General features: G+C 38.7%; 6 protein-coding genes across 8 annotated transcripts; 4 read left to right on the top strand and 2 right to left on the bottom strand.

Annotated features, from left to right (window-relative positions):
• Nucleotides 1–1,063: 1,063 nt before the first annotated feature.
• Nucleotides 1,064–19,738, bottom strand: LOC116174065 (fatty acid synthase-like). 2 transcript variants are annotated; one of them, XM_031491844.1, is made up of 9 exons: nt 19,591–19,738; nt 9,075–10,883; nt 8,373–9,021; nt 8,059–8,317; nt 6,942–7,488; nt 5,799–6,891; nt 5,457–5,751; nt 2,896–5,295; nt 1,064–1,581 (listed from the first exon to the last, which is right to left on the bottom strand). In XM_031491844.1, exons 2-9 carry the CDS (start codon nt 10,870–10,872, stop codon nt 1,465–1,467), a joined length of 7,158 nt encoding a protein of 2,385 aa, XP_031347704.1. In that variant the 5' UTR covers nt 10,873–10,883; nt 19,591–19,738; the 3' UTR covers nt 1,064–1,464. The 2 variants fall into 2 exon arrangements, with proteins under 2 accessions (XP_031347704.1, XP_031347705.1); XM_031491845.1 differs by lacking the exon at nt 19,591–19,738 and adding an exon at nt 11,015–11,161.
• Nucleotides 19,739–25,632: 5,894 nt separating this feature from the next.
• Nucleotides 25,633–28,445, top strand: LOC116173950 (equilibrative nucleoside transporter 4). The gene is made up of 8 exons (XM_031491690.1): nt 25,633–25,942; nt 25,988–26,142; nt 26,190–26,318; nt 26,367–26,441; nt 26,491–26,717; nt 27,410–27,599; nt 27,644–28,072; nt 28,119–28,445. The coding sequence occupies exons 1-8, from the start codon at nt 25,761–25,763 to the stop codon at nt 28,370–28,372; spliced, it is 1,641 nt and encodes a 546-aa protein (XP_031347550.1). The 5' UTR covers nt 25,633–25,760; the 3' UTR covers nt 28,373–28,445.
• Nucleotides 28,446–28,505: 60 nt separating this feature from the next.
• LOC116173622 (dynein regulatory complex protein 11) lies at nt 28,506–31,108 on the top strand. Its single transcript, XM_031491242.1, has 5 exons — nt 28,506–29,490; nt 29,533–30,019; nt 30,065–30,534; nt 30,579–30,803; nt 30,852–31,108. The coding sequence occupies exons 1-5, from the start codon at nt 28,506–28,508 to the stop codon at nt 31,106–31,108; spliced, it is 2,424 nt and encodes an 807-aa protein (XP_031347102.1).
• A 2,246-nt stretch (nt 31,109–33,354) lies between these two features.
• Nucleotides 33,355–42,606, top strand: LOC116173280 (E3 ubiquitin-protein ligase ZNRF1). Of its 2 annotated transcripts, XM_031490647.1 has the most exons (5): nt 33,355–33,625; nt 33,679–34,067; nt 40,149–40,244; nt 40,294–40,399; nt 40,445–42,606. In XM_031490647.1, exons 2-5 carry the CDS (start codon nt 33,701–33,703, stop codon nt 40,497–40,499), a joined length of 624 nt encoding a protein of 207 aa, XP_031346507.1. In that variant the 5' UTR covers nt 33,355–33,625; nt 33,679–33,700; the 3' UTR covers nt 40,500–42,606. The 2 variants fall into 2 exon arrangements, with proteins under 2 accessions (XP_031346507.1, XP_031346506.1); XM_031490646.1 differs by having other exon boundaries at nt 33,356–34,067.
• A 3,159-nt stretch (nt 42,607–45,765) lies between these two features.
• Nucleotides 45,766–47,789, bottom strand: LOC116173279 (N-alpha-acetyltransferase 60). The gene is made up of 5 exons (XM_031490644.1): nt 47,502–47,789; nt 47,267–47,452; nt 46,913–47,221; nt 46,757–46,867; nt 45,766–46,135 (listed from the first exon to the last, which is right to left on the bottom strand). The coding sequence occupies exons 1-5, from the start codon at nt 47,516–47,518 to the stop codon at nt 46,003–46,005; spliced, it is 756 nt and encodes a 251-aa protein (XP_031346504.1). The 5' UTR covers nt 47,519–47,789; the 3' UTR covers nt 45,766–46,002.
• Nucleotides 47,790–50,091: 2,302 nt separating this feature from the next.
• LOC116174423 (UBA-like domain-containing protein 2-A) lies at nt 50,092–52,537 on the top strand. Its single transcript, XM_031492339.1, has 3 exons — nt 50,092–50,465; nt 50,926–51,000; nt 51,796–52,537. The coding sequence occupies exons 1-3, from the start codon at nt 50,355–50,357 to the stop codon at nt 51,958–51,960; spliced, it is 351 nt and encodes a 116-aa protein (XP_031348199.1). The 5' UTR covers nt 50,092–50,354; the 3' UTR covers nt 51,961–52,537.
• The last annotated feature ends 1,049 nt before the right edge of the window (nt 52,538–53,586 follow it).

Here is a 53,586-nt window from a genome sequence, read left to right as displayed (position 1 = left end):
CCTTTTTTACCAAAAATTGACTCCACCAAAATTTCTCGGGAAAACACTTTTTCTTATTAATTTTGGTGCGTAGAATCCAAAACAATTAGTACTTTTTCGATCAGACTTCTCAATCAAAAGTTATAGACTAGAAACCAATTTCGAAAGAAAATTCAAAGGGCTGTAACTTTTGAACTAGTAGCCCAATCTTGGAACTGTTTAAAATTATGGATTCTACAGGCCACATTCTATAAGAAAATTTTTTTCCGGGTCGATCTGAGACAATTTTTTTTTCGGGGCTCAAAAAAAGGCAGGTTATAACCTTCCTTTTTTACCAAAAATCGACTACACCAAAATTACTCGGGAAAACACTTTTTTCTTATTAATTTGGGTGCGTAGAATCCAAATCAATTCGTACTTTTTCGATCAGACTTCTCAATCAAAAGTTATAGACTAGAAAACAATTTCGAAAAAAAATTCAAAGGGCTGTAACTTTTGAACTAGTAGCCCAATCTTGGAACTGTTTGAAATTATGGATTATACAGGCCACATTCTATAAGAAAATTTTTTTCCGGGTCGATCTGAGACAATTTTTTTTGCGGGCCTCAAAAAAAGGCAGTCTTGTCTTTAAAAAAACCGCTCCATAACTCGAACTCGCTTAATAATCAAGATGAAAAAGATTCTCGGCAGCTGCTCGGACGGTAGAAACTTTTCACTTTCAGTAAGCAAACAACTGCTTTGTTGACTCCCACCCGTACTAACTTTTTCTAAATGTGGAAGAAATCAATTACAATTAGATTAGATAACGCCGCCTGCGTCCTCACTTACGCCGAAAGTAATGCGCACATCGATGACCACCTGCATCTCTTGTTATCAGCACTAGCACACGTGCGTTATCACTTTCTCAACAGGATGGTGCACCCGCGCACAACGCCCTAATCGTGCGAGAATACCTAGCGACAAATTTTTCCGTTTCCCAAGAAATTTGACTTTTTGTTACACACATGCGCAAATAAGAAGCAAATTCAGATCCACTTGAACTTCTTTGTAGGTTCCCTTCCTAATTTCGCAGAGTAAGGCATAATACAGTATAAAAAATTTATTCAACAATATATACAAAGTGTACATCGATGATGTATCTCAACAAAATGATATACTTTGTGATGTAACATAAAGATCTTTGGCATCACATTAGCTAACCTTAAGCCATAAATAAAATATCTACAGAGTGCGCGAAAATATCTAAGCCGCCGCTTCGTCTAGTCCGCTTTAGTTACGAAAATAACATTTCATAGCTATATAAAGTAATATACATTAAGGACTCCGATATTATTAGGCAACAGTGCATTTTGAAAATATTTTGTGCACTAATCACTTTAACAAGATTAATTACGTGGGTATCACACTTAAAACTATCAACTAAAATGTCATGGAACTGTAATGAACTGAAATGGAATGCATGATGTTTGAGTGCGACGTTCTGCTCTAAGCTTTACCCACGATGTTGTGTAAAATGTCTGCTATTTTCTGTACGGTTTTACCCTGTAGTATCGACCTGTGGTTACCTTCGAGCGGCTGCACCACCACCTTCTGCTTGCAAACCTGTAACAAATCAAGCGTCAAATTCAAAGTTCTCGAAGCGTCTTAGTTGATTGGTAAATCTTAGGGGTTAACTTCACGCATTTTTTACCTTTGGTAAAATGTACTAAAACTCCGAAGTGATTAAAAATAAATGACTGAATAAACAAGTTAAAAAGTAATCGTAAACAATTTACATAAAGCGCATTTCCCATTTGTAAGATGCAACTTCTGTTAAAATCGTAAAAATCCGACCACAAATATGAAAGATAGCGTTGCACATGGGCAATCCATTTTTGACGTGCTACTTCAATTTCAGTTTATAAGAAGAATTTCATTTCAATGCTTTTCTAAATAAGAAAATTGGAACTACGCATGCGCAAACCTAAATTTTGAAACTAATGTTAGATTTTCCTTTGTTCCAAGCGCCTAAGTATCAAATTTCACTTAAATGCTTCCATAAATAAAAAAGTTGGCACTGCGCATGCGCAAAACCAAATTTTGAAATTGGCGTTTGATTTTCCTTTATCCCAAGTGCCTATGTATCAAATTTCATTCAAATACGTTTATAAGTAAAAAAGTTTGCAATTCGGTTTATAAATGGTCGAGATGCGAAAAGGGCACTGTGAATTTTGAATCGATTTGATTCAACTTTTGGCATTGCGTATTATATGGCTAAAGCTATGCCCATATTGAATTTCATGCAATTCAGTTCATAACTAACGGAAATGTAAAAGCGATCGGACAGTTCTAAACAAAGTTATCTTTCACACGGACAGATAGAGGGACAGACAAACAAAGGAACAGACGGACAGACCAACAGGCAGACGACAGACAGCAATGCAAAATTATAAACGATCTCTAGGATCGTTAATAAACGGAAAAAGTGTAAAATTATGGAACATGTAAAAAACGGTTTTTTGTTTTTTTTACAATAACTTTTTTTGTAAGCGGTACAGAAAAAATTCCTTCTTTGGTACAAGACTCGACACCATAACGAACCAAATAGCGAAAAAAGTAGAACAATAGCTCTTAAGATAAAGAACTAGTAGCGTCGAAAACGAGCGGACGGACGGACGAAGTGGCCACAATAGCGCATTTTTTTTTTACTTTTGTGGAAATGCGCTAAAAAGATGAGAGAGCTCTGAATGAGATACTAAGGCAGCATGCGTGAAAGAAAAAGAAGGAAGTACTAATAGATGATGTTTGAAGGAAGGCGATTAAAGAAAACGTGAAGAGTATCTGAAGCAGATGATAGGAATGGGTCAAGAATCTGTAAGGGCAGCGTGAAGAAGGTAACGAAGAAAGAGGCTTAAAAAATGAGTAAGTAAAACTTACCGAACCAAGTCCATAATCCTCTCCAGCGGAAACGAAGTTATCGATCGCCTTGACTAACGTAATTTCACCTTTGAATGTGGCAGTCGGTTTGTACTTGTCGGCGGCGACGAGCTTGTAATAGAAACTGCCGGCGGCTGCTCTCACGTCCTTGTCCGTGTAAGGAGTGTGACCTGACAAAATTTCGGTTGCCCTGTTCAGCCTTTCCTCCCACGATTTCATGACCGCCAGCTCCATCATCACCTTGGCCTGATCGATTTCCTTGAATTGATTGATGAAAAAGACGAGCGCGCCGCTCTGTTCGACTGCGGTGTCGCCCTTCTTCTTGTTCTTTGTGTGAGTTGCGACGTACGAGTGCGAGCCGTCCAAGAGGAGTAGCTTGACGCGTTCGCCGAGAGTTTCGAGTTGTATTCCCATCTCGAAAGCGACGCAGGCTCCGAAGGAGTACCCGATGAGCGTGTACGGTCCTTTCTTTTGTACAGTCTTGATTTCGTTAACATAATACTTGGCGAGATCGTTAATGGAGTCCATGGGACACATAGTTGTGCATTGCAAACCATAGACAGGAACTTGAATTTTATCTGCTAAGCTTTGGAGGATGTGCACGCTGCCTTCAATGGGATGCACGACGAAGATTGGCGTCTTTTTGTTGTCAACTTCCTTAGACATGTTTAAGAGAACTTTGTGAGGCATGATGTCGACTGACAAATCGAATTGAACTTGTCCATCGTTACTTTCGTGTGATTTAGTTCCGTTGGTCACCACGGTTTCGGATGCGGTAACCGGAGCACCACCACTGGCCAATTCACCAAGACGTCCAAAGGTAAGTGCGCGAATTTCTTGGGCGCTCAAAGTCATGTCGTAGTTTCTCTCCAAAGTTTGTTTAATTTCCGATCCCATCAAAGAATCCATGCCCAAATCTCCCAACGAGGCGGTTGGCGATATGTTTTTAAGATCCTTAAGGCCTAAGATGTTTGCGACAGCATCCATGATACTAAGCTCGCTACCACTACCGGCACCCTTCTTCTTTTCGGCTAATACGACACTCGAAACTACAGCATGAGGTTGTTGCAAGAAAATATCCATGGTGTTCAGACACGAGGTAATGCGTTGTGGCAAAGTTCCACCGACTTCGGTTTCGTTTCCACCCATAGTCTCAATAATCAAACCCACGTCAGCGATGGCGCCCCATTGAATCGCCAGACCGGGAAGGCCGGCAGCTTGACGTGTCTCGCATATGCGCTCCATTGCTGAATTTGCCAGCCCGTAATTGGCTTGACCGGCATTACCCCGTCCGCAAGATACCGAAGAAAATACAACGAAATGGTCCAAATGAGGCGCTAATGCGCGTGAGGCTGCGTCCAAATGCTTAGTGCTGTCCACCTTTGGTACGGTGACAGTCTTAAAGTCGGCTTCGGATTGGTTCTCCATCATAGCATCTCGGAGAACAGCAGCAAGATTGAAAATACCACCAACCGGTCCCATTTCGCTAGCTTCTTTCAGTAGCTTGATCGCGCCCTTCTCCGTGGTGGCCTCGGTGGTGGAAACCTTAACGTTCACTCCCTTCGCGCGCCATCTACGAATGCACAGCGACTGATAGCCGGTCTTCACTCCACTACGCGAAGTGAGCATTATCTTCGTAGCCCCTCTAAATATTAACCAATGGGCGAGCTCGAGCCCAAAACCACCAAGTCCGCCGACCAGTACGTAGGTCTTATCTGGATCCATGTAAGTGCGAGCGATGGCGCTAACAGTTTTCATGGCCGGTACCAAATTCTTGCGAGTTTCTTCTTCGCGTATCTGCAACAATACTTTGCCAATGTGTTTTCCAGACGCCATATATCTAAAGGCCTGTTCCGTTTGGTTCTCATTGAACACTATGCGAGGAAGAGGTCTGACCGCTCCACTCTTAATGCCCTCGTTCATCAATTTGATTATTTCGGGTTTGTCACGGTTATCGGTACCCAGCAACGCATCCAGCAGGATTCCGTGGAAGGATGTGTTCTTCAAGAAGACGTTCATGCCCAAAGGAGAGTTGTTGGACAAGTCGACCTTTCCGATCTCGCAGAAGCGACCGCCCATCGCGAGACAGCGCACGGACGCCTGAAGTTGGTGGGCGGCGAGCGAATTCAAGATAACGTCCACACCACGTCCGCGCGTTTGCTTCATGATCAACTGCTCGAAGCTGGTGTCACGAGAGTTGCCAATGTTCTCGTCCTTCAATTGTGGGAAGGTCTTCTTTAGAAAATCACGTTTGGCTTGGCTACCGACGGTGGTGAATACGGTGCAGCCCATGTGAAGGGCGATGGCGATCGACGCTTGACCAACGCCACCGGCGCCTGCGTGGATTAAGACGGATTCTCCTGGTTGCAGTTGTCCTCGGACGATCAGGGCGTAGTAACTCTGTAAATTACAATCATTAGTTGCATTGGGGCATTTGAAGTGATTACAATCTGATTATTTTTAAGTCGTGGAAAAGCGTGTGTCTATTTCATCCTAAATTTTTATGCAAGGGACAAGAATTTTCCCTTGTGATTAACTCAATGAAAAATCAAAGAGCTTACCGTTCCATAAACCACAGGAATAGTAGCGGCTTCCTCCAGACTCCACTTCTCCGGAACTTCCCAGAGGAACTCTGGGTCGGCGATGCAAGTTGTGGCCAAACTGCGAGCGTCGACCATACCCATCACGCGTCGACCAAGATCGTCTCTTCCTGAAAACTCCAAGCCCATTATACACTCTTGCCCTGCCAAATCGCCAGGGAGCGCATCCGGAGGTAACTTTCCAGTCGCCAACATAATGTCACGGAAATTAAGTGGGGCGTAGTAGACGGTGCAGAGTGACGATTTACCATCGGGCCTAAAAGACGCACTAATGAAAATGGTGCGAGTGATTCGGACACTTACTTGTAATAAGTGAGCGGTCCTTCGATCCACTTCAAGCTGGCTAAATCACCACGGGTCAGTGTGTTAACGTAGGCGTGCTCCACGTGCAAAGTTGCGCTGTTGTTGTGCTGATCGAGCAACATATGGCGGTAGGAGCCCCAGGTTTTGTTTTTGAGCACATTGTGGATTAAATCCTTCTGTAATTGTTTCTTGTAGAAAGCGGAGGTTAACGAGAAAGTCTCAGCGTTCTTGTCTTGAATGAAACAGGCGCGAACGTGAGCGCCACCTGGTTCTTGCTTAAGGCAGTTCACCATTCCGACTAAACCGGTCAATTCTTCACCCTGGCACACCAGGTATATTTTCATGTTGTCGGTTTCGCTCTTCTTCATAGCGTCTTTGAGCGGCTCTACCCATGCAAAGTTAGTTTCCGTGATTGTCAACACGGATGCGTCGGCAGGTATTTCGGTGATCTTGCGCATCAAAACGTACGTTTTGGTTCCAGCAGTTTGGGTGGAGACTACATCCAAACCGAGCGAGGTGATGAGCTTGGTGTCGACTGCTTGTTTGGGTTCCTCAGTCAGAATGAAACCTCCAGCTTTCAGTGTGTTCATGGCGTTCATAATCAGTTCAGTCTTCTTGTGGAGCACTACGTCAGCGAGGACAATGAGGTGAACATTTTGATCAAAAGCTCCGGCCATTACATCTTTTTGGACGACTTTAATTTCGTTATTGTCAAATTCGGTGGTGTCAATGTGAGTTTGGGTGACGACAGTGTAGTCGACTGACAACATCGGTTCTGATTCGATTATATTTTTGACGTGTGTCGCCAGAATGTTTTCGACCGATCGATCTTGGGCGACTTCCATCACTTTAAGTTTGAGCGCGCCGCTGTTTTCCAATACTGTGTGAACCATGACGGAGAGGGCTTGATGTTGGCCCTTAGCGAAGTCTTCCATGGAGATGACGTTATCGTAAGGCGTAAACTCGTACTTCTCTAGTTTTGGGTACGCCTGCGATTGTTGACGTCTCGGCGCCAAGCTGGCCTTCATTCCGCGCAATTCGATTCCGCCGGACTTGATGATACCAATTTCACGGTGCATGTTTACGGTCATACCTGAAAGAACATCACAATTATGGCGTTTTTGTACGGTCAAATTCGCTTACAGTTATCGCCTTCGGCGTATTTCTCGAAAAGCTCCGCGTGCAGCTTGGGGTTGATAATGGCGCGTTGCAACCTCGTCGGAAGGTACAATTCGCGAGTGTTCTGTCCCAAAATTGAAAACTGTAGCATGGTATCGATGTAGCTGATCCAGTTCTTCTCCCACTTGAGTTTGCCGTTAATTCCGTAATTGTCGGAATTACTGATGCCCTTGAAGATGCCGTCGTAGTCGTAGCCGCGCAGTCTGAGCTCCTTGTAGATGTCACCGGTTGTAAGCGCGATGTGCTCCGGATTAGAATTGACGGAAGGTGGAGGAAGGTCGATGAATTCCCGCGTGACGTCTTCGGGGACGAATATTTTACCGGAAACGGTCACGGCTCCGCTTTCGCAGATTTCGAATTCGCCGGAACCTTCGAAGATGTTGATCAAGAATTTAACGGTGCCGTCTTTCGGCATGATTGTCGCGCGGTGGAATTGTACGTCCTCGATTACAACGGGCATTTGTTCGAAATCTTCGTTCCTCAACTTGGCCATCGTTTTCCAGACCAAAGTCTACAAAAATAAAAATGTCAAATTTTGAATTTTCAAGAACAAAATTTATTAATGAAGCAAACAGACCGAAATCCGAATCCGAACCGAAAATGGAACCGGATTCCATTTTTTTTATTGCATTTTTTTCTGTTTTGTTCTATTGTGATGATTACGTTCTCGTTATAAATCGAGCGAGGGGTGGCATTTTTTATTCCATTAGCCAGTGCTAAGATTCGAAACCGAACCAAAATCGCAATTGTTTTTACAACCGGAAATTGCCAAATTTTTCATTCTTCTTTAGCAAAATCAAGTTCCCACAACCAATTTTCAAAAAAATGGCGCGATTCGCCCCAAGCATTTTTGAAAATTCCCATTTTCTATGCGGGGAACACAAACATTGTATTATTATGAAGAAAGTTAAACAATTAGACCCAATTGGCTTCGCGCACTTTGTCAATTTTTTTGAAAACAAAAAACGCGAGCAGACGGTGCTACGGACATTTTCGTTTTGAAGCCGTTCAAGAAACAAAAAAGCGCGTCCGTCAGTATTGTCATGGCCCACTAATTTTTGTAAAGCTCATTCGCACTCACCAAATATCCAGTCGCAGGGAAAAGAACGCGACCGTCGATGGCGTGACCGGCCAAGTACGCGTCGGTGTCCTTGCTTAGGTCGATGTTAACTACGAGCTCGCCCGACCGCGAACCCTTGCCTGAGAAATCGGCGACGGACCATTCGGTCGAGTGGTCCCATTCGACCATCGAGTTGATCATCGGGGTGCCCCTGCCGACGGGGTACTGCACCGGGTGGTAGAGGTGCGCCAGTTGTGGCTGGGCGCCGGCGTTGTAGATTCTGAAATGGTTAGCTACTTAGAGAACGCTTTTGGTTGGGGGGTGTGGCGACTTACTTTCCGATCGCCGACAGTAGGAAGTCGATGTTGTCGGGGGCGTCGCGTTTGACAAGGCTGATGTTGGTTGTGTTGGGTCCCAGTGCGCGTTTGAGGATGGCCTGAAGAAGACCGTGGGGGGCGATTTCGATCGCGATCGCGTTCTCTGGGACGTGCTGAATGGCTTCGTGGAAGAGTACGGGCGAGAGTAGGTTGTTAACGTGGTAGGCCGCCGAACTGAGCTGGGCGATCGGGGTGTTCCATGCCGATTCTGGAATTGACGAGGAGATCCAACGCGATGTGCGCGGCTTGGGGTTGGGGATGATTTCGTCCAGGGCTTTGCGCAGTTTCGGGCCGGCTTCCGCGATGTACTTGCTGTGGAAAGCGTGTCCGGAGCTTTTGACGGCTTTGGCGAAGATCTCTTCGGATTTCAACTGGGCGACGAAATCCTCGATTGCTTTCGGTGGACCGGAGATGGTCACGCTGTCCTTGCTGTTGTGACACGCGGCTACGATTTCGGGTGGGCAACGTCGCTTGCACTCTTCCCACGATAATCCTACTGCGGCCATGGCGCCTAGGGGCAGTTTGGATTCGAGAATGGCGCGTCCTCGGGAGTACGCGGCCATGATCGACTGCTCAGCTGTAAGAGTACCATCGGCATACGCGCATCCTGCAAAACAACTTGTAAGATCAAATCCTCCCACGAAGACAAAACTAACTTACCAACTTCGCCAACGGAGTGACCTAGGATAACGTCAGGTTCAATGCCCAACTTACTCAAAACGTCAGTTAGCGCAATTTGTACAGCAGCAATAGAGACGAAGGAGTTCAGAACGTTTTCGAAAGTGGTTTCATTACCATTGATGATTATATCTTCCAAATTAACACCGTGTGGCTTTAGCGTTTCGGCGCTCTTCTTGATGGAGTTACGGAAAACTTCCAGTTGCATTAGCTGCTTCGCCATACCGGGCCATTGCGAGCCCATCCCTGAGAACACGAAGCACAGGGGGCGCTTGTCGAAGCCGACAGTGCCAATTTCACGAATTGGAGTGGGACCGGCAACTGTGTAACCCCGATAGGTGTGACCGACGATGTTCTGCGAGTGAATGTCGTTGAGGAGTGCCATGAATTCCTCGTCGGTTTTGTTCGCCTCGACACGGTCGAGGAGTTTCTCGACCGCTTCTTGGGTGCGACCGGAGACGACGGCCAAACGGGGAATCTCTTCGGATGGCCACGTGGTTTTCGGTTTGGGATTGGAGCGAAGCAGAACGTGGACGTTGGCGCCACCGAAACCGAAGGAGTTTACGCCGACAAGACCGCCGTTCCACGGCTCATTTTTCGCGACGACCTTAAAGCGCCCATCCAACAAGGCGGGGATTTCGGTGTTGGGCGATGTGAAGTGGAGGTTCTGGGGGATAATCCCGCTTTCCATTGCGATTACTAGTTTTGCCATGGAGCAAACTCCGGATGCTGGTTCGGAGTGGCCCATGTTGCTCTTGACGGAGCCGATGAGTAGGGGTTCTTTGCGATTTTCGCAGAACACATCGGCGATTGAGTTCAGTTCTTGGGGGTCGCCGACTTTGGTCCCGGTACCGTGGGCCTCCACATACGCGACTTCGGCCGGGTTAATCCCAACTTCGCTGTAGACTTCTCTGATTAATTTGTTTTGCATTGCTCCCGAAGGGAACGTGATTCCTTGTTGTTTGTGTCCGTCTGTGTTGCATTTGGCTCCTAAGACTGTTGCGTAAACCCTACGCGCGTTGCTTGCTTTTTGTAGGAACATAATTCCAACCGCTTCCGAGCGTACGTACCCATTCCCTGTGCAATCGAACGCTTTGCACATGCCTGCTTCGCTTAACATGCTCAGTCGATGAAACTGGAGGGAAGTCGTGGGCTGTATGCAGATGTTGCACCCGCCGATGATGGCGGCATCACATTCACCAGATTTGATTGCGGCGACACCTCTTTGCATCGCAACCAAACTGCTGGAACACGCTGTGTCAAGTGCGTAACTGGGTCCGGTAAAGTCGAAGGTGTACGACAGCCTATTTGCAAACATAGCTCTGCAGCTTCCCGTTAAGCCATACCCGTTGACTTTGTCTGGATCGTCTTTCCAATAAATGCCAGATTCACTTTCAGATACTCCGATGAAAACGCCCGTTCGCGACCCCCTGAGTTCGGCGGGGTTGAATCCGGCATCGACCAATGATTCATATGTTACCTCTAAAAGTATACGTAACTGCGGGTCCATGACGTGTGCCTGTTTCGCGTGCACGCCAAAAAATGTCGCGTCGAAATGGCCCAAATTTTTCAATTTCCCTGTTCGCGTGGGAAGTCCGTGAAGTTTTGACGGCCATCTTCTCTCGTCGTCTGTGACCAAATCGACTCCTTCGAAAAGCTTCTGTTTTAGTTCTTCGATGTTGTCACATTCGGGGAAACGTCCCGATATACCAGATATGACGACGTCGTCGACAACGGCGCTGGGCCCGTTCATGTGTGCGTCTGTTGCTCTTGCCGGCATTGTCACTTATACTAGAAAAAAAAATAAATTGAATTACTCGCCTGATAAGATACAATTGTTCCATTGTAATCCTCACAATCGCTCACAAAATGACCGGATACATTTAATTGTAACTGCGACATTTTTCGATGGAAAAACTTACTTATTGTCTTGACAGGAGCAGATCCAGACACTAACTGAATGTCAAGTGTTTCAGCATCGCCATAAGTATCGGGCGATAGTTTTTGATAACGATTCGTTGTTATCGTGACGATAAGATTGACATTGTGAAAACGTACAACGTAAAAGGTCATAAAGAGAGGTATAATTGGTGGTTTTTTGTCCTCTGAATAACACTTTTGCGTAAATAGATTATAAAATTATCTCAAAACCTGATTGTTAAGCTAATGAAGTTACGCCACTGGAGTATTTAATAAAATGCTCCTACGCCGTATCGATTGAAACGACGATACCAAACAAGCGCTCGGTTTTATTTACAAGGACAATCGATGATAATTATAGGGGCTGTTTTGTAAAATTTTAATTCGCCCCCGATCAGACCATCACAACGTTTCGAAAGATAAAATCAGATCACCTTTTTTGACCTTTCCCGATAACGATTGTTACGTCAAAACTGTTGCAAAAAAAACTGCGAATGCGCAATTTTCTCCAAAAACTGCCAATTTTGCATAATGTGACCAAAGGTCACGTTCTCACCATGTAACATGATGACGACGACGTCATGGTGATTTCAATTTTAAACTGGTTTCTATAAGTGGCATTACGACCGACGTTCAAATGAAGCCTCCATGGAACGAGAAAAAGGGTTTATCAAAAAATGGGTGCAGCGTGTATCTTGAACATTAATTCAGTAATTACGAGATTACTTGATAAGTAAGTGAGGCAAAACGATGTTGTGACCTACTGAAAGAAGAAGCTGTAATAGTATGTACTTACATAGAGGAATCTATGGTATCTCTACCTACTGAAAAGTCATAAGGACATTGCTTTAAGTAATTCCTCTTCCTTGTTACATCTAAAAACGCTTTTAAAAGAGTTATCACTGATCTGCTCTACGATCTCGAACCTTATTCCATGTCTGAGTATTTAAACATGTAATTCGGTACATTTGTGTGAAGTTTGTAGACGTTTACTGTTTTTGCAAAAAATCGTCCCATGTCTTTTTGGTTTTTGGAAACGCTAAACCGTGATCTCTAAATCCCTGTCTGCAGTGCAAGACATAACAAATACACCATTGGTTCATAACAGGTCCTAATGACCTTCACCAGTTTTTAATCTGTTATCGTTAATGACTAATGACCGATTTTACGTAAGACGGTTACAATGTAGGTTACGATCATAGCAAATACGCAAGCCAAGGTACTTGGTTTTCTTGGGGGGGCTGACAACTATTTATCTTTGCCTCCCAGTTTCCAATCGAGTTTCTAATCCACATGTTAATATCGTTACGAACTTGCTTTTCAACTGATAAGAACATGGATATTGCAAAAATTGAGTTTAAAAAAAAAATGGGATATTCGTCTTGGGTTTCAATTGAGGTTCAATTGTGACACCTCAAAAAATTGTTTTCTGCTGAACACAATTGTTCATTATCCCAAAAGACGTCGAGTCGTATACCGTGGTTGTAGTAACAACTGTGTAACTTATCTCGTTGCTTTTCGTGTTTTTTTTACACAATCCGTGATTAAATATACACATGAGATGTAAAACAATGAGCAAAATCACTATAATATAGTATGTATAGTACGTTGGTCTTGGTCTTATTACGTTATTCCATACGCTCTCCATGAATTAATTGCGCTATTGACGTCTGTTTTTTTACAAAGTACGTGGTAATTTGTTTTTTTAGTACTAATATTACCATAGAATCGTAAAATTCAGTTGGATAGTTTTTTGAATTCCAAAGGGGGACGACAATTCCATATTTAATTATGCAAAAACAGTACAAAAAATACCTTGAAATAAATTCGGTGTCTAATTATTAATACATCAGTTTCGAAAATCGGTCATTGTCGGGCTGTCGATCAATATTTGAACTACAACTCGAAAGGCAATTATTAAATTGATGAGGAGAGTTTTCAATTTCTTTGTAATAGCCGCACATCGCAAGTGAAACAGCTGATCCGAAAACAAGTTCCTAAAATGTTCCTTGGGAAAAGGACAAAAAATGGAAACGAAAATCAATTAAAATTTGGAAGTGGTGGTGAAGGCCTAAGTGCGGGTTGCCTACTCCTGCGAGAGCTGCTAAATGGCTACGTCATTTACGGTTTATATAATTGGACTGTCTAGCCCAAGGTCTAGCCACTCTGCCAATTAGGTATAAAATAGGGGGTGATAAACCCCGGAGTTATTAACCTCTGACTCCACTCCCACCAGACAAATTCCAGTTTCTGGTTTGTTGCAGATCTCTAGTCGTTTGATCTGATGCTAACTGTGCTATATCCGTGTTATATCTTTGTTGGGGGGGGGGGGGGGGGGCGGTCATCCTTTCCGATCTTTTACTAAGGTAGTCCCTTCTCTATTGCACATCGCGTCTCTGCCCCTCCGAGTCCACGTTTTGCAACACCGACAGCTAACGCCACCGACAATTTCGACGGCGCTTTCCTTCTTTACAATTTACAAGTATTCAGTATTTTCGCCCAGCCGCCCTCTCCAACGAAATCAGTCTTTAGCGTAACTCCAATTGCAACTATCGAAAACCGTTGTAACACACGTAAACAAAATGAGTCATTCTATTTTCATGCAATTGTATACCTGCAAAATATCAGTCCCTTATCATACTTATTGGATCAGATACCTAATTAAGAGCAGTTCTAAAAGCAGCAGATACGTAAGGACGAAATTCAAAAAAGTATACCTACCTAATCACAAAGAAAAGTATCTCATATCATTTATGTTTATGTATTTTGCGATTGTGCGTGTAAAGTAGGTAAACGCAACACTCATCCTACAATTTTAGCACACTACCGACTTATTTTAAACCGATAACGCTAGGTATAGGTACTCTCTCGCAATTAACGTGACAATTTGAAAAAAAGACGGTACCTACTGAATTTTATAATGATAGGTACCTGTGACTATGTATATATTATCATTTATTTTATGTGTTTCTCTTTATCATAACCGGGAAGGTCAAAGACAACTTGTTTAATTGGCGAATCTGCTGGTAACTTTATCTAGCTATTCTGCTATCATGATTAAAGGCTTGCTTTTGATTCGGCCGCTTGTTTTATATAGAATATACCTAGATATAAAATGTGCATTATAATACTTTTAAATAATATGTTTCGGTCACCGTAACCATACTGTTTCGATCATCGATCACAAATTAATTTTACAAGGGCCACATGCAGCCTCTGATACGGACCTACCGTAACCGTATATTTCGCCTGTTGCCCTCGCTTTGCTCAACGCCGCTGTGCGCAAATTTAATAAAGCGATAATGTAATTGTAAGGTTAATATTGTGGTAGCGAAAATATGAAAATAAAATAATGCAATCCGGATCTGGATCGCCGACTTGGTTGTTGCCGTCGGGATCTGAGATCACTCTTGGCCGCCTATATCTCAAACCCCACGTTCACTATGCTTTTAACATAAGCATTGCCTCTCTACCTAGATCCTTCACTCAACGGTAAAACTGTTCAATTTCCCTGTACCTGGTTCTGCTTCAAATCTTTCAAAGACTATGCAGAGCGCCTTCTCAGCTTTTTATTCCTAAAGAAAACAACACATTCGCGATAAACGAGGACAGGAGATTCGCCCAAAAGTTTCCCTTGATACGACTTCCTTTGAAGCTTGGAACCGGTGTCTCGAAGACGTACTTAAGGCATTTTCATCCCTTACTACTACAACTTTCGCAGACATTGAAAAATTCTGGGGTACCGCCTTAGACCATATAGTACATGGAGTGCTAATTGTAACTAAAAAATGGTCAAGGACATCGCCTGGGTGTGTGAGTTTCAGGGTAAACGAGTCAATGTGTCATATTTCCTTGTGGTTTTTTTTGCAACAATATAAGTGCTCTGAAGTAATAATAATAATAATAATAATAATAATTTTTATTTTTTTTATTTTTTTTTTATTTTTATTTTATTTATTTATTTATTTTATTTTTTAGGGCGCTACATAACTTCACCAGACACAGACACAGACACTAATCGTTACTTGATTTTAATCCGTGCGATTAGTTAACCAGGCTAGACCTGAGTTCTCACAAGATACACCTACCATAATAATAATAATAATTGATTTTATTCCCATACAAAATGATATACAGAGCATTCACTACATGAGAGTAAAACAAAAAAAAAATTCTTTTTAAGATATCTACAGGAAAAAACAAGAGGAGAAAAGAGAAGAAAGAAAGTGAATTTTTTAACATCAAAAAGAAATTTAATAGGGAAAGGGATTCTCTATGCACTAAGCATACAGCCCTGAGTTAAAGTGTAGCTTTAGTTTTTTTTTTTTCATCATTTTTGTTCTATTTTCAGCAAACGTGACTTAGTTATGCAAGAATAATTAATATACTGTCCAGAAGTGTCGTTTGAGTCATCATCCATTTTTGAATAGATTTTTTGTTAAGCTTACATTTTTAAAATTACTCGGTAAAACATTATATAAGTTCGAGCATCCCAGCGTCATAAAGTCTCTAACAAAAGAAGGCATCCCACAAAAACGATTCGTGGCAAAATGGCTGTCGTATAAATTGTGGGTCCGAACTTAGCATCATTCACGACCATTTGAACATGAGTAATGTGTCAGCGCGGTTGACGCCTGAAAAATATTTGTGCAGAATGCGAATTTCGCAATGCCATTTGGCAGTTTTGACACAAATAGTGACTAGGGATGAGAGTTGGGTGTACCAGTAGGACCCAGAAATTAACTTGGAATCCAGACAATAGATCCTACTCCAAAAAAAGGCTGATGACGACTTTTTTGCAGACAAGGAAGACATGTTTTTCCCAATTCCAAAACAATCGTGTTATTTCATGCTAAGGTAAATTTCTTTTCTAGTGTCCCTCGTATTATATGTTCAAAATCCCAGCTCTTTGGTCAGATAAAGACCATACCTGATCCATTAAAGTGGGGTTGGACACAACCGAAGCCAAATGAAAGGTATAGGAAGGTAGGTAGGAATTAGACACAGGGTAAAAACGAAAAATAGGTAATGACGTTTCACGCTCTATACTTTTAGATACATACTTATACAAGAAATGTCAAAATCAAATGTTTTACATTCATTTCTAAACAAAACATCCACGGGTAACTAGATCTTCCTGAATCAACATGGCTATGATGGCGATGCATTTAAATGTGAATTTCTTCTTTTGCCCTGTGTCAAATTCCGCAGATCATCATCATGCAGACAATGCTTTTATTCTGGTCGAAATTTAAATGCCGATTAGAATTTTTATCGGTATTAAACTTAAAACGTGTACATACAGGATTTCTAAGTATATTTTGGCCTCCACTTATTTTCAGTAATTTTAGGAACAGAAAAAAAATTTGTAACTGATTGAATTGAAATACAGGAATCCCCAACAAAATACATTTTCAATATCTTTAATGGGACACTTTGTATATCTTGATTACAAATATATAACATTGTATAACATTAGGTTCATTCTTTAATGACTTTTTGCGACTAGTATTTTAAATTGCTGTAATACATAATTGCGAAATTTTTAGCTAGCTTGAGCTATTGCGATCGCCGTTTTTTGGACAAGTCAAAATTTCATCAAATTCTTTTTGGATAAAAATTTTGGAGCGCCGCAACAGCACAAACTTTTTTCCAAATTTTTATTTAATACCTATTCTAAAGACCTTATTTTTCTGCGTTCAACCTACAAAAATTGCGCCACGATTAATTACAAAAAAGCTGAGAAAAAAGTCAAGGTTAAAAAACTAAAATACTTTTTGTCGGAAAAGCGATTCCTTTGATTTTTTTGACAAGTGAAAATTTCAGCAAATTTTAACGGCTCGACGGATTTTGTTAAAATTTTGAATATGTATGTATATTACCATCACGCATACAGAAACAAAAAATAACGGTCCGAATTTTTCTAAAAAAATTTTGGAGCGCCGCAACATCATCGAACTTTTTTCTTTCCAATTTTTATTAAATTATTCTAAAGGCCTTATTTTCAACCTACCAAAAATTTATTACAAAAAAGCTGAGAAAAAATTCAAGGTTAAAAACCTAAAATATTTTTTGTCGGCAAAGCGGTTCCTTTGATTTTTTGGACAAGTCAAAATTTCATCAAATTTAACTTTAATGGCTTGACGGATTTTGTTTAAATTTTGAATATGATTACGCATACGGAAACGAAAAATAACGGTCCGAACTTTTGGAAAAAAATTTTGGAGCGCCACAACGTCATCGAAATTTTTTCTTTCCAATTTTTATTAAATATTCTAAAGGCCGTATTTTTCTGTGTTCAACCTACAAAAATTGCGCCGAATTTATTACAAAAAAGCTGAGAAAGAAGTCAGGGTTAAAAAGCTAAAATACTTTTTGTCGGCAAAGCGGTTCCTTTGATGCATTTTCTGAGAAAATAAGAAACTAAATGATTCTTTAAAACCAAAAATTAAAAGTACGTATGGGATTAGGATTGTGTGCGAAATGTGAGCCTACTAATAATGGATAATAAACTTACAATTTACGCAGTGCATAAATGCTGTGGTATCTAGATGTTATGCACAATTGAGATTTTTGTACCCTGATCGTCACACTAACTGAAAATATTACTATGTGAGTCAATCTATCCCGTTTCCCAATAGAAACCGCCAATAAAATTTCAGTCGACGAAAAATAACTGAGGTAAGGTAGAAAATTATCAAAAAATGCAACTCCGAAAATGACCGTAAATATTGTACCTAAATGTATTAAAACTTTAGCTGAACCAATCAAGGAATAAAATACAATTTTGTATAGAAATTAAGTGTCTTTAAATTTGACATGGCATTTGATTGGCTTTTTTTATGCTAAAAATTGTTGACTTTTTCCAGCACAGATTACGCCGAAACATCAGCCTCTATATGAGTGTGGGCTACGCTATTACATACTATCAATTTAAATGAGCCAATGAGCGTCCAGGTACCTTACGAGTGAGGCAATCAGCGGACGTTTTGGTGTAATCAATATTTGGGGCCATTTTCGGAGATGCATTTTTTTTATAAACGTTAATCGGCATCATTTCTACTTCAACTCATAATCTAAATCGACTGCATATTTAAAATCTGTTGACATTCGCGGGGTATAAAAACTCCAAACCGCATGTCTTCCTTTTTGTGATTATGTTTCTCATAAAAGAAAAACAATTAACTAACTAAACATGAGCAATCGCAGACCTCACTGTGCGTGTTTTTATCTTAAATTGTTACGTAGGTACTCGGGCATCCGCTGTAGTTAAACAGAAAAATTAACTACATGAACTTATTAAGATCCAGGGGCCTACTCACAGTGCAGAAATTTAATTTCAGTTTGTCAAAAGATCTTATAAATGTTATTTCTGGCTTCAGATGTGCAAGCAATGCTGTGGTATCTATGTACTACACGTTTTTGGACCGGCGAAGGTGGTACCTATATACAGCTCGAGTTGTACTATACAGGGTGTTTTTCTGGGCAAGTGAAATAGGTTTTTGAAAATTTGTGCTTTATAGGAGTTACTCTGGGCACTGGTAAAAATGGGTTGCCATAAAGCAGCCGTTTTCCAGTACGTAATCAATTTTCAAGGTATCGTCTGCATCCCGCCATTTTTTTCTTAAAGATAACTTGAAAACCATAAATTGTAGATATGACATGTGGGTATCAAAAGAAGTAAAATTTCACGTGGAATCCAAAAATGCAATAAAAAATAAGGGTTACCATTTAAACTAAGGAAGTTACTAGCTACTTCCGGTATTTCCGAAAATATTTTACATCGATTTAGCTTTCAGAGTAACTCCAAAGCACAAATTGTCAAAAACCTACCTATTTCACTTTCCTAGAAACGTTTAACCAAAAAACACCCTGTATAACTGTACTTGTATTGAAATAACAACAAAACCAAAATGTGTAGCGAGTGTAACAAAAGGGTTACTTTGATGTTATATTGCGATGTGATTGTTGGGTACATGTGGAAAAGCAGCTACGCCTGAGCATGTTACCCTTTGGGTACCAATAAATGTATTAATGTAATCTATTAAATTAAGTTTTCTAGGAAATAATCATGACTTCATCCTATGATATATATCGGAAATATAAATTGGCAAACTCCAAAAATCGCACTGACAATATCTACCAGGTTAAAAAAAGCATCCATGGCAACATGTCCCACAGAAACAAACGATTCCAACAAGTGCCACTTACGGTACCCACTCGAAATTGATGGTAGGTACTTAATCAGATTTTTCCTACACAATTTAGTGAAACGCGCAATTAGCTTCACGAAAATGATGATTTTTAAAAGCGTAATTAATTAGTTTAAACTTACAAAAAAGCAATTTAGATTTACCCACAATTGTAAAGGTGATTGGTATTTTTGGAAGACTTCAAACGTCAGGGTTTTTTTCCCGTCAATAACTGCGATACCTATTAACCCAGTTTAAATGGTGAGACAAAATACACCCTTGCTAGGCGCGGCGTCGATATAATATAACGCAATTAACGACGGCTACCTACCCTTAATTAGGGGTGGAGGTCTGAATGAAAAAGTAACATAAAAAGCTCAACTTACCGCACTAATAAATCCAAAACGATGAACGTCACCTCAATTTTTTTGTAAAATAAATAATAATAAATTATGCGACGGAGACGACGTTCACTCTCTATCAACAATACTGAAATGAACGAATTTACGGCTGGCAATTTATTTGACGTTAGAGATGGTCTTATATCATCAGACCACGCCGGTGAGCCAATAGGATTTGCCGTGGCGAACTCGTGTATTGCGAATGCCACCGATTGTTATACCTATAACGGTCGATAATCGCGCGGAAGGCTCATCTCCTTGATCACTTTCCCAACATATCGGTCCCTTTTATCTTCAAATTCCCGACGATTTGGGAAATATCGTGTTTTAATAGTTCCCTTAGTAACATCGTGACGTTTTTGGAGCACGCTTTTTAACGGTGCGCGCGCGCTCGCGCCTCGCACGTGTATTATCGACTTCACCTTGCGGGAAATGTGATAATTGCGATGACATCAAACACATTTTGCCGATCTTTTCATTTGCGAAATTTTATCGTAGCCGGAAATAAAAATAGACCCACGGCGGTGCGTATCAAAAGTAAAAATAAAGCGTAGTTCCCGTATGAATGAATAATTTTTATACCTGGCTCGACCCAAAAGATAATTATGCTGCAAAATTATGCATCTCGCATACTATCAATATTTGGTCCCCTAGGTCCTCGGATGAGATTAAAATTAGTTGACACCATTGAATAAAAACAGTGATTTTATTCAATGGTGATACCTACTTTCTAACAAATACCCAGAAGAATTTTGCACAAAGATGTGCATTATTATCTTTGAACTTCATTACTTATTGTTCCATCTGGAGCTTGTACAGTGAACAACCCAAAAAATAGATGTTGGAATCTGTAGTTCTGATCTGATACTGATAAATTCAGTATAGAGGGCACGTATAAGCACGAAAATTACTATGCATTATTTATAACTGTACCTCAGAGGTAAACTGTACTAAGTCCATTTTTCCCCAAAAATTGCTTTTTTGTACTAAGTCACATAAGTTTTGTTGTTCTACACGAAAGATATGGATTTAGTATTCTTTGATGATAAACAACAGAGTTAGCGAATTTTAAACAGTACTAAGTCGCAGTAACATTGCGAGGTAATAAGTGGACTTAGTATCAATAGTTGTATTGTTTTGATGGACTTAGTACATTATAAGGAATATGTTTCAGGTTTTTTAGCGCATTTTTTAAGAATAAAAAAAATGTGCTATTGTTTGCGTTTTGTTCGTCTATCCGTCCGTCCGTCTGGATCCACTTCTGCCGTTTCGAACTACTTCTAGAGTCCAGGAATTTTTGCAGTAGGTAGCCTTATACCTTGAAGGTGTTCCAAATGGCCATCACATTTCGCTGTCTTAAAGGGGACCCCCCCACCTCCCCCCCATCAATTATGTCCTGAGATGGGAGTGGAACTGGTTTTATCCTTCATAGTGCCCTAATGGAACGTCTCAACGAAAGGAATTAATTTCTATCAACCATAGTCCTCCTCCTCGACTTCTTATCGTGTTCGGATATATTCCCTTATATCTCCAGGACGGATTATCGAAAGAGGGGACTCACAAAGGGCGATTGGAACATCTGCAAGAAATATATACATTGGTGATGTCAAAACTTTAAGAGCGAATATCTCGAAAACGGTTTGTCGGAGGAACGTACTCTCATAGGCAAAATCTGCAGAATGGAGTCTCGGAGAATTTTGAATGTATGCCAGGCGGTCTTTAAATGTTTGTGTGTAAAGAGCCTCCTCCCCTTATAACCCCTCCATTTACTAAGCTATATCGGTTAAACAAAAATGCGCTTTATCTGCACAAGGGTTGTGCACAATTTATACTTGTTAATTTATTATTTTTATAATATCCCATTTATGGCTGTCATTTTTCAATTTAAGTGTTTTATTAAAAATCTGCTTTAATCCTCAAAAAATTTATACTTGTTGCTTATCGTTTATGGAGGAAATTTGCTACAAAATGATGACCATTTCTTTCTTACAACAACGAAAAAAAGGAATAGTTGAACAGTATTGATATATTCTTTAATTTCGATCAAATTATTGAATTATAAGTTGTTTATCAAATAAATAGATTTTTTTCTAATCTGAGTTGTAATTTCATACAGGAAAAAAATTCTCCACGCCCTGTAAATGATGAAACATGCTTGCTTCCCCTTTTCGGGCAGAAATGTATTAAACTTGGTTTACACATAACAATAATAAGTCCATCATTCGGAACAATTCATAAGAGGTAAACAGTACTAAGTCTCGTAAAACAAAAATTTTTGATAAAATTTCAAAAATTCGACCGTACATATGTAAACTTACTAGTTATAAGTAACATGGTTCTTCATGATGAAAGTGCCTGTTCATGTGCACGATAACTTTGTTTAGAAGTGTCATTTTCTTGAGAATATACCTAAGAACAGTCGCCGTTGTTTTTCAGCTACGTAGACCAAGAAGTTACAAACCTAAAAAAAAGGCTTCTTTTATCATTCTTGTTACAAAGAACATAAGAACGTCCGGTTTTCTGTGTTAGTAAATATTTCCTAAACGTCAAGCAAATAGGCAGATAAGAAAAAAATCGAGCATGCCCAACTCAACTGTTATTTCCATTCATAGGGCATTTTCCAACTGGTGTTGTGTTGGTTTCTCCATCCGTCCGAAGCCGCAACTACTCCTACACTGTTTAAGATATTTATTAGTTCGTTCGTTGTGTATTCGATAGCCAGAGCTATTAGCAAAGAGTACCCATAGTACTCTTTGCTAATAGCTCTGGCTCCTAAAACAAGAAAAATCTTGTGAATAATGTGCGCATGCGCAGATTGCGCAATGTCAATTTTCTTATTATTGTTGATATATTTTTTTGAAATTTTAGCCACACATGCTTATGTAGTAAAGACAAACATATCGCATATAATATTAGGCGTGCGCATGCGAAGACTGCGCAATACTAACTTTATTTATTTATTGAGATACCTGTTTAAAATCTTAACCACACCTGCTTCTAGTAAGCGCAAGCATATCGCAAATTGTAAAAACTAGATGTGCTCATGCAGACTCCACAATCCCAATTTTCTTATTGTTTCTAGTTAAGAAAAACATTGCGCACATAGCTACGACCTGTTGTAAAATACTGATCAATGCATGAAAAATGCGCTAAAGTTACTCGCTTTAGGACGAAATCATTTTGTAATTTTTTTATTCACGATCCTCGAGATCGTTTATAATTTTGTATTGATGTCTGCCTGTTTGTCCGTCCGTATGGACGATAACTTTGTTTAGAAACGCCCGATCGCTTTGAAAATTGGTATACATGTTCTTAAGGATAAAAGAAAGGGCGCTATGGCTTTTCAGCTACGTAGACTAATGGGCCAAAAAAGTTACACCCTAAGAACGATCTGGAGGATCGCACACGGTATTTAGTTGTATCGGATTTTTGTAAATTTACATAAAAGTCAGAAAAATGATACATATAGTGACGAGCGTACCTTAATTTGCGAGTCCAGTCATTTGACTGACGAGTAGAAACTGGTAAGGTCCCTAACACAGACGCAGCATTTCCTCTTCGGATCGCTATGGTTATTCATGGAATTAAATAATTCCTGGATCTGGTTTCATTAGTAATACCAAGAATTTTGACGCCAATTTCACTAATAAACTGTTAGTCAGCGGCTCTCCGAGGACCAAAATTTTCAAAAAAGTGGCTGAAATATAATACTTCAATTTTTTATTCGCGCTGCACGGAGCCACATAGAAATTTTAAGACATGAATAAAAAGCAAAACTAAAGCCGAAAGAAAAATTTGATTTAATTTTTTTAATTTTAATTTTTTTATTTGCTTAAATATTTAAATGAAATTTCGTACCTATGCACCTCGAATAAAAGCAAAACTACTTCCGATTCAAAAAATTTGTTTTTCCAATATCGACACGTTTTTATTGAATTTAATCCCTAATTTTTGTGAATTTACAGGTAATTTTACTCCCTAAGGATTGCAAACAATTTTAAACCCTCTTTTTTGTTTTCTTGTAAAACATTCAAATGATTCATTTCCTTTATTTTCAGGACAGGTAATATTAAAAGCACAATTTATAGAGGGCCCTAAAGTATACATCTAGCTCTTCCTATACAGGGTGGTTTTTTTGGGAGCTTTAGTTAAAACTAAACGTTTCTGAGAAAGGGAAATAAGTAGGTTCTTAAAAATTTTTACTTAGGAGTTAGGTATTCTGAAGGTCGAATCGATGTAAAATATTTTTAAAATGATGGCGACATATCCGGAAATACCGGAAGTAGCCAGTAACTTCGTTATTTTAAATGGCCACCCCTATTTTTATTGCATTTTTAGATTCTACGTGAAATTTTCTTTTCTTTTGATACCCACATGTTATGTACTATTTATGGTTTGTAAGTCATTTTGATTTTTAATTTAAAAAATGGCGAATGCAGACGGTCCTGGAAAATTGATTACTTGAAAACTGTTGTAGTTATGGCAATCCATTTTTACCATTGCATAGAAAAAGAATGAGGCTTTCTATTAGTGTACTTAAAAAAAGTTATGTTGCGTACGACCGCACCTATGTAGATTCAAATTTAAAAAAAAACTTCAAAGACTAAAAACTCACTTTTTTAATTTTTCTTAGTATTGCATTTGATAGAGAATCAAAATTGGAATATTTTGATATTGTATGTTTCTATAGCTATCTTTAACAGTTTCTGACTTATTCCCATTTCATTGAATTGATACCATTTGTTTCAGATTTTCTTTTTAATAGTAGTAGTGATTTGTCACCAAATGACGTCTTTCTTTTAGGGTTACTTCGTTCCGTTCATGATTTTGGATATAACTCATTAAAGCGAAAGAGAAATATTGGTCATTTGGCCTTTCTCTTTGTCCGCCTGTGTTTGTCGCTTGTTGTCTATATTGGTTTGAAACTCCTAAGGCGAGTTCATGATCTTGGACTTTCGGTCCATCCGGCCGTCTGTGTACGGTGCGAACAGTTTCAAATTTTCCAATTCTGTTTTCAGAATTATCTTTATCATTACCCAAGGAAGAACTAGTTAAATTTTCAGTGACTCCCAGGACTTCGTTTGCTATATTTGTTACAAGTGTTTGTTTAGAACAAAACGTAGGTCACTTTGAACATTTCTTCTTGTGGGAAGGACAGGGAGAAGTGAATTGTGGAGATGCAAAAGATTGCTATAGTGGAGATAAAAGAGAAAAGAATGGAGTGGGAATGATACTGACAGAAAATATAGTTAAATTTGGTAAATGTCATATTCGTAGAATATGGAGCGATGGCAATGAAGTTGAGGGCAGGTCTCAGGAATTTACTATTCATTCGGGCTTATATAGCTAACACTGATGACGTAGAGGAGATGATATGTGGATGAATTGAAATAATCCTGAAAGACTAAGGACAAAGCTACTGATGTAGTATTTTGATGGGGGTGGGACGGTTAGGTTTGGGTGCCAAGAAAGAGAGAGGGTATAGACTGATCTTAAGAGCGATAAGAGTACTAAAGAGTTTGAATAATGCCAAAACGAATTTTAAAAATGTCCAGAATTGGCAGAATTCCTAGAAGCCGAAGAAACCGCACAAACCAAATAGTTTTAAAAATTGGAAAAGATCAAATAATTAAAAAGAATATTCCAAGAATTTAAATATTCTACATATATTTGACTCCCAGCCCTAGAAAGCTCTAGAACACTCGTGAAAGCTGTTGAAAAGGAATCTTCCCAGAGCATTCGAATATTTTCCAATTTCCAGTCACGTAAGTATTTTCTATAGTAGGTAATTTTACTATTTACCTTTGCTAGGATATTTCCAGAGCCTACACAAACACTTGTAGAAAGATTTCAAAGTCCTGGAAAGGCGCTGGAACGCTCTGGAGCATATTCAATTTTTCTGGAAATCCGTCAGATGGCTTCAAATTAGAGCAGTTATCTGTCTTTAAACAAAATTATCAAGAGCGTGTTCACATCTATCGTGGGAACACGGCAAACCACCACCAAAGCTTCGCCGCAAGCGCGAAAATGAAATCAATACTCTACGACGTGCACAGCCAAACGAGGGTTTGTTATGGCAATCAAATAAATTTTAAGACTCGAGCGAGTCCTCTTGTTAACTACTTCATATTATATTATATTAGAGTCTGTAAAAGATGAGCGAAGCGGTCGGTGATAGCGGCAGATACTCAAAGCTCGGCAAACAGAAACGTCGCAAAAGTGACTTCCACGCTAGCACCAATGGATTTTCAAATTTGTCTCCACCCCAAGACACCTACAACTCTATTTACGCCGCTTTTATTTTGGGAGGAGCTGGTTTTTTGCTTCCATATAACAGGTATTTTGAATTAGCCACTAGTCGAACTAATCGCCGATGTTGCAGTTTTATCATGGCGATGGATTATTTTAAAGTGAGATATCCAGGAACACCTGTTGTTTTTGATATGTCGTTAGTGTATATAGTTGTTGCCTTTATTACAGTTCTGGGAAACAATCTTCTTGTTGAGACTTTTACTCTTAGTGCCAGGATTAATTTCGGTTGGTGGCAGTCGACTTCCGACTAGTTTCTTACAGTAATTTTTTAGGATATTTTATTTCTTTCGTTACACTGATATTTGTGATTACGTGTGAGCTTTGGTGGGAGGTGTTTGGAGAGTTGACTTCTTACACGGTTAATTTGGGAGCGGTAGCTGTGGTCGCCGTGGGATGTACAGGTGGGTTCCCAATCCTCATCCATTCACACAATTTTGTACGTTTTTCAGTTCAACAGTCCAGCTTCTATGGTTACACCAGTATGTTACCGTCGAGGTACACCCAAGCAGTGATGGTCGGAGAAAGTGAGTGTTAATTTGGTTCGAAAGTGATACCAAGTGTCCTATTCTTTAGGCGCTTCAGGTGTTTTCATGTCTTTGGTGAGGGTGCTTACAAGATTATTGGTTTCTGAAATACGGGGCAGCACGTTTTATTTCTTCCAAGTATCCGCATCGGCAGTAGCGACGTGCTTTGCCATGTACCATCTTATCCGAAGAACGGATTTTATTCAGTTTTACATAGCCCTCTCGGACAGAGCTAAAACGCGGATTACGTTAGAGCCAACGGAGGATGCTGGACTTGTAAGTGGCTACCTCGAGTGACCCTATTCTCAATTCCGCTTAAACCAATTGGTTTAAACATTGGTTAAAACATTGTAGCCAGGGGCGGGTTCAATCAAAGGGTATTCGGGCAAATGGCATGTCGGATGTCCAAGGTTACTAGACCTCCTCCAGAACTAGAAAGCTCTGGTACACTAGAAGACTCTGGAAAGTCTTCAAAATCACATCCAGACCTTTCCAAAACATCGAACAAAGGTCCTTTTTACAGATTTCTAGATCATATTCAGCACTTGTACTTGTGTTAAGACGTTCTGGACTCTTTTCAGTGCTCTCCTGGGTCTTATAGGACCCTTTTCAGAATTTTGGATGCCATTTTTAGAACAGGTTACGCTTTGAACATTAAGAAAAGAGCCTTAAGCCATATTCTTGATTTTTCAGAGCTACTGAACCTGAAAGTTTCAAAATTATGATTGTTTTAAAAGATTCTGAATGTTGAATTACTACCTTATTAATGTGTTGCCTTGATACGATGAAAGAATTAACAATTAAGTACATTAAAAAATATACAAATTTAATTCATTATTTGACTTCAATGGCTACGAGGGGCTATTCTTCACGGGTCGATTTACTGAATCCTATCCGCCCCGGACTGTATTGTAACCGTTTGTGAGACTAAGGAGAATTATGGTTGTTTGTTAATACTACATTTTTAGATCGAAACCACAGACTCTCGGTACGGTGTTTTGAAAATACAGAGTAGTCCACCTCCAACAGGTACAGCCCTGAGCTTTACCAATCCGGTATATGAACCAAGTGCTCCTGCGCCAACGTACAAAGTCGAGGATGTCGTAATCAGAGGTCGCACCAGCACTAGTGCCCGAGGAGGTGTTTCCGGCATAAGGAGTAAGTTAACAGAAGTGCAGAATGAAGCTGAGACCAGTTTTCAGGAGGCATTCAATCACGATGGGAAATAACTAAGGCGATTTATCCGTACATGATCTCGATATGTCTGGCGTACTTTACGACACTCTGCATGTATCCTGGTGTAGTATCGGAAATTACCAGTTGCAATTTGGGGTCGTGGATGCCAGTGTTAATGATGTCGATGTTTAACGGCGCAGATTTGTTTGGTAAAATGATCTCGTCCTCCTCGTCGTATTGGACCGGCTGGAGATTGGTGCGCTTCTGCGTCATTAGGCTATTCCTAATACCGTTAATCTTAATGTGCGCCATGCCGCGAGCATCACCTCTGCTTTCCGAAGAGATTTTTCCATTTTTTTTCGTATTAGTGCTCGGCTTAACGAACGGAGTCTTCGGAAGTGTACCGATCATTCAAGCGCCGAGCAAAGTGGAAGACTATCATCGCGAACTCACCGGTAAGTTCCTTCATTGATCTATCTTGAGATTCACCTAATTTTTCAGGCAACATGATGACATTATCCTACAATTTTGGGTTGACCACGGGTTCCTTGATGGCGTATTTTTTGGAATCGTTAGTATCAAACGCCGATCCAGTCTGTAATTACATCCATGACAAGCTTCCAAATTCGTTACAAAATATTTCGGTTAATTTCAGCACCATATCAAGTAGCACAACTTTGGATATAACCACAATCGCTTCTGTGACTAGTACAATTATGGAAAATGTTTATAATTCCACCGACGAGAATGTTTAATAATTTTCTACTCCATTTTCCGTTTGTTGTTTTAGATATTGCAAATGTTTAATTGTGTAAAATAAAAAATACGCCAGCACTTCCGTTCTTTTCATTCTCCATGGTAACGGCCTAGCTTGGTCGATAGTTAAACATGTCCCACGTTACGTACAACACGGTATGGGCAAAAGCGCAAGAATTATTAACGACAACTTTGCAAAGTGAACCAACCCAAGCCGACAGAAGAGAGCAACGGAAGCTGCTAGCGACCCTCTACCTTCGCTACATTATAATAGCAAATTACCTCTCAGAATGCGTGGATCAAGTGGTCCAACCCCAGAAGCGAATGCTAATACGTAAACTACTGGTCGCTACGTTAGGAAGAATTTTGGAACTGAAATGTGACCTCGTGGAGGCAGACTTGTGTGAGTGGTCGCATTGTGGAGACGTTATCGAATCTCTTCATCTCAATCCGTTAAGCTGCGATTTAACAATACCAAGCTGCTTCACGCGAGAACGTAAGGAAGAGTTAGAGTATAGGAAGAGAACCGTCGAAGACACCCTCAATAAGCTCGGTTACCTAGAGAAAGTCCAAACCAAGATTCCCCTCACGGAACATAAGGCTATACTAATTATACAAACTCACGAACGTGCAAGGCAAGGACGATTAAGGGCTCAATTCATGAAGGAGATTCGAGGAATGAAAGATCGAGGAAAACCCCTCCAGGCGGATGCGGAAGAAGAGGACGACTCGCAGCGTCTCAGCTTAGTTGCCGCTCTCAGAATTCAAAAAATTTGGCGCGGCTACGTCGCTCGCCGACAAACCCGACGGCGCAAACTGCACGAAATGCTGTTGATTGGGATGATTCCCCCGCAAAAAAAGGAAAGCGAACATGTCAATAAAGCGCTAGCGGTCAGAGAAGATCGCCGCAACCTTCAAGAGGCTCGCGAGTGCGAATATCAATCCGCAATAGTGGAAATTCGCGATAATATCGAACGGACGCAGAGGGGTCTAATATTGGAACAGTTGGGCGATCAAGTTCGGACTTGGCTGCGAGAATATCACGCACATACCGGAAAAATTCCCGAATATACTGGCTCTGAGAGGCCGATTTCAAGATTAATGAGCAGTAGACAAGGTGAGGTTAGTTCCTAGTTCAGTTTTACTTAAGCCTTTACAGGGACCGACAGCGAGCTTAGCAAATCCTCCTCTAAAGAATCCAAATCGAAAAAGTCACGCAGCCCTAAGAGCAAGGACAGCAAAGACGAAGAGGAAGACGAAACCACTCACATGAAGGCGATTATCTCCGTCTTCGTGCCCGAGTTGACAATGGCAAAGGAAGAGTATGACGAATCTTGGGCGAACAAAAACGAAAGTGCTAACACCAGGCAACACCATTACGAAGACATAATCTACAATGAGCAAATGAACTCCATGGAGAATGAGCTGCGTAAAATTGTCGATGACATGATGCGCTCTGAACTGCAACTGTTGCAAGAAGCGTTCGACAAAGATCGCGGGTACAAAGGAAAAAAGCAAAAGAAAGCCAGTAAAAAGGCACGGAGAGGGGGAAAGAAAGCAAAAAAGAAAAAAGAGAAGGACTTGACTCCTGATCGCACCACCGAGTCTCTTTTTGAGGAGTTGATAGCGAACGGCATCATCAAAAGGTAAGCGTCCACCAAATCATATTTCTCCAACAATTCAGTTAATAGGTGCCCGGAAGTGTACTTAAAAGATTTCATCGGCGAACGCTCATACCACACCGCCGTCCCTCACAACAAGGGCAAAGAGAACGACATCGACCTAGGAGATTTTCGACAGATCCTAACCGAATATTGCATTCTACCGTTGTCATCAGACCAACTGCATCTATCAACCCCGCACATCAAATCGCTGATGATCGCCGGGCCGAAAGGCAGCGGCAAGGACGCCTTGGTGCACGCGATTTGTACAGAAGCCGGCGCTTTGCTCTTCGATTTGACACCGGCGAATATCGTCGGAAAGTATCCGGGAAAATCTGGCCTGACGATGTTGATCCACCTAGTTTTAAAGGTGGCCAGACTGCTGCCGCCTGCCGTAATCTACATGGATAACGCGGAAAGGCCGTTCGTCAAGAAGATTCCTAAAACTGACACGACCGATCCGAAAAGGTTGAAGAAGGACTTGCCGAAAATTGTGAAGGGTAAACATCCGCTTCGGTTGGACTCTTTGTAATGCTCGTTTTAGGTTTCAGCTCAGATGAGAGGATCATGCTGATTGGTGTTACGAGTTGTCCTTGGGAGTCTGACCAGAAGTTATTGCAGCAGGTTTATCAAAAGTTTCTCTCCATACCCAGGGCGGGGTATAACTCCAGGTATCTTGTATGGAAAACACTTTTGGGAAAATTTTCCGCGATCAGTTGGCAATTTGATATTAGCGGAATGAGTAGAATTTCGGATGGATTTACTGTTGGTAGGTCACCTTCGCCAAAGATGAATATATTATGGTTTTCTGCTGTAGGTTCGATCATGGAAACGGTGCAAGAGGTAATAACCGTTAAACGAATGCTGAGGTTGCGTGTGCTACCACTGAGTCCCTTAGAGTTGATTAACGTGCTGTGTAAGAAGACTCCGGTTTATCGAGAGGAAGATGAGGCGTTTGAACTGTGGTGGTCTAAAACGCCGTTAGCCAAAAGGAGATCTCAAGCTGTTGAGGCGTATTTGGAGGAGCAAGCCGAACTTCAAGCAAAACAAGCAAGCGCCAAGAAAAATAAGTGATAGATTGAGGACATTTGGGTTCCGTTCCGAAAAGTGTGAATTAGAATATTTATATAACTCGCACTGAATCATTTTCATTTTTTTTTTCGTTTGTGTACTTATTGTGTATGTGAGGTGTTCTCAAATAATGTCGTTTTTGCCTTTTTGGCCTGTGTGTATCTCAATGATTTGTTAATGTATTGTACGTTAATCGTCAGTAATTATAAATTTTGTAATTATACAATGGTTTTGGAAGAACCAAAAGAAAACCAGGGGGATCAAACAATGTCCGTTTCCCCAAGGCTCTTCGCGATAGCACTTGACTACGCTATAGAACAAACAAGAATGGTGGTGAGGAACCTTAGCATAGGCGACCAATTACAACTACCGACATTACTGGCGTACGCGGACGATCTACTCGTAATCGCGGATAATTTATAAGACACTGAGGACTTCGTCCAGGCCATCGGGATACCAGGTAGGTACACTCGGAAATGGTGGACCTACAAATATACAACGAAAAGAGCTACATGATGACAAGAGTGCCAGGAAACAACACCCCCAGTACAAAGAAGGAGAGAAGACCATAATAGCCGAGAAGGAGATAACCATGAAGCACAAGATCAAATATATGGGAACGTATGTACATAAGCAGCACCCTCAGCAGGCACCACGCAGTGAAAGACAGAATAACCAACGCATTCAGAATCACACACGGAATCTGGAACTTCATACGAGCGAAGAAAATACCGGACAGCTTGAAATGATGATTTACAACACGATCGTAGCACCGACAATCTTATACGGAATTAACACTTCAGCGCCAACAAAGAGCAACAGACGAACATTGAGGAGGGCGGAGTGGAAGGCACTCAGGATACTGAAGAAAACAGCAACCTCACAAGAAAGCAGAGAAGAGAACTATTAGAGGAAAAGACGATTGCCAGGAGACTGAAGATGAGGCAGATGAGATACTGGGGACATACCAACAGGAGGAACAAAGACCATATCATCCGGGCTGCCAAGATTCTATGTGCCTCGGAATGGAAGGTAGGCCGACCCTGCCAAACATGGAACACCACCATAAACCAAACGGTAGAGGTCCCGGGGATTACCATGGGAAGATGGGAAGAGAATAGCAGAAACAAACATCAAAGGAAGAAAGAAAGCAGAAAAATACTGGAGGTGGAGGAAGAATCAGCCACAAGGACAAGTAGCCAAGGGGAGGAGGAAAAGGGGACAGAAAGTAATGCGGGGAGGACAACAATAAAAAGAGCCTAACACGAGGGAAAACAGGGAAGGGAACGAGACCAAAGGATAGGAACATCGGAAGCCAATGAACGCCCGGAGAAGAAGCTATCACTAGAAAGCAGAGTTCCCTCTAAGGCAGAATACCAGTGGCGAAGCTGTGGCCGTACCCGTTCGGGTCGGATAACACCCAGTTAGCCGCCCCCCCCCACAACCCCCCCAATCCACAAAATCCACCACATTGTTTGGCATATGTCGCGGCCCAGCGCGATGGCAACAAAGTAGTGGAGAAACGTCCCTGATAGTGTCTACCAGGGACGCATCCTCACGACAGTTGACTAAATCCTGGGAGAGGCGGCGACGCCAGGCATATGTCAAAGTTTGAAGTTTGAAAAAATTAGTGTTTATTCTACCTATACCATCTGACACAAAAAAGGAACTAATTTCTGGAAAACTGACGGTGTAATGCAACTTTTAATTGCATTTTTTTCCCATACTGTCATTCATTCAGTTTTGAGGTTGCTTAACCGTTTTTGAAATGTTCTGGAAAAGGTCTCAACAGTTCTGAAAATGAATGGTAGAAGGTCATGGTAAAGAGTACCCATAGTTTACTCTTTGGCATGGAAGTCTGATTGGTTGAAATGAGAAGAATCTCTCCAGAAAGCTAATGTTTTTCATAGCCATAGAAAATGCTTTCAGGATTTCAATAGTAGAGATCCAAAATGCAAACCGTTCCCCATTTTTTGTCTGTTTGTGTTTTGGATCTCCATTAACGGTTGACCCCATTGTGAGAAAACTAAGATCAAGATGGACCTCAACAATTATTTCAAAAGTGCTTTTCAGAGCATTTCTAGGGTAATATGTAACCTATTTCTAAAGCTTTCTAGATCTTCCTTGGGCTTTGCAATTTGACTAGAAAGGCAAGGGACATTAAGACACTTGAAGTGCCATCTTGGGACCTTGAAGCGCACTATAAGTTAACGTAACGTGAACGCCAAGGAGCCACAGACGGGCTCATCATCACTCAAGTCATCTGTTGCCTGTCAAGTGAATGTCAAAAATATGGCTAAACAATTGAACTTTTCTTATCAAATTGTCAGCGCGTAAATAAAATATTTTAAAAAATTCTTCATTTTGTACTAAGACATTAGAATGCTTTTCAATTTTGAAGTGTCCAAATTGTGATATCGGGCCATGAACGTCGTCGTATTAGTGTTTAAATGATTGGAATTTGTGATGTTGCCAGAAATTTCCAGGGGCTGCCTTAGACAAAAAAACTCATCGTCGTCGGTATTTCCTTATAAACATATAATTAGTAAAATTAGAAAATGATTTTGTAATAGCCAAGTGAGTATAACGAGGAGAATGGGTGCTAAACCGAGTACGGCAAACGGAACTCAAAGTCCTCGGGCCAGAACTTTTTCAACAAGCAGCAGTTCGGAGGTTGTCACCACGCCCGCCGGCTTTCGTCTCTTACGTACGATTCCCGGCATCGACGTGTCTAGTGATAGACAACGTGCGAGATCTCTGTCTAGTGTACCCGATTTGCATTCTAGTCACGAAACTCTTTCGATGCCTCCGACGGGTGTTAGCTTTGATATCTCGGCGAGCCCCGAAACCGATAGCAGCTCCACTGAAGAAGCACCTATCGGCGGCAGCTCGGCTGCCAGTATAGCACTAGGAAGAGTTTACGCTGCCCATTCTTTACCGTCTCATATTTGGTCTTTGAATGGTAAGTCTAATTTAAGTAATGGTTCATTATTGCCACCCGTGGCATAAAATCGGGTTAATATGCTATAATTAGCTTAATTAGGCTTAATTGTGTAGTCCAGTTTCGGGTCCTGATTTTGTTGGAGCAGTATTTTTACTACCAATAAAGATAAAGAAAGAAACTATGAAATTAGTCAAGTTCCCACTTTATTTAAAAAAATTCTATGGTTGTGCTAATTATGTGCTAATTCGCTTTTACTCAAAGCAATTCCTGAGTGTGCCCTTCAAAAGCGCTACACCTCTCATTTTCATAAGCTTCTTGTCTTTATCACTTGGATTGTATTTTGTATGGGTTATCTGAATGTAGAAGATTAGCACTTTAATCTTGTGCAAATTTTCTAATCACATTTTATTGATGTCTTGATTTTACTTGGTAATGACGACGTGGTTTGTCTTGCACACAGGAAGCTTTGTTAGTTCCCTACATTGATCTATTGAAAAGGAAACCACGGTATGGTGCCCAAAAATTCAAATGCCCCTCTTAAAACATTCTTTTGTTTTCTGTTATATTAAAGAAGGCCCCCATTGGAGCTCGAAGTGTAAAAAAACTGCCTGGTACTTTTGCTAATAACCCATCGTTTTGGTGGGATCCATATCTCTCCCCTTTTGGGCTTTATGAAAACAAAAATCAAAGGCTGTGGCGAACAAATTTACAGTTAGTGAAAGGCACAAATACTTTCAATATTCGGATTTGGAGGTTCATAAAGAAAAAAAAAGGAAGAATGATATTTTGGTACTTGAACTTTGCTGGAGAGAAAATTACCCTTCCATTTCAAAACAGTTTCAAAATATTCTCAAATTTACCAAAAGGTTCCCATCCCCATCATTTCAAAAAAATTTTTAAACATTTTCTAAATATCGAGAATATTCTAATATAAGTAATATAATAATACTTCCAGAACTATTTTTAGGTATAGAGGGTGTTCAATAAAATAAATAAAATAAAATGTCGACATAGTTTTTAAAATTTTTTAAACTACATATATTTATATTTTTAGCATCCCTTAAATAAGAGTTCTTTTTTATGTCTTGTAATTTTTTTTTGTATTATATGGTTAATGAAGCAATTGCACCCCACAATATAAGCGACCTTGAGCAAAGCTTATTCAAAATTTGAAAAAAAACAGTTTATTGCAGTATTGCATTTCAAACGGCAAAAACTGCTCTTTATTTGGAGAGAGAAAAGACTGTCCTAACAGATTATGGGTTTCAGCATAGGTAAGTTTCGAGTGGGGTAGTAAGAAGGAGAAGAAAAAATTCATGCCAAAAATAGTCGCAGTTTGTTGTGAAGTCTGGTCGTCGCAGCAGCTTGAGAGTGTATTGGAAGACGGTGTTGTATGGAAGTCGCAAGGAAAGTGGGGCTCTTTAAAAGGCAGCCATTGAGCCAGACTTTCCAGAAAAGTAGAAGAAGTGAATACATATTCGATGTTGCAGCGTTATCATAAAAGATGGGGACACCAAGACACATTCTATTTTGTATCAATATACAAATCAATATATCATTGGTAGTAACTGCGACCACACATTAGCTAATTTTATATAGATGTACAGTAAGAGCAGAAGTAGGAGCTTCGGCAACTACTATCAGAACATCACCCATTTACTTACTTGCTATTACTTTCGCTAGGTATTAATATAACTGCGTTCACCTGACATAATTCTTGAACACAAGAAGAAAAATCTGGCATGAAAACCTATCCAGGTCGCACAATGGATTCAAATAAACACACAATTAAATGATTGACAATGATAAAGATTTGGTCCGAAACACAAGGAAAAAATTTCAAACAAAACCCCTGCAAAATAGAAAAGCTTCCAACATTTTTTTATGTATATTACCCCGCACGCAGCCGGTCGACAAATAAAATAATAAATCTTAAATTAGGTACTTATAGTAATCTGGTCGTGTAAGGTTTGCGATATTCAGGCGCACTTAACTCACACACACACGCTGACAGCTTTTGGAAACTTCACTTTACTTTATAACACAGAATTAGATAATCCGCAATTTTGTCACAAATTAATATGTTCCTCACCCTTAAACTGCTAATTCTTTACTACTATTCGGATCGATTTCACTCAATAAATGCACGTTTTGGTTCTTGAATCAATTTTTTTACACAGCGATATTTATACGTAATCGTCCTTGAAGATAAACGAAAACCTTTTATATTTACGCAGAATAAATCAAGAATAATAATAACTACGTAACCAAACTCGTACGTGTTCGCTCGCGACAATCAGGTTAGAATGCCCGATTTCTTCCGAACGCAATGAACTCTGGCGTGCGCTAACAAGCAATAAAAAATTCTTATTTCGGCCTTTTTCAGCCGGTTCAAATGAAATGAACATGAACGCAATTGTTTAAGTCCGAAGAGATCGCGAGTGTGGTACTCGTTTTCCCCCAGTACGTTTCTTGCTATCACCAGACTTACTTTCGTTCACGTTTACTATGAAGCGGTACATGTGGAAATATCCCTATGTTATACAAATTCAAAATCCAAACTTTTGAAACAACAAAGCGGCCACTTGTTCCACAATGCAGTGGGTCCACAAGAGCTTTCCGTCCCCTAAAAAAGGGAAAAAAACTTGATCTTCACCGGGAAAGTTGATTGTGACCTTTTTTTGGGACCGTGGGGGCATTTTCTTATTTAATACTTGGCAAAAAGGACTACAATTAATGGTGAGGTTTCTGGAAAACAGGACCGAACGCCCCCTTAAAAAGAAAAATAACTTTCAGGAACAAGTAGGCTCATTATTTGAGTGAATCCGAGAGTGAATCTTAGAAGAATACTAAGATATCGAGAATCGCATACGATTGATAGGGGAATTATTTCCGGAATTAATTACAAATTTAAATACAAATTGGTTTTTTTATTATTTGTATTTGGTGAATTCTGTTTGAGAGTTTGACATGGAACAATAAAAAAATTTTAAAAATGCTTTTCTTTAAAATTTTTTTCTTTGTTGCTGTTTTATTTCATTTTTCAGTTTAGATTTATTTTTATTCCCATTTCTCGCAAATTGCGACGCCAATTCATTGATAAGTCATAAAATACCTAATATGGATCCATTTTAGTCGGTCACACATGAGCGATGGTATCGATAAGTCCATGTTTGTATAATTATCGAATATGCCATTAATGTTTAATGTGAAAAAAAAACACATCGGTTAGATAATTATCTTTACATTTCGTGCGCATGGAGGTCGCAGCGCAAACTCGGGCTTGAATAATGTCCAGGTTAGCGAGTGTCTCTCGCCGGTAGCAGCTTTGTCGTCGCATATTTAAATTATTCATAACCAATCAATGACGCGAATTATACGCTAATTAAAACGATGTGGTGCCGTTTAATCGGCGGTTCGCATTCGCGAGAAATTTTGCGTACCCTTAACGACGGATGACCTATGACATTTTCCCCCGTTTTTGAGACTTGGAATGGGTATAGTTATCGGATCGTGCGTCCCCGAGGAAGAAATTGATGCCAATCAACGTTTCCATCGGGTGGTCTACGGTAACGTATACTAAAAGCCCCCTTTCAGCAGTTTCGATTTTTTCCCGCCAAAAACACGACGCAACAGTTTAAATATAAAATTCTGACGTGCTTTGAACCTTCGCGTCTTGCTAATTGTAATTGAAGCAATCGAGCCGTTCGCGACAATATTTGTTTTAGGGATTTAGGCGAAGAATTGTCGTAACGGTAATTGTTTAAAAATCGATAAGCTCTTCATGATTTATTTAAACATACAAATGCGGTATAAATAGACGTTTAAAGTAGATACCTTCATTGACATTCGTAATTTCCATCAGACACGCGTCGACAATCAACATAACACACGTTTTAATTGCTTTTGTAAATGAGAAAGTTTAGGCAATTAGTTTAACGTGTTCGCTTATTTGTAAGAGTAAAGTCACGCAAAGTTGGCCACAAAGTCCAAAAGAACGCCGAATCTTTTGACAAAACGATGGGAGTATCTTGAAAGAGCGAGAATGTTCCTTTTTTGGAATTTTTGTATCTAAGGGATAAACCTTGAACTGTGGGGAAACGACAATTGTGCATTATTATGCCAGTATTTCCCTGGAGATTCCAAAATGACAGATTTTCTAAATGGATTTCTAATGTTTTTCAATAAGGTTTCTTGGAGTCGGTTTCTAATATTCCTAGGAAAATATGTGACGTCATTTCTAACAGATTTTCAGAAGGTTAAAAAATTAGGGCCATAAAACCGAAGGTACAACACATATTTTTAGACCAAGAGATAATGACAAATTTTTATTTTTGGGGTCTCTACGTAGCTTCCGAATTCTAAGGTCTTCAAGAGGAAGATTCCGAAAAGTCGTTCGTAAGCTCGTTCGTAAGATTTATCTAAGAAAATTTTTGTAATTTGCAGAAAAGTGCCTAGAAGAGCTGGGGTGATTTACAAAATTAAAATGATCTAAGATTCGTAATAAAACGGCTCGGAAATATTTTCAAAATAAATTTTTAAGGTTCCGAGAGCCAAAGAATGTACAGTGAATATTCTAGAAATCCCGATAGACATCGAGGACCATGAAAGATTACTCATTGGCAATAAGAAACTGAGGCATCCTTTCCGGGAAATATGACGTGTTTATTTTAGAATTTTCGGTAGCGGTTGGAATCGTTCGAGAACTTTCGAGAAAGACCGGCATTTGCTATATAAGCAAAATCGAATTGTGCTGCAGAGAGTTCTAACTGAACGCTGAAGAGAAATATTCAGTAATAAGTAGTTCACACTCATGTTATTGTCAGTACCTAATAAATAATAAATAAATGTTATAATCCATGTGTTATAAATTTATTGTTAACTAATTGTAAATAAATAAATCAAGTAATTAAATTTACTTACGTTACAAATGTTTATGTAGGGCCAAACGCTGTAACTTAGCGTAAACAAATTTACACGCTCTTTTTACCGTCGAGAAATTAACAAGAGCAGCCGTTTTACGTTGCCTCCAGTATTTAAAGAGAACTTCCATTATAAAAATAATCTCCTTCCAGTATTTACAAATAAAGCGTCAGTGACAATAGATTAAATAACGCCGGCTGCGAAGGAACGCGTCCGCGCTTACGCCGAAAATAATGCGCACGTAATTGGCCACCTGCATCCCTTGTTATCATTAATTAACTTTCGCACTTAACACTTACATAAACCTTTTATAAAAATACGCAAACTTGACCAGATGTTTCTTACTTATAGCGTCCTATCTAAATTTACAATAATGACCATTTAAACAAATATCCACCTGCGACCTATAGCCCGCAGTGTAAGTGTGTACCTACCTTTAGGGAACTGGCATAGGAACTCGTTTAAATTCGCCTGCCGGGTTCCTTTCGTAGCTCCCACAGCATATAGAGCGTCTTTAATCGTTTGGACATAGCGTTGATGTGCTTACCCATTGGTGGAGGGATGATACGGCGCTGTCCATTTGTGATATTTCACGTCACTGTTTTTTAGAAAGATCTTGAACTCCTCGGGTCCTCAGTGTTTACTCAAACCCAAGTTAATCGCGTGCCCGATAGTGGTGCCGTTTGAAGAGATAATATTCATTCATTCCTGGTGGAAAGTTCCCCTGTAAAATCATAGATTGCGTCAGCGATCGTCGCCGAAAGTGTTTGAAGAAGTTCAGCTGATAGCTCTTGTGTATAATGTCGATCTTTATTGTGCACCAGGTATATTAATTCGCGTTAGCGATAACGACTTTTTTACCACGCGCACGTTAGCAAGGGAGGTATTGAGTTGGGGTAAAAAACGACCCCCAACTTCTTCTACGGAAATACACGTTTTAAAGCACCAGGAATCCAAATTATTATTATTATATTCTTCTTAGTGTGATCTTTTCCGAGATTTCGAGGACTTTTACAAAACCCTTGAATAAAGTTTTTTTTAAAAGGCGCTTTCTAGTATAATTTTCTTACTACATTCCGAATAATATAACGTCCTGAATAAGAAACAAAAAATCCTCGAACAAAAACCAAAAACGATTGTTCCTTGTGCCGTTTTAATTGAAAGTGTTATTTTCAGGTATAAAATGTCCAGCATGCAGTAAATTTCTCATTCCTGACGATATCGAGTATCACCTAACAATGTGCCTCTCCAAACCACGGATTTCTTACAACGGTATGTGTTTACCCTTGCAAATACAGTTGTACTGAAGGTTGGTTTACAGAAGACGTACTGACTGACGATAAAGGGGAATGTGTAATATGCCTGGAGGATCTTGCTCAAGGCGATGTGATCGCGCGTCTGCCGTGTCTTTGCATATATCACAAAAGGTAAGTGGAAGTCAAAGATATTCGACAATTACAAATTGATTTCAGATGCATAGATCAGTGGTTTGGTATAAATCGTTCGTGTCCGGAGCATCCTGGCTAGCATCGTTTAATTGAATTTATTTTGTACATTATGTAAATAATATGCGTGTATCGTAGGAACCAAAATGTTAGAATGAAAACCATCTAGTGTCACTCAACTTTTTTAGTTGACGAAATTTCCCGCGTCGGGATTTGTGTTAGTTTTCTTAAAATTTTATTGAAAAGGTGACCATTTGAAGTTGTTTTTATCGAATTGGGTAGTAGTAAATGATAAATACTCGCATATTCAGTACTTACTCTACTTCATCCCAACTAAAACAAAATATATGTGTGATATACAATGAATATATTGTTGATTTTGTTGTGCTATAAGCTGCTTCGTATGTGGAAGTGATAATCGGAAAACGTGATTGTTTTCTTTGAAGTTGCCGAAATATGTGACTAGTCCTAATTTGTAATGTTTTTGTTATCAAGTATTGTTTCAATTTATTGTTATATATTACTAAGCTAAATCGTATTCTCTTAATCAGGCTGAACTAGATTGCATACTTGACATATCGATCATTACAATATTTCCGCAGGTGAAAAACCCTGTAATAGTTAACACAATGTAACAGTCTTTTTATCTTCTAATCAATACTTCACGGTTGAAGGTCTATGATAAAATTAACGTAAATTCTAAAGATATATACGGTGTGATAAAAAAAATCGTGTAAGCAGCTTGGACTGACTTTTGAACTCGTATGAATGTATTTAATCAAATAAGCATCGATATACTTTTGTATAAGAAATAAATGCCATTAGATAATGTTTCCTACTTTTATTTTCTGTACACAACCTGCAATTTATTTTTTATTCTTATTTTACTTTAGATATAATAAGAGTTAAGAAATAAATTTTGAGTTAAGTAAACTAAATTAATGTCGATTTTTTGTGGAAAATAAATATTTTTGATACACATATAATGTAATTAATTGTAAGATTATCTAATTTTTTGCTAGCTTTTTCTGTTCAAGTCAAAATAGTACCCTAATATGTACGTGTACCTACTAATCATAACAAATATAGAGAACTCATTTCTTAATTTTCTTTTGTCATTACTTTGCCCAAGTATTTTAATTGTCGCCATTGCAAAAAGACAAGGTACCACATAAATCACTAAAACAAAAGGGCTAAGCTTTTGTCATTTAGAGTAATCTTTGCGTGTAGTCATTATAATTTATTTTGTTTATTCTGATCTCCGCATCTAAGGTATACATTATTGTGTTAATTCACGCAGTTTGGACGATGTTTAAATAACCGGATTGGAATTTGTTTGTTTTGATGTAAAATTCTACGTTTGTAAAAATTGTATTAAGCATTTTGTTAACATTTATTTTGTTTGTAAGCCGGTCGTTACGATAACAGTTGCCCTTATCGCTAAGAAATTAATTAATTTTGTAAACAGATGTCGCAGGTGCGCGCTTTAGATAAGAATTATGCGTATTTTAACAAAATAATGAGAAAGTGGAAACGGACATGACATTGTTAAATAGAGAAGGAAGTGTTTTAACGTGGCCTTTTGCCTTTGGCCTTTTGTGGGAAGTCGGGTTTTTGTCCGTGGCATGTACGTGAAGTCAAGTATTCATTTGTGTTTGTACAAAGTCACTCAGTTAGTAAAAGTTCATAAAAGTCAAGTTTAATTTATTAATGTCGTGTTGAAAGAAAATGACGAGTTTGTGTTATAAAGAAATTAAGTGTAATTGGGTTTCCTGAGAAGAATTCGGTTTAGTGTTTGTGCGCATTTGAATTGGGTTAGGAAACACCTCTCACAACTGAAAGAATGGTAGTATGGGAAAGAAATACAAAACCTAGTGTATACAACAACTATGAAGTCTTTGACTGTGACCGTTCTGCGGAGAGAATTTGCACAAAGAATCCGCGCGGGGTTTGAATAATGACTGGTCTACCGTTTTATTCTTGTATTAACCATTAATCTTTGAATTTCATGTCACAATGTGTTATCGTTTAAATTTTGCATAAAATATTTGTTATTGAAGCAAGGCGTACTCCATGGTTTTGTTTTGAGTACGTTACTGAATTATGTTTGTTATACTGTACAGATGCCTTTATATTGTTTTATTAAGTATTTATTTATGTATTCAGGAGGAATAAATTTATTATCCGTATGCTGCGTTGCTCTTTGCTTGCCATTCCCTGTGGGGAGTACCACATGCAGTTCGATTCTGAGCTGCATATGTTGTTTATATATTACTATATTCCGTGAAGGGAGTGTTTAATACAGTTGCTGCATATGTTGCTCTCTTACTGGTAGTCCTCTGCGGGACGGTGCGTAAGAGTGCTGGAGTAGAGCGATGCTTTTGATGTTTTTTTATGTGCATGCAGTATATCATTACAGAAGTTGTTTTACCTCAATTGATCGTACATGTGTTCTTGTACTAAATTGATTTATCCTTTGAGATGTTTTATTTGTGTATTTTGTTGCCATAATTGATTTATTTTATGCATTTATGGGTTTTGCTGGGGTTTTTGACCCAAGAAAGGTATCGCCTTGTTGTGTGTGTGTAATATATTTTACTTGTTATTGTCTTTTCTTACGCACAAAATTCTGTGTTTTATTCAATTCGCGTTCCGATTGTGCCACGTCCCAATGCATACGGGAACCAATTACACAACGTGCTATCCGTATCGAATCGACTGCTTAAGCAATTTTAGATCAGATTAGTTTGTACATACGATCTTTGTGGATTAGGCCTACAGAGGATACCACGTTAAAAAGTGCGCGCCAATTAACTCTACCTCCTGGGTGGTGTGGAAACGCGTTTGTAATTGTAATTTTGGATTATGATTTTCCGTAAGTATGTTGTACATTATTGATAATAAAATTGTTTGTCCATTTAATTTCCAACAGAATAGTGAAGTGTGAAAAGATATGTGCAATGAGTAATAATATTTTTAAATTACATGTAATTATTATTATTTAATTAAGGGGCAATTACATGCGTGTTATTATTTTTTTGATTATACCGCGAATTAAATTAATCAAAACCGCAAATGTTAATGAAACTCAAAATCGTACCAATTGTTAATTAATTACTTAAATCACATTCCAAATGCCAAGAAATTACTCAAATTTCTTCGAAATAACAGAGCTAATTCCCGAAAACACCCCACACCCACATGGGTGACTCCGCGAATAAAACAAGTTAAAAAGTAATCGTAAACGATTTACATAAAGCGCATTTCCACTTGCATTCATTTCCTATTTGAAAGATGCTACTTTTGTTAAAATTGTAAAAATCCGGCCACAAATATGAAGCATAGTGTTGCACATGTGCAATCCATTTTTGACGTGCTACTTCAATTTCAGTATATATAAGAAGAGTTTCATTTCAATGCTTTTCTAAATAAGAAAGTTGGAACTGCGCATGCGCAAACCTAAATGTTGAAGCTAAAGTTAGCTTTCCTTTGTTCGAAGTGGCTATGTATCGAATTTCATTTAAATCCCTCCATAAATAAGTAAGTTGGCACTGCGCATGCGCAAAACTAAATTTTGAAATTGGCGTTAAATTTGCTTTTATTCCAAGTGGCTATGTATCAAATTTCATTTAAATACTTTTATAATTAAAAAAGTTTGCAATTCCGTTTATAAATGGTCGAGATGCGAAAAGGGCACTGTGACTTTTGAATCGATTCGACTCAACTTTTGGCATTGCGCGTATTATATGGCTAAAGCTATGCCCATATTGAATTTCATGCAATTCAGTTCATAACTAACGGAGATGTAAAAGCGATCGGACATTTCTAAACAAAGTTATCGTTCACACGGACAGATAGAGGGACAGACAGACAGCAATACAAAATTATTGATCGTTAATAAACGGCAAAAGTGTAAAATTATGGAACATGTAAAAAACGGTTTGTTGGTTTTTTTACAATAACTTTTTTTTGTAAACGGTACGTATATAATATAATCAATGCATTGACTAAGTATATAATCAATGGCGGTACAGAAAAAATTCCTTCCTTGGTGCAAGACTCGACACCATAACGAACCAAATAGCGAAAAAAGTAGAACAATAGCTCTTAAGATAAAAAACTAGTAGCGTCTCAAAACGAGCGGACGGACAAAGTGGCCACAATAGCGAATTTTTTTTTATTTTTGTGGAAATGCGCTAAAAAAGGGTTGGGGAAACATGCTTTTTTCTACTAATATTCATATAATCAAAGATCATTCTTTGATATAATACTATAAAAGATGTAACAACTACCTATATAGGTATGAAATACTTGTGATTAAAACAAGCAACAAATAAATCAGTGGTCCAAATTGTTCCGTTTAGAAGCCACTCATTCAAAAGTCCCAAAGTTTGAGTTTCCTTATTACTTTATTTTTGAGCAATCTTAACACATAGGGTGTTGAAATTAATGGTTTTTGAGTATCCCCTGATTCTCCCAAGTTCTTGTTATTTTCACGTTCAAAACATCCACATATAAATTTATTTGACATTAGTGTTGTCTCGCATCCCCCCCTTGAGAAAGTGATCACATCAACAGGAGGGGATTCTCAACAATGTTTAAAAAATTTTGACCACTTGTAAATAGTTGACTTAGAAGGGTAATCATCCTCGTAAACAGCCAAATAATTTTTTGAGGTTTTCCTTGTTTTGTAAGGAACTTTATAACAGCTCGCTATTCGATTTTATTCATTCACGGAAATCGCCATCATATTACCTGCTTTGCGCTGGTCAGTTATGTTTTAAATTGTGATAAAAAGAGTTTTGGTTTATTACGCCACTGCCAATGGTGGCGCGTTTCCCCCGACTCTTATAACCTGTAACCTTTGTAATGCATTACTGGTATTGTAATAAACATTATTACTATAACCTCTTTTTTCTCCTCTTAATTTTTACTCTCTATACATATAAAACGCACGACACAAACCGACAGATAAGAACATTAATAATGTTGCAATGATTGTTTTGTAAATTGCCACAGAAGTTATCAAGGCGTATGAAATTAAAATACAGCACAATGGAGAATTGTTTCAAAATTCAAAACAGCCCAGTCCGAGAATATAAAAACAATACACCTCAGTTCAGTCCCGTATAAAACGTAAAGTTCAGACAAAAATATATTATAATTTTATTAATAAATTAACAATAGATACATATAATATATATATATACATTTTTTTGTCATTTGACTACATTTGTTCATGAGATAATTTAAACTAAACCCATAATCAAACTCATTTGGTTATAGCGTTGCATTTACCTACTATACTAATTTAAAAAGAGTTGCAGTGGCAGTGTCTTCAGACTACATTTAAACAGTAAGGACAAAGTGGTGAACGAAAAATACCTCCATCCTCCTACTGCATTAAATGGCAGACACAAATATACTAAAATAAATAACTTCAATTTTGGTATGAAACACAATTTGTACCATTAATAAATAACAATTAAAGAGCTGAGAACAATTTATAATCTTAGGTTAAAAAGGTACACAGGCGCAAATATAAAAGTAAAAAAAAATTAAATACACTGATAATTTATGGTACGTCATAATTCTGGCCTCTGACGTATCATTCGTGGATTTCTTATCCAAAATATGGCACTATGTATTTTTCCAAAAATCCATGTGAATAATCCACCTCCTTTGGCAATTGTACTAAAAAGGAATTTGAGGTAGTCGGTAATAAAAATTAAGGAAGATCTCAGTATTTGTATTGCCTATACAGACTCGGATACGACTTGAAAATGCCAATTTCATTCTATCAAAAATGGAATCTTGCGATTTTGGCATTAGAGATCTTAAAACTAAACAGATCTCTGGTGACCAGTGAGATACAATTTTTGGAAATTGTACAAATGACTTATTCAATGAGCCCCCAGTTTTTTAAATTGTTGCATACCACGTCATGTCATGATATTTAATGGAAGTCGATTAAATAATTTAGTTCCCATATAATAGGGAGATTATTTAAAGAAAGCATGGCAATGCTTCATCTGCAAAATCTTGTGCTTTTCTCTTGTAGCGTGGCTATGTGTATTGCCACATTAGTACAGAAAGTCGATTGTTTCACATATTTGGGAGAAAATTTTGAATTATTGAATGAATTCAGACAGAATTAGTATCAAAAATAGAAATTATTTGCCCATCTTCAATATCAACACACCAAGTTTGCTATGAATAAACAAATAAAATGATAAAGCGAGTCAATGTGATAAACCCAAAGAGCATATACCTCCCACACATTGTGTTAATAAGGCAGATCAAATCACTTAACATCAATTACCCATCAAAAAAGGATATCATAAACCCCAAGGTGGATGTCCTCCATTAATATAAAGCACATAAGTAAATCCATCTTTACATCTACCATTAATGGAATAATAGTAAGGCAAAAACTTGTGAAGCTGAAATCTAAAGAGAGTTACATTACAAACTATGGCAGATTCCATTAGTTACTTTCTATGTTCATAAAAAAGAATTGCAGCTGAATTTGTGGTTAACACGTGAAGGAAAATCGCCTTGACTTTCCTCTTTTCAAGCGTTGTTAGTTGATTTATCAAGGAATCTAAGAGTAATGTTGCAATGCCGTTCCTTCTGTACTGTTTTGCGACACCCAGTGACAAAATGTAGCCGACATCTGACGTTTTCACAAACGCCTTGGCTAAAATCCCAGAATCTTCCTCATTTAGTATTCTATACGGTTTTATTTCTGCGACTATTAAACCTACTATCACCTGATTATAAACTGCGGCCAGCGCATAGAACCTAAGGATGATGTTATACGAATTTAGAGTACTGAAACATAACCACCTTTGGCTTGACGTAATCTCCTCATACCACGTAATTGGGTATTCGATAGGAAACCATTCCTGACATAAAGCGCGTACTTCATCTAAATCGGTCGGACATAAAAAGCGTAACTGAACATCTGCCAAGGAACATATAGGTAGCTGTACATCAACGGAACAATTTTCATCACTTCTATTCGTATGATACCTACAAACTTAACTGAAGCATCACGGAATCACATTTAATATTCAATTACCAATTAATGCCAGCCATGTAAGTCCCTTTTTACCTTTTATAAAGAAACCATTGACAATATTAAGTAAATGTCCACTTGGATCACCCACATTTTTGACTTATAGAATGTTCATTCATTCGACAGAATTTGGTTTTCACTGATGTATTAGTATATTTAGTACCCCAAGCCAGGACATCATTCATTAATTTTTTAAATCTCAGTTGAGAAAATCATCTTCAATCTAAATTCCTTAATTAAATTTTAATTTGTATTTCCCTAAAGAATTGTGTCTAATGTCTGTACAACGGAATTTTGAGGATGCAGTGTCGAATGTCAAAATACAACAGTAGTGACTTGTCCTTATAAATTACAGGGTGAACCCGTTAATCGTTACTATTCCAGTATCCTCCAACATGGATTGTTCTTGTGCGAGTGCCCTTCAAAGAATGTGGTGGACCTGTGCCCCGTTTCCTCGCTGGCATTGCACCCTCTACGCCCATACCCCGCATATGCTGGTCCACTGCGACCAAGCGTAGTTTCATTGGGACAGTCCCGTAAAAAAGTGTTACTGTTTGATTGTGCTCTGATAAAATGACTATTGTTTAAAATGTAGTCTTACTGCCACAAGAAATTCTTATAGTTTTTACTTTTCTGGCACTGGTCATTATCTTATCCCCCACCAATTCTGCTTGGAATACAATCAATATCTTCCCTGTTATGATTTTTTTACTGCCTCCATGATTAGAGACGTCTTCCCAGTGCCACGCAAACCACTTGAGGACATTTGTGAGGGCAGTCATAGATTTCATCTTGAATATTGACTGTATTTATTTATTTATTTATTATCCCTCTCTTGTTCTAGACCCTCAACAGGCTTGCGCCCAATTACAGAGTGACCTGCATAATGATTTTTAAAGGTGCCCCTGCAGAAGGTCTTAAGTTGTTCTATACCACTCCGGTACTGCAGGAAAACCTAATTCGGAGTAGCGGGCAGAATGCTCGAAACTGACCTAAAAAAATTCCCATCTCTGCCACAGATGAAAAATTCACCTCAACCCAGGTTCGAACACCCGCGGGCTCCCGACTATATAGCCCAACTTTTTACTACTGAGCCACATAGACGGTATCATGCTTTATTATCGATCATTGAACGCAACAAATTATCTTATGCGCATTACTACCATTTACACTATGCGCGAGTACAGACGGAGCGACAGACAGATCGACATATCGACATCGTCGAGATTTTGTTTAATTCGGATTCCTGGTGCTTCAAAACGTGTATTTCTGGAAAAAAGTGTGGGGTCATTTTTTACCCCAACGCATGCGGGTTGAAAAAAAGCATTATTTGTATATAACAAGCAGCCTATACTTTATTACTAAATTCTAAAACCGAGGTATCCTATGCTTTGGTGGATAGGACCATAGAAGAAATGCGAAGGGAACATTGTCATTGCTCAATAATGAGTCGAAGACCATAAAAAGTCAAGAATATAAGAATTTTCTTGCACTGACTTTGAAAAACAGAACGAGTTTTAAATTTAAAAAAATTCTGCACTTTAAAATTGCATGCAATTTCTTTTCCATGTTGCAGAATACAATAGTTTAAAATGATAACGTCACTGGTTTCTAGTCCATAACTTTTGATTGAGAAGTCTAATCGAAAAAGTACGAATCGTTTTGGATTCTACGCCCCAAAATTAATAAGAAAAAGTGTTTTTCCGAAAAATTTTGGTGCAGTCGATTTTTGGTAAAAAAGGATGGTTATACACTGCCTTTTATTGAGCCCCGAAATAAAAATTGTCTCAGATCGACCGGGAAAAAAGATTTTCTTATAGAATGTGGCCTGTAGAATCCATAATTTCAAACAGTTCCAAGATTGGGCTACTAGTTTCAAAGTTACAGCCCTTTGAATTTTCTTTCGAAATTGGTTTCTAGTCCATAATTTTTTATTGAGAAGTCTAATCGAAAAAGTACGAATCGTTTTGGATTCTACGCCCCAAAATTAATAAGAACAAGTGTTTTCCCGAGAAATTTTGGTGCAGTCGATTTTTGGTAAAAAAAGGAAGGTTATAAACTGCCTTTTATTGAGCCCCGAAAAAAAATTGTCTCAGTTCGACCGGGAAAAAAGATTTTCTTATAGAATGTGGCCTGTAGAAACCATAATTTCAAACAGTTCCAAGATTGGGCTACTAGTTTAAAAGTTACAGCCCTTTGAATTTTCTTTCGAAATTGGTTTCTAGTCCATAACTTTTGATTGAGAAGTCTAATCGAAAAAGTACGAATCGTTTTGGATTCTACGCCCCAAAATTAATAAGAAAAAGTGTTTTCCCGAGAAATTTTGGTGCAGTCGATGCAGCCTTTTTTTGAGCCTCGAAAAAAAAATTGTCTCAGATCGACCGGGAAAAAAGATTTTCTTATAGAATGTGGCCTGTAGAATGTTGCAGAATACAATAGTTTAAAATGATAACGTCAACTACATTATGTTTAAACAGTGCATGTACAAATTTTCTCTCATGCCATTAATGCGAGCTATGTTATACACTCATTTCCTATTGTCTACTATCCCGTTCACGGAATAGTAAACACTTCCGTGTTAAATTCCTTTCTATTTTAATTATTTTATATAACAGCACGAGATGGGATGACATTTTTGTATGCCATTCCAGTTATTTATACAGACCGCTTTACAATCAGTCTAAAAGAATGTCTAATAATGCCGAAATTTGTGAAATTTGAGGTCATTCCATTGTAATTGCGTGGTAGCCATTACGCTGCAGACGATCTGACGTCATCGGTAAATGTTTGGGTGACTGTAGTATTTGTAAATTTTTAGTTGTCGGTAAATTAAGGGTAATCAAGTAGTAGAAAAAAATGGATACGGCTCTAAGGGAGCAAGTTATGATAAATCAATTCGTTGTCGCTGCCGGTTGTGCCAGGGAGCAGGCAAAGCAGCTGCTGCAAGCGGCACATTGGCAATTTGAGGTGAGTAGGCAATTAATTCATTTGTAAACAAAAGAGTAAAACATGGCCGTCACTTTTTTATTAGTGTTATTGTTTTGTTCTTCATGGTGTCAGGAGGTCATTCTTTTAGGGGAAGTGCCTCCTTATACAAAATTGTTCATTTAATCACCTGACAATCAGCTGATCAAATTTTCATAACAATCGCAGACCCCGATTTTTGTTATTGGTATTTGCAATTCATCCCATCTAAAAGGTATCTGCGAAAATGCCTGTGTCCTTTTGGAATAGACTTTCACCTAAATTAATGGATTATATTGTCAGTAGTTTTCCCGCTTCGGTTTAAAATTATCCTATCAGTTTAATAACACATCAATTATTTATTAATGAGGGTAATGTCCTTAAAGCCAATTATGTAAAAAGTATTACACTATCAACAAAATTATCTAAAAATAGACATTTATTGATGTTTTTGTACTTTCAGACTGCTTTGAGTATATTTTTTCAAGAAGCCGCCATTCCCTCATGCCAGACAGGAGCTTCCACACACTTCGGACAGGTGATGTTAATCTACTTACTTACACTTACATTGTATTTATATGTTCAGGGGAGAATGTTTTATCATTTCAAGTTCAACTGTTATCATGTAGTGTTCAAACTTCAAGACGATAGACTGAGAATCCCATTATGACTGAAGTACTATGTAGTAATTTGGCATTGAGTTGCCATTCAGGTGTTGGTCACAGGGGAAATTATTGCCACTAGCGTAGAAAACTATAAGGAAGATGAAATTCTTGTGAAATATGATGAAATTTTTAGTCATTATCATCAGTGGTGCTCTGCTTGGGCAGGTGCTTGGCTATTAACTTCTCTCTGTCAGTAACTCTCCACCATCGCATACCATTCTCTTCCCCCAGCTTGCTGATCATTATCATTCTTTTTCTTCCTCGTCTTGGATCCCCCTCCACACTTCCTTCCAATACCTTCATCCACAGTCTTTCCTTCATTTAATTAATGTGGGGTACATTAAAGGAGGATATTAGTTACAGGAAAAATAGGGCAATGGCAATGAACTCCTGGTTCAAAAAAATTTTTGAAGCTTTTGGTACCTGCGCAGGCGCTTAAATGCGCATTAATTGTTTTTTGGATTTATGGGCGGCAAAAGGTCCTCTGAACGTAAGCTTTGAATTATGTAACTATTTTCAAATAAATGTCATTAAATTTAAAACTCATTTGGGATATTCATGAAATTTGAGGAAATGAAATAAGGGTGAAATTAGAAGAAATGCTGCAAGTTATTTGTGAATTCTTTGATTAGAAACCAATTAATGTGTCCCATTTTTTTATGTTACAGATCATGACTCCATGCAACACACCTGCAACCCCTCCAAACTTTCCGGATACTTTAATAGCATTTTCAAAAATGTCTACCAGTAACGGTACCACTCAGTCGCCCAACGTAGCCGGTAGCACACAACCTCAGCCGATCTCCCAAGTACCTTCAACAGCACAACGATAAAAAGAAGGAAGAAATTATGTCCCATTGAAGTGTGCAAACTATTAGATATGTTATGGACTAAAATGTATAAATTTAGCTAATATAGTAGGATTGAGGTCGGAAGTAAGGCGACGACGACCTATACGTAATATTGATAATGTGATTTCCTTCGTTCATTTTTTTATAGTATAATATTTATGTTAAATTGTGGTGTAAGTTGAATCCGGTCAAAATGATCGCGTTAGGTGTTACATTGAATTGGGATTGTTTCATTTAGTCTCTGCTAAAGTAAGACATTTCGTTTTATATATAACAAACAGTATTGGCTTTCGTATACAATTAAATTACTGTAATTGTAAATAACGGTTATTTTGTAAAGCTCAAATTGGTATTAGGAATGGTACGTACAGTATATTTGTTGCAAAAAAACGCTTGGATTGACTTTTGTAAAAAGTGTCAATGTTCTGTAAATAGTAGGAGTAAGTTAAGTCTTCTAAAACAAAAAAAATTATAATCAATGTAGCTATTACACTTCATATGTGAATTGATATCCCAATGTACATCACCATTATATTAAAAATACATTATTTTTAAGTAATTTTTACACATGATTAACAGCACCTTCCTATCAAAGTCCAAATTAAAGAAAGAAAGATGTGGAAAAGGATTAGAGAAGCAAGGATTTAAAGTTGAAAATCTAACTAACCTTTGTGTTATGTAGTTTCTTGAATAAGTATGTATTGCTGTGGTCCCATGTTGAGCGCAAAGTAAATAATGGTAGGTGCAATGGCATGCCGTCAACCACAGACACCTGTTTAGCTACAACAAACCAAAATTGAAACTTATAATTTTATGATCCCTCCTCTGTATCTGTACACTTCCGGCATCTGCCACAGAGAGAAATCCCAATATTGACTCAACTTAAATAATTTGGGAGACACAGTAGTATGAATCACCTTATGAAAGGATTAACTACACAAATTTTCATTATCACCTGACATAATTTTTGAATGCGAGAAGCAGAATCTGATACGAAAACTATCCGGGCCGCACAATGGGTTCGAATATGATTGCCATACAAAATTCTATTCCGAAACATGAAAAGAAAATTAAACAACATTCCTGGAAGAAAGAGAAGCTTGCAACGCTTATTCGGACAAATTACCTCGAAAATGGTCGATCGACAAATAAAATCTTAAAATTACTTACAGTTTATTCCCCTTAATAATCTGATCTTCAACAACGGTTTGTGATAAACAAGGCTCCTGAACTTTTCTTTAACACGGTGCACTAAAACTGCTTTATTCCGACACGGCGCATTGAACTTCTTACAATTCATTTGTAATACTTAACTTTCTTCTGTACCTAGGTACAGAAATATTATAAAAAAGACGACGAAAGGTATATTATATAACGTACCTACATTTTCCAACCGTTGCCAAACAGCTCCCTTGCAGCCCTGTGATGCGTGCAGAATATAACCAAACGCCACTTCCATAATAAAATAAATTTTTTACCTCATGTTTTTACAAATAAAGCGGCAATCATACATAACCTTGATAACGTCAGCTTCGGCAGGAGGCTTACGCCGAACTAATGTGCACATCGCTGAACACCTTCATAACAGTGATAAAAACAACGTTTTAA

This window comes from Photinus pyralis, unplaced genomic scaffold (assembly GCF_008802855.1).
Source record: "Photinus pyralis isolate 1611_PpyrPB1 unplaced genomic scaffold, Ppyr1.3 Ppyr1.4_LG6, whole genome shotgun sequence".
Lineage (NCBI taxonomy): Eukaryota > Metazoa > Arthropoda > Insecta > Coleoptera > Lampyridae > Photinus > Photinus pyralis.
This window is presented reverse-complemented; position numbering and strand designations above follow the sequence as displayed.

What these genes read in the sequence shown, in the direction of transcription:
- LOC116174065 (XM_031491844.1), bottom strand. Translation starts at nt 10,872, where the DNA reads ATGCCGGCAAGAGCAACAGACGCACACATGAACGGGCCCAGCGCCGTT. An exon ending in GGACCGCTCACTTATTACAA is followed by an intron (nt 5,752 to 5,798) that starts GTAAGTGTCCGA and finishes TGCGTCTTTTAG; the next exon opens with GCCCGATGGTAAATCGTCAC. An exon ending in TTCCTGTGGTTTATGGAACG is followed by an intron (nt 5,296 to 5,456) that starts GTAAGCTCTTTG and finishes TGTAATTTACAG; the next exon opens with AGTTACTACGCCCTGATCGT.
- LOC116173950 (XM_031491690.1), top strand. Translation starts at nt 25,761, where the DNA reads ATGAGCGAAGCGGTCGGTGATAGCGGCAGATACTCAAAGCTCGGCAAA. An exon ending in TAGTGCCAGGATTAATTTCG is followed by an intron (nt 26,143 to 26,189) that starts GTTGGTGGCAGT and finishes GTAATTTTTTAG; the next exon opens with GATATTTTATTTCTTTCGTT. An exon ending in CTATCATCGCGAACTCACCG is followed by an intron (nt 28,073 to 28,118) that starts GTAAGTTCCTTC and finishes CTAATTTTTCAG; the next exon opens with GCAACATGATGACATTATCC.
- LOC116173622 (XM_031491242.1), top strand. Translation starts at nt 28,506, where the DNA reads ATGTCCCACGTTACGTACAACACGGTATGGGCAAAAGCGCAAGAATTA. An exon ending in ATTAATGAGCAGTAGACAAG is followed by an intron (nt 29,491 to 29,532) that starts GTGAGGTTAGTT and finishes AAGCCTTTACAG; the next exon opens with GGACCGACAGCGAGCTTAGC. An exon ending in GCGAACGGCATCATCAAAAG is followed by an intron (nt 30,020 to 30,064) that starts GTAAGCGTCCAC and finishes TTCAGTTAATAG; the next exon opens with GTGCCCGGAAGTGTACTTAA.
- LOC116173280 (XM_031490647.1), top strand. Translation starts at nt 33,701, where the DNA reads ATGGGTGCTAAACCGAGTACGGCAAACGGAACTCAAAGTCCTCGGGCC. An exon ending in TCATATTTGGTCTTTGAATG is followed by an intron (nt 34,068 to 40,148) that starts GTAAGTCTAATT and finishes TGTTATTTTCAG; the next exon opens with GTATAAAATGTCCAGCATGC. An exon ending in CTTTGCATATATCACAAAAG is followed by an intron (nt 40,400 to 40,444) that starts GTAAGTGGAAGT and finishes AATTGATTTCAG; the next exon opens with ATGCATAGATCAGTGGTTTG.
- LOC116173279 (XM_031490644.1), bottom strand. An exon ending in CTTTTTTATGAACATAGAAA is followed by an intron (nt 46,868 to 46,912) that starts GTAACTAATGGA and finishes AACTCTCTTTAG; the next exon opens with ATTTCAGCTTCACAAGTTTT. An exon ending in CATCCACCTTGGGGTTTATG is followed by an intron (nt 46,136 to 46,756) that starts ATATCCTTTTTT and finishes AATTTTTATTAC; the next exon opens with CGACTACCTCAAATTCCTTT.
- LOC116174423 (XM_031492339.1), top strand. Translation starts at nt 50,355, where the DNA reads ATGGATACGGCTCTAAGGGAGCAAGTTATGATAAATCAATTCGTTGTC. An exon ending in CGGCACATTGGCAATTTGAG is followed by an intron (nt 50,466 to 50,925) that starts GTGAGTAGGCAA and finishes TTGTACTTTCAG; the next exon opens with ACTGCTTTGAGTATATTTTT. An exon ending in CTTCCACACACTTCGGACAG is followed by an intron (nt 51,001 to 51,795) that starts GTGATGTTAATC and finishes TTTATGTTACAG; the next exon opens with ATCATGACTCCATGCAACAC.